The sequence below is a fragment of the Bubalus bubalis genome, chromosome 6, assembly GCF_019923935.1.
Source record: "Bubalus bubalis isolate 160015118507 breed Murrah chromosome 6, NDDB_SH_1, whole genome shotgun sequence".
Taxonomy (NCBI): Eukaryota; Metazoa; Chordata; class Mammalia; order Artiodactyla; family Bovidae; genus Bubalus; species Bubalus bubalis.
The window spans coordinates 89854030-89926118 of NC_059162.1; the positions used below are offsets into that span (position 1 = coordinate 89854030).

General features: G+C 40.4%; 1 long non-coding RNA gene across 1 annotated transcript; it reads right to left on the reverse strand.

Annotated features, from left to right (window-relative positions):
- Window positions 1-43470: 43470 nt before the first annotated feature.
- LOC112585666 lies at window positions 43471-50613 on the reverse strand. The gene is made up of 3 exons (XR_006551889.2): window positions 50443-50613; window positions 46570-46626; window positions 43471-46197 (listed from the first exon to the last, which is right to left on the reverse strand). It is a non-coding gene; the product is annotated as an uncharacterized LOC112585666 (long non-coding RNA).
- Window positions 50614-72089: the final 21476 nt, after the last annotated feature.

Here is a 72089-nt window from a genome sequence, read left to right on the forward strand (position 1 = left end):
CAACTATAAGTGATTATTTTATTTATTTATTTTTTAATTTAAATTTATTTATTTTAATTGGAGGCTAATTACTTTACAATATTGTATTGGTTCTGCCACACATCAACATGAATCTGCTACCGGGCATACACATGTTCTCCATCCTGAACCCTCCTACCACCTCCCTCCCCATACCATCCCTCCAGGTCATCCCAGTGCACCAGCCCCAAGGATCCTGTACCAAACCTGGACTGATGATTCATTTCTTATATGATATTATGCATGTTTCCATGCCATTCCCCCAAATTATCCCACCCTCTCCCTCTCCCACAGAGTCAAAAAGACTATTGTTGGCCCTAGTATTTTGGGGGGTTTCCAGGTGGTGCTAGTGGTAAAGAACTCACCTGCTAATGCAGATGATAAAAGAGAGGTAGGTTTGATCCCTGGGTCAGGAAGATCCCCTAGAGGAGGGCATGGCAGCCCACTCAAGTATTCTTGCCTGGAGAATTCCCATGGACAGAGAAGTATGGCAGGCTACGGTCCATAGGGTCACAAGGAGTTGGATACAACTGAAGCAACTAAGCATACACACAGCACACTAGTATTTTTAAAGCAATGTTATTTCTTTTGGATAAAAGAGATTTGATCAGGGTTCTGTGCTGAAGGAGGAAGGGAAATGTTATTTCTCAAAGAGGAGATGATTGATAGAGCAACATTTTAGAAAAGACTTAACCAACCACCTGAAAAACTGGTTGTAACTATTATTTTAGCAGCAGATGGAAGTCCCCTCACAGTTACCTGCCACTGCTAAGTCGCTTCAGTCGTGTCCGACTCTGTGTGACCCCAGACATGGTAGCCCACCAGGCTCCCCTGTCCCTGGGATTCTCCAGGCAAGAACACTGGAGCAGGTTGCCATTTCCTTCTCCAATGCATGAAAGTGAAAAGTGAAAGTGAAGCAGCTCAGTTGTGTCCGACTCCTAGTGACCCCATGGACTGCAGCCTACCAGGTTCCTCCATCCATGGGATTTTCCAGGCAAGAGTACTGGAATGGGGTGCCATTGCCTTCTCCGTCACAGTTACCTACATTTTAGAAAGACCTGGCTCAAGATTCATCTGTGTCTTCCTTTCCCTGAGTTTCTGTGCCTGGTTTCTGTCAGCTAATGTAGCTAAGGATGTATCCTAGCTGGAGTGGGGAAGAGGAAATTGAGAAAGAGTTTGGTAAGAATATCTAACATCCAACGTCCATTTGCGTTCTGGAGCTGACTCACACTCAGCATCTTTCTCACCCGCAGCTTCTTGGGGTTTGTCTAGAGTCCTTTTTATTTTTCCTATGGAGTCCTTCTTATTTTTTCCTCTGAATCAGAGTAGGTTTGGTAATATAAACAAAGGAATCATGACAAACTTGCCCATGTGGGAAAGAGAAGATGTCAATGCTGTTTTAGTGGAGCATGTGGATAGCAATTATAGCAAGAGGGCTTTATTAGGACTAAAAATGTTACTTCTTTTCTTTCTTTATCCTTATTAGATAAACCCTATTTGCTCTAAGGTGGGAATTCAGAGATGAAAAAGTCATGTTATTTGTTCTCAAGAAATGCTTGGTGTAGTCAGATACAGAGGTGAAAAATATGGACCAAAAACCAAAGACCAAGACCTCCCTGGAATAGAAGCAAATTTGCAGGTGGGTTCTGTCCTTTCCAAGCCTGAGAACTGAAGATCCCAAGACAAATGGAAAGAGAAATCTTTCCCTGGGGAAGGAAGTTTGGGAGTGAATAGAGTGAAGTGGCTGATTCTTCTGCAACCTAGCTAAAATAAAAAGATTAGCAGAAAGGAAAAATCAGAATTGAAGAATACTATTCACTCATTCATTAAACATGTATAGGGTACCTCATAGTAAACAAAAGAGTCCGGAATGCAGTACTTGGGTGAAATCTCAAAAACGACAGAATGATCTCTGTTTGTTTCCAAGGCAAACCAATCAGTATTATAGTAATCCAAGTCAATATACCAACCACTAATGCCGAAGAAGTTAAAGAGTTCTATGAAGACATATAAGACCTTCTAGAACTAACACCAAAAAAAGATGTCCTTTTTATCATAGGGGACTGGAATGCAAAGAGTAGGAAATCAAGAGATACCTGGAGTAACAGACAAGTTTGGCCTTGGAGTGCAAAATGAAGCAGGGCAAAGGCTAACAAGAGTTTTGTGAAGAGAACACACTGGTCATAGCAAACAACCTCCTCCAACAACACAAGAGATGTCCATGTGTACATGGAAATCACCAGATGGTCAATACCAAAGTCAGACTGATTATATTCTTTTCAGCCAAAGCTGGAGAAGCTCTATGAAGTCAGCAAAAACAAAATTGGGAGTTGATTGTGGCTCAGCTCATGAATTCCTTTTTGCTAACTTCAGACTTAAATTGAAGAAAGTAGGGGAAACCACTAGGACATTCAAGTATGACCTAAATCAAATCCTTTATGATTATACAGTGGAAGGGACAAATAGATTCAAGGGGTTAGATATGATAGAAAAGTGCCTGAAGAACTATGGATGGAGGCTCGTAACACTGTACAGGAGGCAGTGATCAAAACCATCTTCAAGAAAAAGAACTGCAAAAAGGCAAAATGGTTGTCTGAAGAGGTCTTAAAAATATCAGAGATATACTCATCTGAATGCAGAGTTCCAAAGAATGGAAGGAGAGATAAGAAAGCCCTCCTCAGTGATCAATGCAAAGAGAGAGAGGAAAACAATAGAAGGGAAAGACTAGGGATCTCTTCAAGAAAATTACAGATACCAATGGAATATTTCATGCAAAGATGGGCTCGATTAAGGACAGAAATGGTATGGACCTAACAGAAGTAGAAGATATTAAGAAGAGGTGGCAAGAATATACAAAAGAACTATCCAAAAACATCTTAATGATCCATCAAGATAACCACAATGGTGTGATTAGTCACCTAGAACCTGACATCATGGAGTGTGAAGTCAAGTCAGCCTTAGGAAGCATCACTGTGAACAAAGCTAGTGGAGGTGATAGAATTCCAGCTGAGCTATTTCAAATCCTAAAATATGATGCTGTGAAAGTGCTGCACTCAATATGCCAGCACATTTGGAAAACTCAGCAGTGGTCACAGGACTGGAAAAGGTCAGTTTTCATTCCAATCCCAAAGAAGGCAATGCCAAAGAAGGTTCAAACTCCCTCACAATAGCACTCATTTCACATGCTATCAAAGTAATGTTCAAAATTCTCCAAGCCAGGCTTCAATAGTATGTGAACCAAGAACTTCCAGATGTTCAAGCTGGATTTAGAAAAGGCAGAGGAACCAGATATCAAATTGCCAACATCTGTTGGATCATTGAAAAAAACAAGAGAGTTCCAGAAAAACATCTACTTCTGCTTACACTTGATTACACTAAAGCATTTGACTGTGTGGATCACCACGAACTGTGAAAAATTCTTAAAGAGATGGGAATAAAAAGCCACCTTACCTGCCTCCTGAAAAACCTGTCTGTAGGTCAAGAAGCAACGGTTAGAACTGGACATGGAACAATGGACTGGTTCCAAATTGGGAAAGGAGTAAATTAAGGCTATATATTGTTACCCTGCTTATTTAACTTATATACAGAGTACATCATGCATGATGCTAGGTTGGATGAAGCACAGGCTGGAATCAAGATTGCTGGGAGAAATATCAACAACCTCAGAGGTCCAAATGACACCACCCTTATGGCAGAAAGCAAAGAAGAACTAAAGAACCTTTTGATGAAAGTCAAAGAGGAGAGTGAAAAAGCTGACTTAAAACTCAACTTTTAAAAAAAAGAAGATCATGGCATCTGGTCCCATACTTCATGGGAAATAGATGGGGAACAATGGAAACAGTGACAGACTTTATTTTCTTGGGCTCCAAAATCACTGCAGATGGTGACTGCCACCATGAAATTAAAAGATGCTTGCTCCTTGGAAGAGAAGCTATGACCAACCTAGACAACATATCAAAAAGCAGAGACATTACTTTTCTGACAAATATTTATCTAGTCATATTTTTCCAGCAGTCATGTATGCATGTGAGAGTTGGACCATAAATAAAGCTGAATGTTGAAGAATTGATGCTTTTGAAGTGTGGTGTTGGAGAAGACTCTTGAGAGAGTCCCCTCAACTGCTAGGATATCAAACCAGTCAATCCTAAAGGAAATCAACCCTGAATATTCACTGGCAGGTCTGATGCTAAAGCTGAAGCTCCAGTACTTTGGCCACTGATGACTTACTGGAAAAGACCCACATGCTGGGAAAGATTGAAGGTAGGTGGAGAAGGGGATGACAGAGGGTGAGATCTTTGGATGGCATCACCAACTCAATGGACATGAGTTTGAACAAGCTGCGGGAGATGGTGAAGGACAGGGAAGCTTGGCTTGCTGTAATACATGGAGTCACACAGAATCAGACATGACTGAGTGACTGAACAACAACAGGGTGCCTGATGTGAGCTAAGTAATGAGTGGATCAACCTGTAGTAACACAGGGGGTGTTACCTCCCTTTTATAAACTCATAAAACTGATAACCTAGGCTATCTGGGATCCCTAGACTTTTAGAGGCCTGTCACACTGTAGATGCTGTGTAAATAATCTGCCTCTCTGATTGTCCACTTCTTTTATTTTCATATTCTAGGTTTATATATCCACACCATTTCAGGTAACACTCTGCACATAGTTCTTCAAATTGTTATTTAATCACTTAGTCATGTCCAACTCTTTTGTGACACCATAGACTATAGCCCACCAGGCTGCTCTGTCCAATGGATTTTCCAGGCAAGAATACTATAGTGGGTTGCCATTTCCTTCTCCAGAGGATTTTCCAGACCAGGGATCAAACCAACATCTCTTGCATTGGCAGGTGGATTCTTTACCACTGGGCCACCAGGGAAGCACAGTTATTCAAATATTTCATTCCTTTTCCTTTTCTTCATTTAGCCATTTTAAAAATTATTCTTATTCATTAATTATTTTTAGCTAAAAAATTCATTTGGAAAAATCCTACATCTATTCTCTCAGTATTGACTAAGTGATCCTGGACTAGTGGTTCTCAAACTTTTTGGTCTCAAGAACCCACTACACTCTTGAAAGTCATTGAGGAACCTAAACCACTTTTATTTGGGTGGGATACATCTATTAATAGGACAAATTAAAGCTGTGAAATTATAAAGAATATTTATTAATTTATTTTAAAATAACAGTGATAAATCCATTATATTTTAATGACAAATATATTTTTCAAAATAAAAATAGTGAAAAGTCTGACATATTTCTTATTTTTGCAACTCTCTTTAATGTCTCCCTTAATAGAAGATAGCTGGATTTTCATAACTGCTCTGCAGTTAGGAACTGCAATATTTGTTTTGTTGAAGTTATTAAGAAAATCCATATATGTGGTTGGGTGTAGGATTGATTTTAATAACCTTTTCAGATAATCATGGATAGTTTTCTTTTCTTTGATACTACACCAAAACTTGACAAGTGTTAATTTCTTCAAGTGTAGTTGCAATGTGAAATTTGAAAACATATCAATGAACCACATATTTTACTACATTGAAATACACTGGCCTATTTTTTGAATGGATTGTTTTGCCCAAACATAATTTTATAACACCATGTATTGGTTGTATGGAAAATACAATTTTCTAAGTTATGTAGATTTTCAAAATGTTGACTCACTTCATTATACAAAATAAAAAAAAAATCACATACCTATTATAACCACCAACCTCATCAGAAAATCTATATTAGTATGTTGCTCATAATGGCAAACAAAAGTTTTCAAAAATTCAAGTTTTTGCTTGAAAACTTACATTTAATCATTGGCAACAAACATCATGAGTTATTTTCTTTGAAGTGGTGGGCTCTCTTCATTCATTTTTGAGAATATTTATGACATATTCCCAAGTCTGAATAACCATAGTTTTTCAGTTAATCCCTATTACAAGTAATACAAATAGCTTTTACTGCTTCTTCAAGAAGACTTTTAAGTGAAATTAGCTTTTATATTGCTTTTAAACTGACTGTGAGTTATTAAAGATTACAACTACTAATAGAATTTTGTTCCATTGTCTTGACCTCTATTAAAGCATTAGTGGTTTTACTTGCCAGAGCTTTTGCACTGTCAGTTAACACTGTGTAGGCACTGTGGAAAAAAAAAATACTTCTATTATTACGAAAATGGTTTTTCTTTTACAGATTTCCTGAAAGAATCCTGAGTATTCTCAGGATCCATGGACCACATTTTTGGAGACATTGCTAATATTTTTTATTTTAACAGATAAGCTCTCCTCCACTGTGGACTAGACATCAAGCGCAGTTCAAAGGCAGTTCTCACTTAACTTTGACAACGATCATGCCTGCTTTTCCAAATGACATCTGCCTGATATGTCATTGGTGACTACATCCAAGTAAACATGTGGAAAATGAGAGCAAGTGGGTGTGTGGGCTCAGAGGGAATTGCTTGTTTGGGGAATGATGGGAGAGTGCAGTTCTGGAAGGAGTTCAGTGCTATGAGTGTGTATTTCTAGTCTTCAAAAGATTACTACATACATGCTGTCATACAATTTATAATGTGCCCAAGGAGGTTAGCTTAATATAGAGAAGAAACATGGGTTTTGCACTCAGCCAGGCCTGGGTTCTAATACCAGCTCAGTTGCTACTGTCTATGTGATCTCTTCCATGTTACCTTCACATGAATTGTTCCATCTGAAAATGAAGCTACAGTGCTTAGAGCATTATGATGTTAGGCATTTAAAGAATGAGACATTGGGTGGATGCTCCCATGTGCCATGCGTATCTTCCCTCAGGAATGGACTTACTTCCCCAGCTGCAGAGAGTCCTACCAATGATAGCCCTTGATGTCGGTCCTTAGCAAAAGAAAACTGCTTTGCTCAATGTCACTCCTCCTCTCAAGAGATGACCCACTTCCAATAACTAATCAATGGTCTTGCCAACTCATCCCAACATGGTGTAGCTCTGAAAGGCCTTGTTAGGAATGTATCATAGCTCAACTTCTCACTCTGTCCCACCCTGTCTTTCCTCTCCCTGGCCTTCCACAAACACCAACCTCAAAGAACTCTTAAATAAAATTGTGAGTGCTAAGTTTCAAGCAAGAGTCTGGTTTCACGACTGAGTGACTGAACTGAACTGAAATTCAACTTGAAGTATTAGTCATTCAGTTGTGTCTGACTCTTTGTGATCCCATGGACTGTATAGTCCACCAGGCTCCTTTGTCCATGGAATTCTCCAGGCAAGAATACTGAAGTAGGTTGCCATTTCCTTCACCAGAGGATCTTCCCAACCCAGGGATTGAACCCAGGGATTGAAACAGGGTCTCCTGCATTGTAGGTGATTCTTTACCCACTGAGCCACCAGAAGAGTCCAGACTCAACTTGAAGCAGATGCTTTATTAATCTTAAAATTATTTATAACCCTCTACGCTTTCCTATGATGGGTGGGCCCTAGTGGCCAATGGGGCCCTCTATATACTGAGTACTCTGATAGTTGTAAGAAGAGGGTTTTGAGGACAGATCCATAAGAAGGTTAAACTAATCTCCATATTTAGGAGAGTGTCAGTACAGTTTATGAGGAGGAAGCATCTGAGTTATAGTAAGAGTGGAGATTGGAAGACTAGGTAAAAGAGGACAAGAAGAACCTACTCTGGAAAAAGAGTAAAAAGAGGAGACTTGGGAGGTCAGACATGTCTGATGAGAATTTCTATATAGCAAAGATTCTAGAACCACCACATTTGGGGATCAGTCCCAACTCTGCCTCTTACTTTTTTTTGTGACTGAGCAAGTTACTTTACAAGTTATGTTTCATTTTCTTCATCCATAAAATAAGAATAGTAAGAGTATCTATGTCAAAGCATTGTCCCAAAGATTAAATGATTTGATTAAAAATAAGGTATTCACCTAAAACTATCACAACATTGTTAGTCAGCTACACCAATACAAATAAAATAAAAAGTTGTAAAAAATAAAAATTAAAAAAAGACAATTTTTTTAAACCATCTACTTAGCAACCATCTACTTGCTATTATCCAATGAAGAGTCAGAGAAACACATACAAATTATAGCCATAAGGTTTTATGATGTGGATGTACATGATCTGAGTAGTTTCATGGAAGACAGAATTTCTAAGGCCACATGGGAGGAAAAATTAAGTCTTGGCAGAAAAAGTGACATCTGAGAGATTGTAGAATGAGTGGGGAAGGAGATTCACAGGGAAGACCGATATGGAAAGATACAGAGGATGGATGGTCCTTGTGAGACTCAGTGGTGTGAGAGGTCTGGAGACCATAAGGATTTCTAAGGTTAGTGACTTGATCCGACTGAAAGTTACAAACTGGGAGGGAGTGGGTTGTCAAAGCTGACGTGGAGGATTGGCCAGAAACCAACCTGCTCCGCTGTATCCTGTGTGCCAGCTAGGATCTCAGTCTGTGGGTGCTAAGGAAGAGTGAGTGATAAGATCAGATTAATATTCTGCTACCTTTGAGGAAATGAATAAAAAATGTGGAGTCAGGAGGCTGAAAAAGATATTTCCATCTTTATCTTCCTCATTAGATGATTCACAATAAGGGTTATTGAATTAATATTCACAGTTATTCTGGAGTTCTTATCCATACTGTTATTTGTTGTTGTTGATCAGTCGATAAATTGTGTCTGACTCTTTGTGACCCCATGGACCGCGGCATGCCAGGCTCCTCTGTCCTCCACTATCTCCCGGAACTCACTCAAATTCATGTCCATTGACTCGGTGATGCTATCTAACCATCTGCCACCTTCTTCTCCTATTGCCTTTAATCTTTCTCAGTTTCAGGGTCGTTCCAATGAGTTGGTTCTTCACATCAGGTGGCCAAAGTATTGGAGCTTCAGTTTCAGTATCAGTCCTTCTGATGAATATTCAGAGATGTTTTCCTTTAGGATTGACTGGTTTGATCTCCTTGTAGTCCAAGGGACTCTCAAGAGTCTTCTCCAGCACCCCAATTCAAAAGCATCAATTGTTCGGTGCTCAGCCTTCGTAATTGTCCAACTTTCACATCTGTACATGGCTACTGGAAAGACTATAGCTTTGACTATACAGACCTTTGTTGGCAAAGTGATGTCTCTGCTTTTTAACACACTGCCTAGGTTTATCATAGCTTTCCTTCCAAGGAGCAAGTGTCTTTTAATTTCATGGCTGTGGTTGTTGTCCACAGTGATTTTGGAGCCCAAGAAAATAAAATCTGTCTCTACTTCCATTATTTCCCCTTGCCAACAAAGGTTTGTCTAGTCAAGACTATGGTTTTTCCTGTGGTCATGTATGGATGTGAGAGTTGGACTGTGAAGAAGGCTGAGCACTGAAGAATTGATGCTTTTGAACCGTGGTGTTGGAGAAGACTCTTGAGAGTCCCTTGGACTGCAACGAGATCCAACCAGTCCATTCTGAAGGAGATCAGCCCTGGGATTTCTTTGGAAGGAATGATGCTGAGGCTGAAACTGCAGTACTTTGGCCACCTCATGGGAAGAGTTGACTCATTGGAAAAGACTCTGATGCTGGGAGGGATTGGGGTCAGGAGGAGAAGGGGACGACAGAGGATGAGATGGCTGGATGGCATCACTGACTCAATGGACGTGAGTCTGAGTGAACTCTGGGAGTTGGTGATGGACAGGGAGGCCTGGCGTGCTGCGATTCATGGGGTCGCAAAGAGTCGGACATGACTGAGCGACTGATCTGATCTGATCTGATGCCAAGAAGTGATGGGACTGGATGTCATGATTCAAGTTTTTTGAATTTTGAATTTCTAGCCAGCTTTTTACTCCTCTTTCACTCTTATCAAGAATCTATTTAGTTCCTCTTCACTTTCTGCCATTAGAATGGTATCATCTGCATATCTGAGGTTATTGATATTTCGCCCAGCATTATTGATTCCATCTTGTGATTCAACCAGCCTGCATTTCGCATGATGTACTCTGCATATAAGTTAAATAAGTAGAGTGACAATATATAGCCTTGACGTACTCTTTTCCTAATTTGGAGTCAGTCCCTTGTTCCATGTCCAGTTCTAATTGTTGCTTCTTGACCCAAATAAATCTCTCAGGAAAGAAGGTGGTCCAGTACTCTCATCTCTATAAGGATTTTCCACAGCATGCTGTGATCCACCAAGTCAAAGGCTTTAGCATAGATAATGAAGCAGAAGTAGATGGTTTTCTGGAGTTCCCTTGCTTTCTCTATGATCCAACAAATGTTGGCAATTTGATCTCTGGTTCCTCTGCTTTTTCTAAACCCAGCTTATACATCTGGAAGTTCTAATTATACTTAAATGTTAAAATGTAAATTGCAGCAATCTTTTTGGAGAGCAATTTGTTAGTATCTTTTCATTTTGAAAAGCACATACACTTTAACCTATACTTCTCACTTTTAGATATTTAACTTTATTAACACAGGCACAAACATATTTGAAAAATGGTGTTCCCTAAAGCACTGTTTGTAATGGCCAAAGACTAAATACATACTTAGTATGTATAAGTGCTGTGCTTAGTTGCTCAGTTGTATCCAACTCTCTGTGATCCCAGGACTGTAGCCCACCAGGCTCCACTGTCCATGGGGATTCTCCAGTCAAGAATAATGGAATGTTGCCATGTCCTGCTTCAATGTATGAGTATGGAATTGGTTAATTTAATTATGGTAGTTTAATGGGATACTATGAAATCATGAGAAAGAATGAAGCAAAAGGTATACATGTAGACATGGGACAGTCTCCACCTTCTACTTACAGGAGGAATAATCATCAAGCATAGTGCTTAGTATCATTTTATTTGAATAAGTATATTATACACAAAATGTTTTTGACAGAATACTTAGACACTGGTGACATTTATTGTCTTTGGAGAAGGAAATGGGCTGACTGATAGTCTGGAGTAGAAGAGTATAATGGGATGAATACTTGTATCCCCCCAAAGTTAATATTTTGATGTCCTAACCAACAGTGTGGCTTTATCTGAAATTGAGATCTCTAAGAAAAAGATCAAGGTTAAATGCAGTCATGAAGTTAAGGTCCTGATCCAATAGGATTAATGTCCTTATAGGAAGACACATCAGAGAGCTCACTGTCCACACAGGCACCAAGGAAAGACCATGTGAGGATATTGTTAGAAGGCAGCCAGCTACAAGCTGGAAGACTACTCTCACCAGGAACTGAATTTGCCTGCACCTAATTTGCCGGCACCTAATTTGCCAGAACTAACTGTGAGAAAATAAATGTCTGCTCTTTAAGCCACTCAACCCCATAGTATTTTGTTATTTCAGTCTAGGCAGACCAACAGAAAGGGAGATTTTCCACTGTACACTTTTAATTGTATTGTAGATAGCTTGGTAAAATTATTTGTGCCATAAGCTTAATAAAGAGCCACTAAATTAAGAAAGTGGGAAATATCTTCCCCTCCCTTTCTAAGAACCTCAAAGGTTTCTCTGGCTGTGGACTAGAGGGCATGTCCACCCCAGAGGCCATCGATGTTTACTGCTACTGTAGACATCTCTGATGACTAGAAGATTCAGCAACACCTGCAGCTCTTCAAAATCTGATATGAGGCATCAGTGTTATTCAGTTTTCCTGTCTTTTAGGTTGACCTGACTGGTATAAAGCAGCAGCAAAGCACAGTAGAGGGTGTGTGAGTTTGAAGCTAGACAGGCTTATGCTTGAGACCTTAGCTCTGCACCTTATTAGTGATCTTGCCACAGTCATCTATAAAACTTCTCTGAGCCTCTATTTCTTCATTTGAAAAAAAAAAAAAAAAGCAGACAGGAATCAACAGTGCCCAGAGAGACCCGTCATGAAGATTAGTTATAAAACATACAGAGGGTATCTGGCACCTAACAGGCACTCAGTAAGTGGCAGCTATTATCACAAATGACAGTGCTATTTTCCTTGTTTCTTTTGTTCTTGAAAATGACTTTTCCAACCCAACACACACCAGTGGCCATTCTCTCTCTGATTAGTGGGACTATTCCCTCTATATCAAGACCACATTTTTGTTAATTAGTTGCTAGGCTATGTCCAACACTTTTGTGACCTTCATATACTATAGCCAACCAGGCTCCTCTGTCAATGGAATTTCCCAGGCAAGAATACTGGCATGGATTGCCATTTCCTTCTCCAGGGGATCTTCCTGATCTAGGGATAGAATCCACATCTCCTGTATTGTCAGGCTAATTCTTTACCACTGAGACACTTGGGAAGTCCATTAAGACCATAGCTTCTTACTCTTTCTATTTTGTTATGGTCTATTAAGAAGAGGTGGCAAGAATACACAGAAGAACTGTACAAAAAAGATCTTCATGACCCAGATAATCACGATGGTGTGATCACTCACCTAGAGCCAGACATCCTGGAATGTGAAGTCAAGTGGGCCTTAGGAAGCATCACTACGAACAAAACTAGTGGAGGTGATGGAATTCCAGTGGAGCTATTTCAAATCTTGAAAGACGATGCTGTGAACATGCTGCACTCAATATACCAGCAAATTTGGAAAACTCGGCAGGGCTCACAGGACTGGAAAAGGTCAGTTTTCATTCCAATCCCAAAGAAAGGCAATGCCAAAGAATGCTCAAACTACCACACAATTGCACTCATCTCACACACTAGGAAAGTAATGCTCAAAATTCTCCAAGCCAGGCTTCAGCAATCCATGAACCGTGAACTTCCAGATGTTCAAGTTGGTTTTAGAAAAGTCAGAGGAACCAGAGATCAAATTGCCAACGTATGCTGGATCATGGAAAAAGCAAGAGAGTTCCAGAAAAACATCTATTTCTGCTTTATTTATTATGCCAAAGCCTTTGACTGTGGGATCACAATAAACTGTGGAAAATTCTGAAAGAGATGGGAATACCAGACCACCTGACCTGCCTCTTGAGAAACCTATATGCAGGTCAGGAAGCAACAGTTAGAACTGGACATGGAACAACAGACTGGTTCCAAATAGGAAAAGGAGTACATCAAGGCCGTATATGGTCACCCTGCTTATTTAATTTCTATGTAGAGTACATCATGAGAAACACTGGACTGGAAGAAGCACAAACTGGAATCAAGATTGCCGGGAGAAATATCAATCACCTCAGATATGCAGATGACACCACCCTTATGGCAGAAAGTGAAGAGGAACTAAAGAGCCTCTTGATGAAAGTGAAAGTGGAGAGTGAAAAAGTTGGCTTAAAGCTCAACATTCAGAAAACGAAGATCATGGCATCTGGTCCCATCACTTCATAGCAAATAGATGGGGAAACAGTGTCAGACTTTATTTTGGGGGGCTCCAAAATCACTGCAGATGGTGATTTCAGCCATGAAATTAAAAGACGCTTACTCCTTGGAAGGAAAGTTATGACCAACCTAGGTAGCATATTCAAAAGCAGAGACATTACTTTGCCAACAAAGGTCCGTCTAGTCAAGGCTATGGTTTTTCCAGTGGTCATGTATGGATGTGAGAGTTGGACTGTGAAGAAGGCTGAGCACCGAAGAATTGATGCTTTTGAACTGTGGTGTTGGAGAAGACTCTTGAGAGTCCCTTGGACTGCAAGGGGATCCAACCAGTCCATTCTAAAGGAGATCAGTCCTGGGTGTTCTTTGGAAGGAATGATGCTAAAGCTGAAACTCCAGTACTTTGGCCACCTCATGCGAAGAGTTGACTCATTGGAAAAGACTCTGATGCTGGGAGGGATTGGGGTCAGGAGGAAAAGGGGATGACAGAGGATGAGATGTCTGGATGGCATCACCGACTCGATGGACGTGAGTTTGAGTGAACTCTGGGAGTTGGTGATGGACAGGGAGCCCTGGTGTGCTGCAATTCATGGGGTCGCAAAGAGTTGGACACGACTGAGTGACTGAACTGAACTGATAGTTTGGAGGGGCTTTTGAGATATGTTCTCTCTGATTTCGCAGGAGGACATTTGCGTGACAGTGCCAGTGCCCGCAGATAATCATAGATACTCCTTTTGTTGACCTTAACCAACAGACCTTGTAATCTTTTAAAATACACTTTTAAAATTATTTGATTTATTTATTTTTGGCTATGCCAGGTCTTTGGTGCTGTGTGCTGGCTTCCTCTGTTTGGGTATGCTGGCTTGTCATTGTGGCGGCTTATCTTATTGCAGAACACAGGCTCTAGGCATGTGGGCTCAGTAGTTATGGTTCATGGGCTCTACAGTTGTGGTACACAGGCTTAGTTCCTCTGTGGCATGTGGGATCTTCCCGGACCAGGGATTGAACCCATATGCCATGCATTGGCAGGCGGATTCTTAACCACTGGACTACCAGGGAAGTCCTGTAATCTTCTTTTAGCTTGTAGTTATTTCCTGGTCAACCTACAGCTTGAGGGCAACCTAGTGATGAACCAATTTTGTTTGATATTTTAATACCCACCAAGTGAGAAAAGCATATTCTGAAATTTTTTAACTTGTCATTCCGGTGAATCATTAAATGAAATAACACTGACTTTGAGGTCAAACATCCCTGTATTGATTTTGCTTTTATCCTGATAGTTGGATGAACTTGGGCAAGTTGCTCAGCTTTGGTTATGTTCTGTGTCCAAAAGAAATAATTCCTATATCATAGAAGGCTGAGAGAATTCAGTGGATTATTAAATGTCAAGTTACTAAAGCAATGCTTAGTATATTTTAGATAACTTATAAATAGTAGTTTTCATTTTATATCCTTGCAAATAAGAAAACAGTATTGGCCTTCAGAGGTGTGCCAGAGTACCTGAAGTTGTCATGGGGATTGAAGTTGTCCTCCCAGACCTCCAAAACTAAATTAAGTTCGGAGAACAGATTTGTGAACCACTGCACAACTTAAGTGATAAATGCTAGGCTTTGGGAGTCATTTTTGTAAATTGCTTTTAACAATTTTACAATGGCATTTGTCATAAGGTTCTAAACAACAATCTTATGCATGTCTTTAATGTTATCCATTCACTCTGCTTCTCCTAATGATTTAGGAATATTTAATTTTGTATTGACATGTTTTTGTAAGCTCTCCCAAAGTCTTTGTGAAAAGAATAGGGGTAAAGAGCACATAAACAAAACAATGGAGTGAAGTACAATAAATAAAACAGCAGAAGAAAGGATTTATCCAGGACAACTTTCTGTCGCAATTTGTGCTTTGCATCTTAATTAGGCTGAAAGCCTTGAAAGAAACATACCATTTTAATGACAAAACACTACTTGACATTTCTCATTTTTTTTTTCTACCCACAAAGAAAATATCTAAAGGACAAAACTTTCTGATATGGAACAAATTCTTATTTTTCTCTGGCACATCATTTATGGACTTGTCATAGACAAAGGGAAAAAGACTAGCCGAGGGTCATGGGAGCCTGTGGTGCTTGCGATGCACCTGGCATTCATGGGTCTATCTCCTACTGGGGCACAGAGCTTCACAAAGGGCTGGATGTTTCCAATCACATGCTGGCTTTGTCTGTAAGATTAACCCTATGAGCCTTCTCCACTCTTCTCATAACATTTGGAGTGTATCTCCTTCTTCAACTCTGGGCTAATAGGACGAACTAGGAGAATCAGTTGACACAATCTGTATCAGAAGCAACTGGGCTTGTCTCATCCAGAGCCAATAATGCACAACACACAAGATGGCTGGACTCCAAGGTCATTGCACATTGACAGAGGGGAGGAGAATTATCAGTGGAGAAATACAATCAAGCACCATGTGGATAGGTGACAAGAAGTCCTCTGGCCAGAGAAACAGATTACATACCAGCACTACCTTGGCTCACTGCCCTGAAGAAATACACAGCAATCCACACTCGGGGAAAATTCCATGAAATAGCAGAGCAGGAACATCCCAAAGCCAATGGCAACACATTCCAAGAAAAACATCCAATGAACCAAACCCCAAACAACACAGACCTCAGAAACATAAATAAAAATTAACTGAAAAAGGAAACCTTCAGAGTCTTGGGAAGGAACACAACAGATTAAATGACCACAAAACACTAAAACACCAACTAGCTATTTACCCACTGCTTCGTGGTAAACACAAGGCCTATAGTCTCCAAGAGGTTATTTCTGGGCGCCAATGACTTAGCACATAGGCCAGCAAAAAGCATGGACTTTATTTTCCTCCCCAGGGCAAGTGGCATTTATCATGGGCCTGAGAACCAGAAGGAAGTTCCTTTGGACCTCTTAGTGTTATAGTTATTTATAAGAATGAGAGAGGAGCAAAGGATGGGAAAAGTGCTGGGTGTAGAGTCAGAAGCTCTGGGTTTGTATAGCCTGCCACTTATGAACTCTACTATCTTGGGCAGACTACTTAACCACACTGAGTTTATTGGTTTCCTCATTTGGAGAAATGAGTAGATACTAATAATTATCATTTCTCCCTTACAGTGTTGATCTGAATAGTAAATGAGAAGATGACTGTAAAGAGCACTTCATTAGAGGTAAATTACAACACAAGAGCAAGTCCTGTCTGTTCATTCCTATTGCTGTTACTAGTTCAGTTATCTGGATTCACAGGAGAATTAGCATCCTCCTACCTGAGAGCTGAGGTGTACCCACTGAGCATCTATTTCAATGAATTTGATCAATGTCTATAATCGACATCAAAAGGTTATTGAATAAAGTTTAAATTTTTATTTTTTCCCAGTGGCAACTATTTTAGATTTTTCTTTTCTTAATTTTTTTTAAATTGGTGCACAATAATTTTTATGATTTTGTGTTGTTTCTGCCGTACGACAATGTGAATCAGCTATATGTACACATATAGCCCTTCCCTCTTGTGTCTCCCTCCCAACCACCCCACACCTGTTTTACCCCTCTAGGTCATCACAGACCACCAAGCTGAGATCTCTGTGCTATACAGCAGCTTCCCACTACCTATCTGTTTTACACGTTAGTATATATATGGTTTTAGAAAAGGCAGAGGAACCAGAGATCAAATTGCCAACATACACTGGATCATGGAAAAAGTAAGAGAGTTCCAGAAAAACATCTATTTCTGCTTCATTTATTATGCCAAAGCCTTTGACTGTGTGGATCACAATAAACTGTGGGAAATTCTGAAAGAGATGGCAATACCAGACCATCTGACCTGCCTCTTGAGAAATTTGTATGCAGGTCGGGAAGCAACAGTTAGAACTGGACATAGAACAACAGACTGGTTCCAAATAGGAAAAGGAGTACGTCAAGGCTGTATATTGTCACTCTGTTCATTTAACTTATATGCAGAGTACATCATGAGAAACATTGGACTGGAAGAAACACAAGCTGGAATCAAGATTGCCGGGAGAAATATCAATAACCTCAGATATGCAGATAACACCACCCTTATGGCAGAAAGTGAAGAGGAACTCAAAAGCTTCTTGATGAAAGTGAAAGTGGAGAGTGAAAAAGTTGGCTTAAAGCTCAACATTCAGAAAACGAAGATCATGGCATCTGGTCCCATCACTTCATGGGAAATAGATGGGGAAACAGTGGAAACAGTGTCAGACTTTATTTTTCTGGGCTCCAAAATCACTGCAGATGGTTTGACTGCAGCCATGAAATTAAAAGACGCTTACTCCTTGGAAGGAAAGTTATGATCAACCTAGATAGCATATTCAAAAGCAGAGACATTACTTTGCCAACAAAGGTCTGTCTAGTCAAGGCTATGGTTTTTCCTGTGGTCATGTATGGATGTGAGAACTGGACTGTGAAGAAGGCTGAGCACCGAAGAATTGATGCTTTTGAACTGTGGTGTTGGAGAAGACTCTTGAGAGTCGCTTGGACTGCAACGAGATCCAACCAGTCCATTCTGAAGGAGATCAGCCCTGGGATTTCTTTGGAAGGAATGATGCTAAAGCTGAAACTCCAGTACTTTGGCCACCTCATGGGAAGAGTTGACTCATTGGAAAAGACTCTGATGCTGGGAGGGATTGGGGGCAGGAGGAGAAGGGGACGACAGAGGATGAGATGGCTGGATGGCATCACTGACTCGATGGACATGAGTCTGGGTGAACTCTGGGAGTTGGTGATGGACAGGGAGGCCTGGCGTGCTGCGATTCATGGGGTCGCAAAGAGTCGGACACAACTGAGTGACTGATCTGATCTGATCTGATCTGATATATATGTCAATGCCACTCTCTCAATTTGTCCCACCCTCTCTCCTCCACCCCACCATGTCCACAAGTCTGTATCTCTATTCCTCTTCTTCAAATAGGTTCATCAGTACATTTTTTTCTAGATTTCAAATATATGCTTTAATATATGATATTTGTTTTTCTTCTTGATGACTTATTAATAGAATCAAATTTGCAAACACCTACTAGTGTTCTTAGTAGCAGTAAGCCAGCTGCAAACACCTACTATTGTTCTAAGTAGCAGTAATTCAGTTCTGTTTGTGTGTTTTGATTTTCTCTCCTTCTGGGAGGTGAAGCAGAGCCTCAACCACAGAGCCGTCTGAATAAGCTTCTTCTCTCTCCCTTCTGCTTGTCTATTTTTAATTTAGGCAAAACTGAATTAACTGAGCTTGTTAAAACCGAGTGCTGACTATGAATGAGCCAGTCTCTATGTAGACTCAGTCATAAAATATGTGGTGTTGGTGCAGGGTATTTGAGATCTTCATGGTAGAGTTCAGAGATCTTTTCTGGCCTAAGATTAGAGAGTGAAAGCTATCAGAAAAGCTCACCTAAGGATGGACACGTGGAGCCTGAAGCCTGAATTCTTTGAATATCTTTGGTCTGCCCTCATCTCTCTCATATTTCAACATAGGTGGGTACAAGTGTGCTCATCACCATTTTATAGTCAGTGAAGAATGAAGCCTGAGACAGAAGGATTGGTTTTAGGAACATGAATGTGTCTTGAGGACCTGTGGGGCATTCCCATTCAACTAAATTAAACTCTTTATTTAGACTCAGAGTCATACAGTTCAGGGACTTCCCTTCTGGTCAAGTGATTTATATTCTGTGCTTCCACTGCAGGGGGTGCAGGTGGGGAAGTTCTTCATGCCATGAGGTGCAGCCAATGGAAAAAAAAGAAAAAAATTTAAAAATCAGCAGTAATCACATTTTAAAAAGAATCATACAGTTCATCAGAATAGATTATTAGGTATGTTTCTTCTCTGGATTAATTTTATCCCAATAAACTATTGTTTTAGAAGCATCACCTCTCACTATGATGGAATCATGAAAGAATCACAGGACATTAATGCTAGAAGAAACCTTCCAGGTGAAACAGACTGTGGTTCCCCAATGCTATTCTAAAGGTCCTTGTTGGCCCTGAAAAAATTTTTCCAGTCTGGAAAAATGAAAGAAAAATGAGGAAAATGGGAAAATTCAGCCATTTTTTAAAAATAAAGTTAACTCATTCCATTTAAAGAAATGCCTTGTATCCTATAATTTTGCTCTTCTTTTTTTTCTGATGTCCTCTATACTTTTATTTAAAATGATTGTAATGGTAAGTGCCAGTTCTCTGAAAGGGATCTAAATATTTATCAAGTCAAAAGTTTGAATTCTATGTCAGGCTTCTGGTTTGTGATTACTCTGGTTTTATTGTTTGATTTATAAATTTCAAGTTTGAGAATTTAAGAGTTAAGACTTTCAGCCAGCTCCTTTATTTTCAGATGGGAGAACAGAGACCCTGAGGAAATTGCCAAAGGGAACACAACCAGAAAGCTGGAAAGCCAGAACCAAAGGCTGGCCTTGCTGTTCTTTCTGCTCCACATCTCTGTCCTTCAATAGGTAGGATGTTAGTCTTATTACCAATTCTGTGGGATGAGAAACATGAAGTGTTTTTTTTTTTAATTTTTTTATTTTTTAACTTTATAATATTGTATTGGTTTTGCCATATATCAATATGAATCTGCCACAGGTGTACACATGTTCCCCATCCTGAACCCTCCTCCCTCCTCCCACCCTGTACCATCCCTCTGGGTCGTCCCGGTGTACCAGCCCCAAGCATCCAGTTTCATGCATCGAACCTGGACTGGCAACTCGTTTCATACATGATATTATACATGTAAACATGAAGTTTTTAAAGAGGAAGGGATTGGAGAAAAGGGAACTCTATTCCTCAAACACACTGATGTGTCAGACAATCTGAATACTTCATATATGTTATTTTGTTTATTCTTTTAGACAACTCTAAAAGGAAGTTTAAAATTGAATGCACATTATAACTGGAGAAAACTAAGTTCAGAGATGTGAAATAACTTGATGATTCAGAGTCCACCAAATCACATTATCACCTAGTTATTGGTCATTCAACAAATATCTATAGAGTGTCTTCCCCATACAGGATAAGTCTAATGCAAGTAATTAAATAATTTAGCAAATTATAAAGTGATAACCAAGCATTCAGTAATTGTTTACAATTCCTCTCAAACAGTGCTGTTTATCTCCATTTTACAGATGAGGAACACAAGCTGAGAGAGTTTAAGTGGCTTGCCCAAAGCCATGTATTTGCCATGTTGTCGAGCTGAGGCTGGCTTTCTGACTTTTAATCTTATCTTCCTTGCCCTATTTTATGTTAGGCATATCTTTTTCTAGAGAGGAAACATGATGCACTGGCAAAACATTAGTCTACAAAGAATCATGAGTCCATAAGTTGCAACTGTTGCTTTGAAAAGGCAGAAGTAAAAGAAGAGTTGATGGAGATACCAGACATGAAAGGGTTGTAAGTTCTGGGCTTTCCAATAATAAGCCATCCTCCTCCAGATGATTTTAATAATCTCCAGCACATGTGTTCTAACCCCTTGATGCTGTACAATATGTGTAACCAAATAAAAGATCTCTCCAGATTCAGAGATTTACTGTTTGTGATGGGAAAAGGCCAACCAGATGACATCATTTATATTCCAAATATGAGCTGCTGCCAAGGCTGGTGATGTTAAGCTGGAGAAATTGATCCTCAACATTATTCTATGAAGGAAAAAAGAGAAAGGTCTTGGCCTAGATAGTATCATTTTAAAAAATTTATGTGACTACAAAGACAAGTTTAATAAACTTCTATTTTATCTAGAATTGCTTAAGTCCAATGTGTGGGTTGTTTAGGCACACAATCACTTGCATATATTGCAAGTTACCAGGTTAGGGACTAAGAGTTATCATTTTGTTGTTGCTATTGAATGCTGTTGAATTGGTGGGGAGATTGACCTGAGGCTGTCTGCTCCAGCAGAGCACACAGCTTTCAGGGCTGTGCTCACTTGTTCCAAATCAAAGGTCCCCAGTTTATATGTGCAGTATAATAGTCTCTGCTCCCATTTCTCAACTTCTTCATGTTTAACACAATCATGGTTTCTTTTTTTTTCTTCAGGTATCAACATCCTGCACTACCATGAGATACAGGGAGAGTTGGCCCCATTACCAATTACAAAGGTAGATCGTGATTCAGTTCAGCTCATTTCAGTTGCTCAGTCGTGTCTGACTCTTTGCTACCCCATAGACTGCAGCTCACCAGGCTTCCCTGTCCATCACCAACTTCTACTTAAACTCATGTCCATCGACTCGGTGATGCCATCCAACCGTCTCATCCTCTGCCGTACCCTTCTCCTCCCATCTTCAATCTTTCCCAGCATCAAGGTCTTTTCCAATGAGTCAGTTCTCCACATCAGGTGGCCAAAGGATTAGAGTTTCAGCTTCAGCATCAGTCCTTCCAATGAATATTCGGGACTGATTTCTTTAAAGATTCACTGGTTGGATCTCCTTGCAGTCTAAGAGACTCTCAAGAGTCTTTTCCAACACCACAGTTCAAAAGCATCAATTCTTCGGCACTCATCTTTCCTTATAGTCCAATTCTCACATCCATACATGACTACTGGAAAAACCATAGCTTTGACTAGATGGACCTTTGTTGGCAAAATAATGTCTTTGTTCTTTAATGTGCTGTCTAGGTTGGTCATAGCTTTTCTTCCAAGGAGCAAGTGTTTTTTAATTTCATGGCTGCAGTCACCATCTGCAGTGATTTTGGAGTCCAAGAAAAGAAAGTCTGTCACTATTTCCATTGTTTCCCCATCTCTTTGCCATGAAGTGATGGGACCAGATGCCATGAACTTAGTTTTCTGAATGTTGAGCTTTAAGCCAACTTTTTCACTCTCCTCTTTCACTTTCATCAAGAGGCTCTTTAGTTCTTCTTTGCTTTCTGCCATAAAGGTGGTGTCATCTGCATATCTGAGGTTATTGATATTTCTCCCAGCAATCTTGATTCCGGCTTGTGCTTCATTCAGCCCAGCGTTTCTCATGATGTACTCTGCATATAAGTTAAATAAGCTGGTGACAATATACAACTTTGACATACTCCTTTCCTGATTTGGAACCCATCTATTGTTTCATGTGCAGTTCTAACTGTTGCTTCTTGACCTGCATACCGATTTCTCAGGAGGCAGGTAAGGTTGTCTGGTATTCCAATCTCTTTAAGAATTTTCCACAGTTTGTTGTGATCTACACAGTCAAAGGCTTTGTCATAGTCAATAAAGCAAAAGTAGATGTTTTTCTGGAACTCTCTTGCTTTTCGATGATCCAGTGGATGTTGGCAATTTGATCTCTGGTTCCTCTGATTTTTCTAAATCCAGCTTAAACATCTGGAAGTTCACAGTTCACATAATGTTAAAGCCTGGCTTGGAGAATTTTGAGCATTACTTTGCTAGAGTGTGAGATGAGTGCAATTGTGCAGTAGTTCAAACATTCATTGGCATCGCTTTTCTTTGTGATTGGAATGAAAACTGACATATTCTAGTCCTGTGGCCACCTCTGAGTTTCCAGATTTGCTGCCATATTGGTTTAGATCTTGATTAATCTAAACCAATATACACATGTCATTCCCTTATGACCAGTGATCCAGGAGTGACCTGTTATAATCAGACAAAGGAAAGGGCTTGGGTTCTGCTTGAGGGAAAGGACTTTTCATCTCTCTCTCTTGATATATGATTAAAAATAGGTATAGAGCCCCAGTTACTCTTGGCATCCCATTTATAATTTCAGGGTGGAAGGATCAGGTTTAGAATGAGGCCAATGTTGGGGATGGCTGATTGGAGAGATGAAAAAAACTTCAACATATTTGATTATATCATTGAGCTTCAGATTGTCCTATGCTTTCCCTATCCTTAGACTTTTATGGAAATACTGCTTTTCCTTATTACTTAAGCCAGTTTTTATTTCTGTTGCTTGTAGCTGAAGCATCCTGATTGGAAGAGGTGACAAAATTTGCTTCCTGAGGTCCTATCAACTTTTTGCACCACACCCTCATGCTGTTTGCATTGTCTTAAATCTATGCTGCATGAATCACTTTATGTGCTCAGTTGTCACCACATGCGGATTTAGTAATTTTAAATCAAGAATTACTCACTATACTCCCTGGCTCTTGTTGATACCACTTCCAGCTTCATCTCTAGCCCTGCTCATCAGTCACTCTATCATCTTTCAATTATTCTGATATGTCAGTCTTTCTCTCACCTCTAGCCTTGTTCATGCTCTGTCCACTGACTCTAACAATTTCCTTGATGACCTCTTTCCCCAAACTTCCCTCCCACTGAATCTTGACTTAGGCATAATTTCCCCTGGGAGGCCTTCTCCTCATTGACCTTCTTATACTTCTCTAGCATGCTATTCTTCCTTTATCAGAGTGCTTTCCATTGTACATGGAAATGACCCATCATCTCTGTTGGCCTGTGGATCCTTTGAGAACAGGAAACATCTGTTTATAGTTTTGTCTCCAGTGCTTAACACATAGTTGGTACTACATAAAATATTTGTTGAAAGAATGATGAATTAATTACTTAAAGCTATTCAGACATGCCACATGCCTAGTGCCCAAGTGCCTTAATATGGCTTTCAATGATCTGGCCCTGACTTCCTGTCCAGACCCCTCTACTGTTACTTACCAGAAATTTCTTATTTAAAGTCTACTGAATCACATATCCTTTGCTGTTTCATGTCTCAATGCCCATGATAGGCATCTTGCTACTTCCTAAACCTACCCATTGTTTTGTGGTTCTGCTTCCTTAGGTGGGGAGGGTGCTATGAAATGATAAAATGAGTTAAAAACAAAAACAAAACCCACCCCAAAAAGCCCAACCTGGGTTCAAATTCTGATCACTCTTCTCAGTGACATTGGGTAGTATAATTCATCACTCGATCACAATGTGGGTATATAATTGCACCCAATGGGTTGTCATGAGGATAAATGGATTAAGAAGTCACCTGGCACAATACTCTTTGCACCAAATTCTTGGAATATCTGTTTGCTTAATCATTGTGGAACTCTGCCCTTCTGGCTTTAGAAACAACCGGCAATTTGATTCTATACTATTTCTTTGAATAAGTAAAATCAAAGAATAAAAATTGACCATAAAGTTTGGCTTCAGGAAAAGAAAATGTTTGTGAAGGAACAAAGTGGCCTTGCAGGGCCTTTATTTGTCTCTACTTTAAAGTCTGGAGAGTTTTGGGTCAGCGGGAATACTGTTTGGGGTTAGTGGGAATACTCTTTGGGAAATTAACTTGGTTTTGGCTAAAATGATTACTTCATTAAGGCTGAACCTGCGATTTCCAGGAAGTTTCAGAGTTTCCACAGTTTCAACAAAAATTTCAGAGCCCACAGGGCAATCCTTCAAGGCCAGATGAAAACACAATGGCAGGTGTTTAGTGGTGCTTTTCAGATGCTGCTGGGCAAGAGCGGAAGAACTGGGGAGAAACCCATTAAAACTTGTTCCAGCTAGGAGGGAACCATGCTCTCTGGGTTCACAGAATGAGCTGGGCTGACTGTCCTTGCAACTTCCTCCCATCTTATTTGGTTCTATTTCTTGAATAAGCTCCTGGTTTCCGATCCCTGGCTTCAGCTCAGTGGTTTCTGTGGTTTGGGGCACTTTACCTTTTCAGCAACCAGCTTTTCCTTGACACATATTAGAGGGGCAGAGGAGGAAATAAGATAGCTTCTAGAAAAGGGTACAGAAATTAGAGGCTGCATCTAACAGGACTTTGCCATCACTTAAATGTCTTCAGTGTTGCTTGAGAGGGGACAACATGAGCTTCGGAACCCCAGAGAGTCAGTTTTGAGTTTTGGCTTATCCACATGACTTTGGGCATGCTATTTAACCTCTTTGAGCCTCAGATTTTTCATCTATAAAATAGGGATAATATCTGCCTTGTAGAGTTTTTATGGTGATGAAATGAGGCCATGAATGCAAGACATCCAGAAAAATGCAGAATACTTAGTAGGTGTTTAACAAAGGTGACTTTATTGTTAATCTTTTATTATCACTAGAAAGTTGTCTTCCCTGTAAATTGACTATAATCACTTCAGAGTGGGGTGGGAGGGACAGTTCTCTTTTAACCTGATTTACATTTTATAAGGGAAGAGATATAATTCAGAAAGTGTCAGAATCATATTCACTTTACATTTTAACCTCTCTGAAAGCTTTATCCCTAGGAGAGTGGGCCAACACAGTGTCTTAGAATACCAAGAACTAAATCCATGTTCCTCACTGTGAATGAAGTGAAGGGTGGGGCAAGCTCTCCCTGGAGGGAGAATTAAGTATGATCTCTCATAGAGGCAAGAAGTAAATGGGCAGAGAGAAGGAGAACTAAAGGTAGAAATGGCAGTGAGAATGTCCTGAGACTCAGTTTCCTCATTTGTAGAATAAAGAGGTGGATGACTGTGAACTGGCAAATTATTTACATTTCCTTCAAGGGGCCCAGGGAGAGCAGAGATGAAAGGAAGAAGAGAGAAGAGAAAAACAGTATCATCACTGTACTAAGGATCAGGAGTGGGTAGGATAAATGTAGTGATATTTTCTGTCTTTGGTCCATGGACTCCAGCTAATGCTTAAAGTCCCTTCCAACAATTTTCCTTTTTTTTTTTTTAAATTAAGAACCAACAAATAATCAATATTCCAAGGAGAATATACTCAAACTAAACATTTTCTGAACAGCTACAAGCAGCTAGGGATATGAAGATGATTAGAATGTGGTCCATGACTCCATTGACTCCTACAGTCTAGTGGGAGAGACAGAGACCATATACATCACTTCTGTTTAGAGCCATGAATGCTGTGACTGGGGAAGCCTAGGGACCATGAAGTTTTGAGGAAGCAACTTGATGGCAAATTTTGGGGAGGTCACCCTCAAGGATGTGATACCTTGCTGAGTCTTGAAGAATGAGTAGGAGTCAGCCTCGTAAGGAAAGGGTCTCCATTCAGAGTGACCCTAGTAATCCTGGGTTATTTTTCTGAATCACCCTTGGGGCAACAACGTGGAAATCATTCCAAATCATTGGCTTGGGATGGTTTATTTTGGATGTACTCAATCACTGAGTACATATTTTTCCAGGATTTGTGAGGAGATGGATTTCCATGTGTGCTGTGCTTCAGCGTGCCTCCTCAGGGTGTTTATTTACTGTGCTTTATTCCATAATTTAGCAGGGTGTTGCAGCTGGAGGCAGCTGGTGGTAAATAAATAGCTTCCATTACCCAATCCCATCACAATCCTCCATTCTGCTTCAGAAATATGGTTTCAGCCTATGGTTCCTTCACCCTCAAATCCATTGCAATATCAAAGCCCCGTGGAGTTGCAGGAGTTTCTTTTTAAAAATAAAATTGAGAGATAAAGCAAAAGACAATTTAGGGCACCAGGGAATTTAGACTCTAAGAAGATAGACTGTCTTAGTGAAACCTAATCAATCACATCAGTTCCTTGGTAGGAAAACAGAGACACAAACAAACCAAACTCCTCATATTTTGGTCTGCTATGAATGTGATTTTGGGGTGATTCAATTAAACATGGTTTGGTTGAGACTCCTCTATGTGTCTCTGCTTTCCCATACTTTATCTCATTTGGTGAATAATATGTGCTAGGGTTTCCAAACTAATAATGAATGAAGGCAAAGCAAATGGGAAGGATGAAGGAAGGAAACTAGAATTATCTGCTTTCTGCCTGGTAGAGGGTTGGTGTAGTAAAATTCAGATACAAACTCACAATTAATGTGACGCTGTTGTATCCAACACTACAGTGCAGAAAAGAAGGAGGGGGCTCTTCACTAGTCAACAGCCAAACATTCTCAGTCCAGTTCTTTAATATATGCAACTTACAGGCTTTCAGTTATATACAAATTCAACCTAAGCTCTCCTCCTGTGCTGTCTGGGAGGAGGGGGTCTAGTGGTATACATGAAGAGGAGAGGACCACTTAGACACTTAGTAGAGGACAGGCAGGCAGGCCTTAGATTCCTGAGTTAGCAAACTCTAAGAAGCCTCTAAAAAGGTGAAACTGAAAACACACATTAGAAGTGTATATGGTATTTATCCATTGAGATATTTAACATTTAAAAAGCAAAGTACTTGTCCAAGGGAGGAAAACATTGAGTGCATATAATTTTATTTTTTCATTTAGTATAGCATTAGCAAACACATGATAAAGTGGAATAAGGAATTCTTAGATCTTTGCCTTGATAACATCCTTGATAATATTCTTTTACTAGGCAGGTGTTTTTCTTGAAGTTATGCTTGATAAGTCTCCATAAATAGCTCTTGGCAAGTAACAGATCAGAGTAAGACCGAACTATTGCCACAAAAACAGTTTCTGTTAGACTCTGTAACAGTTACCAATCCTGTTGGCACTTGAGCAATCAGGAGGCCAGGATGAAAAATGGAAGCCTTGTTGTAGATAAATGCATTTCTTCTTCAACAAGTTTGAATATGATCTCCCTTCTGAGCTTTTCCTGTTATCTTGATAAACTTGACATCAAATGAATTCTCTGAGGAGAACAGGAGAGATAGCAGCACATGAAGAAGAATCATGGTAGAAAAGAAAGCACATTTTGCCTTTTGGGAGCAATTCTTTCATTTTAACAAAATCCTATAAATAGTTTTTGTTCATTTATTTTTTTGTTTTAGCTGGAGACAGTTTTTGGTACCTATGGAGCCACAGTGTTATGGGGTATTGAACTTATTTGAAGGTATTCTAAAAACTGAGACCAGAAAAGATTTGCCACAGAAATTTGGATGCATATCTGAAGGCTTCCAAAATGCAAATGGTTAGTGTGTAGTTATCATAAAAGCAAATTTTATACTCATCTTGTGTAAAAATGTTCAAGTTTGAAACTTATGAGAACGGTCATAAAGCTTGAGATCTGTCTGTATGCACAGAAAGATGCTATTTCATAGTATTAAGAAAGTATTTTTTAATATTTCTATATTTCATTTGTTAATTGCATTTAATTATAGGCCATATTGAAATCAAAGACTGGATAATCAAGTAGGTTGATATTTTTTGATGGTTTCTTTGTTTTGTTTTTTGGTGTCAATAAGTGTTCATTTAATTTAAGGAAAACTGTTCTCTATGGGCCCTATGCACATGTAAGTGTGCTAAAGCCAACAAAATATTTTTGTGTGTGTGACCTTATCTTTTTTCCTAAATTTACCAGCCCATAGTAGTATCATGCTATAGAGGTTCTTATATAATCTTTATCATTTGACATTTTAAAATCTATTGACTTATCCATAGATGGCACAAAACACCATTTATTAAATGTTAGAGCGCTCATCTGCCCCAGCCCTTTTTTCCTTTTCTGCCTGTGGAGATAGAGTAGATGAGGAATCTTTCAAAATAGATGGATAGAGAGATTAATGCATAACTTGAGATATGCTATCATTTAGACCAAAGGGATCAGATGTTATCGGCTCTGCAACTATAAACGCTTTGAGGTTGTAGAATGTCACATGACTCATAGGCATAAAAGCTCATCTAGGCTTTTTCTTTCCTTTCAAGCTCTAATAGCATGACAAGAATCCTCATAAATTCACCCAGCACAAGACCTATATGTGGCAGTCTGCTGACTCCTTGGCTCCTGTGTTCCTTTTCTCAGCACAGCTAAGCGGCTTCGTTATCACCTTGCATGTTTAACTTGGTCTTTCCATCAGAAAAAGGCTGGCCACTGTGCTCCTATTTCCTTGTCCATAATGTGGGAATAATCATTCCTGTCTTTGGGGAGAAGAGGTCTTGTGAGGATTAAATCAGATAATAAAGTAGTATATCTAGTTCCTGATATTGAGCAAGTTTTCAACATGGTAATTTATGCCTTCTCTGTCTCCTTGAAGGTCAATAGTCAGTGCTGTTTTAGGGGTGATTTGAAGTCCCCTAATTAAGTGTATTTGGTGACTAAGGTTCAAGGTAACCTACTTAATAGTTCTGCAGTGAATGTATATTTCATTTCTAAAATCTTGGTTTTTTAATCTTATTCCTAAGGGGGAAAAAAAAAAAACTTATCCTGTATTTGAAGAAGAAACTTTGGATCTCTCTCTCTTTTCACTCTTGACCTAATTGGTGCTTTCCATCCAGCTGTTCAGAATGAGCCCCAAGGCTTCTATAGCTTTTCCTGCCCAGCCAAAGTTTCCTGCCAGCAATGAATTGCAATCTAGCCTCATTCACCAATGCCATTAGTGATCCTTTAGATGACACAGTTAAGAGTTGAGCTCTCTTTGAGATCTAAGGAAGATTGGTTCCAATCCTTACTTCTCTGCCTTTCTCAAGATGCCTGTGACTTTCAAGAGACTTAAGTGATGGTGGCTATCTTTGACTCTGTTTTCTCTCTTATGAATGATCTCACTATTTCCATCTAATTTCTCTGTTCTACATTATATTGTTCCTCTGCCTTAATTTCTATGCAAAATCAGCTCATACAGTTGAGCTGATTTATTTGTGATACATTTATTGAGGATAAACAGAGGATTCTAAGAAGGAATTTACACTGCTACAGTGAAAGCAATTTTAAATTTAGTGTGAAGCTTTCGGTATATTAGATCATTGTTTAGCAAATATCTACTCCATACTGCTACTTCTGCCTTCATCAGAGGAGTTTACCTCTCTACTCCAATGATAATAGGCTTGGTCACGTGACTTGCTTCAGCCAACAGAACATTATCAGAGGTAACAAAGAGCAGAGGCTAGAAATGTGATGTGATTGTGAGAAGGGATCTGGCCCTTGCAGGACCCCACTGGTCCCAGAGGAATGAAGGCCATATGTAGTAGGCCTGAGAGAAACACAAGGCCTAGAGCCAGAATTAGCCTAGACTTTCAAACTCACAAATGTTAGTTAATAATTACTTATTGTTGTTTTCTGTTTTGGAATCACCTGTTGTACAGAAATATCTAACTGATACAAGGTCTCATTGTTCTTGAATATCTTTCGGAAATGGAGAATTTCTTTGACCATGGTGAATTTCCACTGTTCTCTTCATTCTTTATAGCGGCCTAGTCCCATGCCGTTTAATTTTTCTCCACTTCCCCTACTTTTCAGTAATCTTGTCTTTTTCCTCTATCACCCAAACTTGTATTAATTTTGGATGTAGTGTACATTATTTCTTCTTTTCTGCCTTAGCTTCTGCATCCCCCAGAACGGTAGTTTCATTTCAAGTTGCTTTATAAGTTTTTAACAAACAAAGAAAAATTTTCCCTTAGAGGAATTCTTGCTCTACTTGTTAAAACAACATTTTTTCTTATCTATCATCTGCTCCCATCTCCATTCCCCATTTCAGAGCTCAGATCCACATATGGTAGCATCTTGGAGAATTTCAGAAATGATATCAGGTGGCAGGCCAAGCTTGATTGGTCTGGGCTTGCTTAGATTACAATGTTTGCTTGGTATTCATACTGGCCTGAGCATTTAAACTGGTGTGATCAACACTAAACAGCATGTGTCCTTGAAAAAGTATTGTGAAACCTTTTTTGGCCCTACCTCTGGCCTCATTGTCCTATCCCTTCCAATACTTCTGTAGTTCTATATCATTCGATTTTGTCTCCTAGTCTTTGGGCTTCCTTGGTAGCTCAGCTGGTAAAGAATCCACCTGCAATGCAGGAGACCCTGGTTGGACTCCTGGGTCAGGAAGAAACCCTGGGAAGGGATATATTACCCACTCCAGTTTTCTTGGGCTTCCCTGGTGGCTCAAATTGTTAGTCTTTTATTCTCTGCCACTGTTTTTTTTTTTTTTAACTTTTATTTTATATTCAAGTATATTTAAGTGATGGCACCCCACTCCAGTACTCTTGCCTGGAAAATCCCATGGACGGAGGAGCCTGGTAGGCTGCAGTCCAGGGGGTCGCTAAGAGTCGGACACGACTGAGCGACTTCACTTGCACTTTTCACTTTCATGCATTGGAGAAGGAAATGGCAACCCACTCCAGTGTTCTTGCCTGGAGAATCACAGGGACAGGGGAGCCTGGTGGGCTGCCATCTCTGGGGTCGCACAGAGTTTGACATGACTGAAGCAACTTAGCAGCAGCAGCATAGTTAAGTGACAATATTGTGATAGTTTCAGATGTACAGCAATATGATTCAGTTATACATATATATGTATCTATTCTTTTCCATATCCTTTTCCCATTTAGGTTGTTATATAGTATTGAGCAGAGTTCCCTGTGCTGTATATTAGGTTCTTGTTGGTTATCCATTTTAAATACAGTAGTGTGTATGTGTTAATCCCAAGCTCCCTAACTCTCCCACTGATTTTTAACTAGCAAGTATTCACTTGATCTTTCCTATTCCAGGTCCCTTCTACAACTGCAACTTTCTTCTCTGCTCAACTTTAATGACAAAAGACTCCCATACACCAGAACAACGCCTCAGTTCCCCTGATCAGAAGGCTCTGAGATAAGGGTAATCATGGTTTTTCCATCCACTCAGGGCCTAATGAAGGGATGGGAGAAATACAACCCACAATCCCAGCCATGTTTGACGCTGTTGTTTCTGTTTCTTGCCAGTACTGCATCTAGAATATCTTTCCTTCTGTGTTTTGAACAAAGTTCTGGCTGATTCTGTTCTTTCTGGAGCTGTTGCCTTCTCTGGCCTGGGCTCCTAAGATCAGTCTCTGTCCCACCCCTCTTGATTCCCATGTTCCCCAGAACTGTGTTTCATCTGCTACCCTGACCCATCCTTGTGACTTGTATGTAGAAGTGTTTACCCTTCTACAGGGTGACCACCGCTGTTTACCTCATGTTCCTGCTGAAGCATGCCATTTCTTGCACTCAATGCTTCTCTGCTATGGGCATGTCAGGCAGAAGGACTCTCGGGTTGTGGTCTGACCTTTTAGGAGCTCTTGTTGACACTCAGTACCCCAGTGCCTCCTGGATCAGGATCAGGGTCACTAGATATCTAAAGCACTGAAAGGATTATGGGGTCCCTCCCTCATATGCAAGTCAAAATAAAATTGAATAAAGCCATAAAACTGATAGGCTAGGTGAAATTAAAATCACCTCCTCCTTCAGTTTTGTATTATTAATAGAACATTCTGGATCTACCAGAACAGAACTTCTATTATATTGTTTCTTGTAAAATTACTCATTCATTCATGTATTTAATTATGTATTCAGTAACCTTTCTTAAGGTATGGTTCAGATGGCTGCAATTAGAAAACCCCACACTGATGAAATCTCTCAGCCTTGTTCACACTGCCCCATCCCTTGCCCATGTTAGCTTTGTGCACGCGTGTGTTCTCAGTCGCTTCAGTCTGTCCCACTCTGCCTCCCCATGGACTGTAGCCTGCCAGGCTCCTCTGTTCATGGGATTTTCCTGTCGTAATACTAGAGCGAGTTGCCATGCCCCCTCCAGGGAATCTTCCTGACCCAGGGATTGAACCCACGTCTCCTGCACTGCAGGTGGATTCTTTATTGTGGAGCTACTGGGGAAGCCCTGCTACCTTTATAGCATGCCTTTATACAATTGCATACTACACATTTCCTCTTTCCAGGCCCTCCAGAAAGATGAATGGTCTTGTCCACTATTTAGAAAGGCCTTCCTCTCCTGCTTCCTGTCCTGTGGGGAGAGAAACCTAGTTAGTGCTGTGAGTGGCTAAGCCTAGGTAGTGCTGTGAGGAGCACTAATATTTCCTTCACTAAATTTCCAGGCTGGTTTGCTTTTGCAGGGCAAGGGCAGGGAGGGGCAGTGAGTAACGTCAGCAAGGCCTCTTATGTTGAAACCCAAACACACTCAGGTTGTGCACTTAGAACCAGCCCAGGAAGCCTGCCAGGTGTTTATACTGCCTTTCCATGGAAAGCAAAGCTTTTTATTTTTGTTTGCTTATTTGTTAAGTTGTGAAAGGGAAGTTTGAGTAAGACCCATTCCTGGGCAATGAAGGGCAGAATGTTTAGAGGTCCTGATGAAATACATGACTGATCTCTAGGTGGGTGATGGTCTTGCTGTTTGATAGCTGGGGAAATTGGAGGTCCTTGGAGCACAGATGGGACAGGATCTTGTTCTGGCTTGTCCTTTGGAGAGCTGTGTGCTTGTTGGATAAGTCACAGTCCCTAGGGAATATGGCTTTGTAGCTAAGAACCTAGGTTCTGGAATTAGTTCTGGGATTGAATCATAGTTCCACCTTAGGCAAGTTGTATCCTATGTCTGGGCCTTAGTTTCCTCACTTAAAAATGGGGATCATATCTTACTGGGCTCTTTATTTTAGAAATTAATGATATAATCTAGTTCAAACAATTAACACAGTACCTGGAACTTCCCAGAAGCTCTACTCCTTCATCTACAGGTGAGATATAGGACTTCATCTGGCTCATGTGTTCTTGGGATCCATGGTGGTACCAGGACTGCTCTGGGATGCTTGTTTTCACAGGCAGACACTCCTTTCTTGGCCTCTGGATGATCTTAAAGGTTTTCCTTGTCTTTTGTTGTTGTCCTGACAACTCAGGCCCTGACTCATGAAGAGCCTCTCTCCACATGAACAAACACATTGATGGTATGTATGTATCTTAGACCAGAAGTTGTGGTCTGTGTAACCAAGGGAGAATTTCTGTTGAGTCACAAAATTAGCTGCTAGCATTTAGACACTAGAGGTCAGAAAATGTAAGGGTGTATTTTATGGGGATGTTTTCTGCCTTCTTTTGGCGGTTGCTTGTGTTGACCCCTCACTGAAAATGTCTTTCTCTTCACTTTACCCATTTGTCATACTTACAGACAACATGGAGCAGAAAAGAAGTGCTCACCAGGACTCGGTCTTGTATCTGCTACTGTCTCACAGTGGGACCTCAGGAACATATTTCAATATTTTGATCTCTTTGAGGCAGTATGCATGATGAGTAGAGCATGGACTAGAGTATCTGGTTTCAAATCCAATTGCTCAGTGAGCTTTGTGACTTTGAACACACTGCTGACCTTCCTCAGTCTCAGGTTAGGATGGGGATAACAATAGCACCTCTCCCATTTCTTGTTGCAAAGATTAGATAAGATATAGTAATAATTAATGCTTCCTTAGTGTTTCAGAGGTAAAGAATATGCCTGCCAATGCAGGAGATGCAGGAGACATAGGTTCCATCTCTGGGTTGGGAAGATCCCCTGGAAGAGGAAATGGCAACCCACTCCAGTATTCTCACCTGGAAAATTCCACAGACAGAGAAGGCTGGCAGGATACAGTCTATAGCATCATAAAGAGTAAGACACAACGGAAGCAACTGAATACACACACATGCACATATATATATATGTGCATACACACACACACATATGTAGAGATATTTTTATCACTCATTTATTATACATAAAATTATATAAACATATATACAAATATATCACTTAGAATTGTGCTCAGTGCATAGTTAATGCTAAGAGGCTGCTGTCACAGCCTCTTAATCTTCATTCAATTCTTTTACTATTAAACAAGTGATGATAAAACTCCTTCATAAAGTTGTTTTAAGGTAAAGTATTTCCTTTTCTTCATTCTTGTTCCCAGTCCAGCTCAACTTTCTCTTTCTCTCTCTCTTTCCTTCTTCTTTCCTGCCTTCTTTCCTCCTTCCCTCCCTCTCTCTTTTCCTTCTTTCTGTCTTTCAACTGTAGGGTCTTTGTTGTTTGTTTGCTTTTTTAAAGTTATCAACTCAAGACATAAATACAAAGCAGAAAACACTATAATTGCAGCAATTGAGTCTGGAGAATAACAGTCTAGAGAAATATATAAAACATTTTTAGCTGGTTGAAAACAAAGCTTGCTGATAATTGCTTTCACTATGAAGTGCAGATGGTCAATACCAAAATCAGATTGATTATATTCTTGCAACCAAAGATGGAGGAGCTCTATACAGTCAGAAAAAACAAGACCAGGAGCTCATTGTGGCTTAGATCATGAACTCCTTTTACAAAATTCAGACTTAAATTGAAGAAAGTAGGGAAAACCACTAGACCATTCAGGTATGACCTAAATCAAATCAATTATACTGTGAAAGTGACAAATAGATTCAAAGACTCAGATCTGATAGACAGAGTGCCTGAAGAACTATGGACTGAGGTTCCTGACATTTGTATAGGAGGCAGTGATCAAGACCATCCACAAGGAAAAGAAATGAAAAAGGCAAAATGGTTGCCCGAGGAGGCCTTACAAATAGCTGAGAAAGAAGAGAAGTGAAAGGCAAAGGAGAAAAGAAAGATATACCCATTTGAATGCAGAGTTCCAAAGAATAGCAAGGAGAGATGAGAAAGCCTTCCTCAGTGACAAGTGCAAAGAAATAGAGGAAAACAATACAATAGAGTCGGAAGACTAGAGATCTCTTCAAGAAAATTAGAGATACCAAGGGAACATATCAGGCAAAGATGAGCACAATAAAGAAAGAAATAGCATGGAACAGAAACAGCATGGATCTAACAGAAGCAGAAGATAAGAGGTAGCAAGAACACACAGAAGAACTATACAAAAAAGATCTTCATGACCAGATAACCACGATGGTGTAATCACTCATCAGAGCCAGACATCCTAGAATCCAAATTCAAGTGGGTCTTAGGAAGCATCACTTCAAACAAAGCTAGTGGAGGTGATGGAATTCCAGTTGAGCTAGTTCAAATCCTAAAAGATGATGTTGTTAAAATGCTGCACTCAATATGTCAGCACATTTGGAAAACTCAGCAGTGGCCACAGGGCTGGAAAATGTCAGTTTTCTTTTCGATCGCAAAGAAAGGCAATGCCAAAGAATGTTCAAAGTACTGCACAATTGCACTCATCTCACACTCTAGCAAAGTGATGCTCAAATTCTCCAAGCCAGGCTTCAACAGTACATAAACCGGGAACACCCAGATATTCAAGCTGGGTTTAGAAAAGGCAGAGGAACCAGAGATCAAATTGCAAACATCCGTTGGATCATCAAAAAAACAAGAGAGTTCCAGAAAAACATCACTTCTGTTTTATTGATTATGCCAAAGCCTTTGACTGTGTTCAGTTCAGTTGCTCAGTTGTGTCTGACTCTTTGTGATGAAAGGGACTGCAGCATGCCAGGTTTCCCTATCCATCACCAACTCTCAGAGCACGCTCAAAATCATGTCCATCAAGTCGGTGAACTGCCAACTGTCTCAACATCCTCTGTTGTTCCATTCTCCTCCTGTCTTTAATCTTTCCCAACATCAGGGTCTTTTCCAATGACTCAGTTCTTCGCATCAGGTGGCCAAAGGATTGGAGTTTCAGCTTCAGCATCAGTCCTTCCAATGAACACCCAGGACTGATCTCCTTTAGGATGGACTGGTTGGATCTCCTTGCAGTCCAAGGGACTCTCAAGAGTCTTCACCAACATCATAGTTCAAAAGCACCATTTGGGTGCTCAGCTTTCTTTATAGTCCAAGTCTCACATCAATAAATGACCACTGGAAAAAACCATAGCTTTGACTAGACAGATCTTTGTTGGCAGAGTAATGTCTCTGCTTTTTGATATGCTGTCTAGGTTAGTCATAGCTTCTCTTCCAAGGAGCAAGAATCTTTTAATTTCATGGCTGCAGTCACCATCTGCAGTGATCTTGGAGCCCCAAAAAAGAAAGTGTCACTGTTTCCATTGTTTCCCCATCTATTTGCCATGAAGTGACGGGACCGGATGCCATGATCTTAGAATTCTGAATGTTGAGCTTTAAGCCAACTTTTTCACTCTCCTCTTTCACTTTCATCAAGAGGCTCTTTAGTTCTTCTTTGCTTTCTACCATAAAGGTGGTGTCATTAACATATCTGAGGTTATTTATATTTTTCCCGGCAATCCTGATTCCAGCCCTGCATTTCACATGACACACTCTACATATAAGTTGAATAAGCAGGGTGACAATATACAGGCTTGACCTACTCCTTTTCCTATTTGGAACCAGTCTGCTGTTCCCTTTCTGGTTCTAATTGTTGCTTCTTGACCTGAAGACAAATTTCACAGGAGGGAGGTAAGGTAAACTGGTATTCCCATCTCTTTAAGAATTTTCCACAGTTTGTTGTGATTCACACAATTGAAGTCTTTGGCATAGTCAATAAAGCAAAAGTAGATGTTTTTCTGGAACTCTCTTGCTTTTTTGATGATTCAGAGGATGTTGGCAATTTGATCTGGTTCCTCTGCCTTTTCTAAATCCAGCTTGAACATCTGGGAGTTCATGGTTCACATACTGTTGAAGCCTGGCTTGGAGAATTTTGAGCATTACTTTGCTAGCATTTAAGATGCATGCAATTGTGTGGTAGTTTGAACATTCTTTGGCGTTGCTTTTCTTTGGGACTGGAATGAAAACTGAGCTTTTCCAGTCCTGTGGCCACTGCTGAGTTTTCAAAATGTGCTGACATATTGAGTTCAGCACTTTAACAGCATCATATTTTAGGATTTGAAATAGCTCACCTGGAAGTCCATCACCTCCACTAGCTTTGTTTGTAGTGATGCTTCCTAAGTTCCACTTGTTTTCATACTCCAGGATATCTGGCTCTAGGTGAGTGATCACATCATCATGGTTATCAGGGTCATGAAGATCTTTTTTGTACAGTTCTTCTGTGTATTCTTGCCACCTCTTCTTAATATCTTCTGCTTCTGTTAGGTCCATACAATTTCTGTCCTTTATTGTGCCCATCTTTGCAAGAAATGTTCCCTTGGTATCTGATTTTCTTGAAGAGATCTCTAGTCTTTCCCATTCTATTTTTTCTTCTGTTTCTTTGCACTGATCCCTGAGGAAGGCTTTCTGATCTCTCCTTGCTATTCTTATGAACTCTGCATTCAAATGGGTATATATTTCCTATTCTCCTTTGCCTTTCACTTCACTTCTTTTCTCAGCTATATGTAAGGCCTCCTCAGACAACCATTTTGCCTTTTTGCATTTCTTTTTCTTGGGGATGTTCTTGATCACTGCTTCCTGTTCAATTTCAAGAACCTCTGTCCATAATTCTTCAGGCATTCTTTCTATCACAGTGTGTGTCTTTGACTGTGTGGATCACAACAAACTGTGAGAAATTCTTAAAGAGACAGGAATAACAGACCATCTTACTTGCCTCCTGAAAAATCTGTATGCAGGTCAAGAAACAACAGTTAGAACTGGACATGTAACAACAGACTGGTTCCAAATTGGGAAAGGAGTATGACAAGGCTGTATATTGTCACCCTGCTTATTTAACTTATATGCAGAGTACATCATGTTTAATGCCAGGCTGGATGAAGCACAAGCTAGGATCAAGAATGCTGGGAGAAATATCAATAATCTCAGACACACAGATTTTACCACCCTTATGGCAGAAAGTAAAGAAGAACTAAAGAGCCTCTTGATGAAAGTAAAACAGAAGAGTGAAAAAGTTGGCCTAAAATTCAACATTAAAAAAACTAAGATCATGACATATGGTCCCATCACTTCATGGCAAAGAGATGGAGAAACAATGGAAACAGTGACAGACTTCATTTTCTTGGGCTCCAAGATCACTGCAAGTGGTAACTGCAGCCATGAAATTAAAGATGCTTGCTCCTTGGAAGACAAGCTATTACCAGCCTAGACAGCATATTAAAAAGCAGAGACATTACTTTGCCAGAAAAGTTCTGTCTAGTCAAAGCTATGGTTTTTCCAGTAGTCATGTATGGATGTGAGAGTTGGACTATAAAGAAAGCTGAGCACTGAAGAATTGATGCTTTTGAACTGCGGTATTGGAGAAGACTCTTGAGAGTCCCTTGGACTGCAAGGAGATCCAAGCAATCAGTCCTAAAGGAAATCAGTCCTGAATATTCATTGGAAGGACTGATGCTAAAGCTGAAACTCCAATCCTTTGGCCACCTGATGCGAAGAACTGACTCATTGGAAAAGTCCCTGATGCTGAGAAAGATTGAAGGCAGAGGGAGAAGGGGATGGCAGAGGATGAGATGGTTAAATGGCATCACTGACTCATATGACAGGAGTTTGAGCAAGTTCCGGGAGTTGGTAACGGACAGGGAAGCCTGTCATGCTGTAGTCCATGGGGTCACAAAATTCGGACAGGACTGAGTGACTGAAATGAACTGATGAAGTGCTCCTTTCAAGAGTAAGAAAAAAATTTCCTTCTCCAGAGAATCTTCCCAACCCAGAGATTGAACCCAGGTCTCCTACATTGCAGGCAGATTCTTTACCATCTGAGCTACCAGGGAAGCCCTTAAAGAAAAAAAAATTAACTTAGACTAGAAATCCTATATGTGATCTTTTAGGCAATTCTAAATGTCAAAGTTGAAAAAACAACATAGGCAATAATTTTGCACATAACTGTTTGCTTATGGAAAATTTGTTAGACAAATGTGATTTCATTTGTTAGACAAGTTTGATTAATCATGATTTAATAAAATAGTTGGATTTCTTCATGCTTTTCTAGCTAACCTATCATCTTCTGATCCTTCCAGCTCACATCACTTATCTCTTTTTCTGTATGCTCAGCATGTGATACCTAATAAAATTAAATAAATATTGTTTAAAGGATAATAAGAACCATAGTTTAGAATGTTCTTTTAAAATTCAAGGCTCAGGTCAAATCTACTTTTGCTTCTGTAGACTCTCCCAAAGCAACTCTTATCTCATCTTTTTCCATGTGCCTGGTTGGAGAGAAAAGGTGTAAGGGAAACACTGTTTGCTCTTAACTGATTAACAGTCAAGACTAAACACTGTCCTCAAAAATCCCCTTTTCGTATGCAGCTAGATGAGGTTTCCCAGTCTCCCTCATACGAAGTGTGGCCACGTGTCTGAGTTCCCTCCAAGGGTCTGTGAGCACAGTCATGGCTCTGCCTCCAGGCCTGGCCCACATCAGCCTCCCACGCTGGCTGCTCCACGCTCCTCCTCTCTTCCAGCCCACTGAGATGTCGACACCTAGGGCAATCTTGGAAGCCACAGAGTAAATATTCCAAGCTTCCATCAGTATGGAGGAGAGTGGCCCTGCCAACACACACTAAGGACTGTTAAGTGAACAAGAAATACATTTTGATTGTGTGAAGCCACTGAAATTTTGTGTGTTTGTTACTGCAGCCCGGCCTAATACCATATTAGGTACATAAACAAATCAAATTTGGGGTCCTGAAAAATAGGATCACAAGGGAATCTGAGCTACCAAAGTGAAGGCTAATAGAAACAGACTTTCCTTTTGGGCTCACTGAATACCAAAACTAATACTTGGCAAGTGGCAGGTGCCTTGCATAATTTCTCCCATATAATTTTTCTTGGAACCCCTTTCTTGGAAGCCATAATGCCAGGTATTATGATCCCTGTTTAACAGATGAGGGATGTGAAATAGAGAAAGGTAATATAAATTGCACAGCAAGTGAGTGAGAGAACTGAGATTCAAGGCAAATCTGATGAAGTCCAAAGCTTTTGCCCACCCCTTACTGCCTCTGGGGAGATGTCCAGTCCATTGCTCTAGTCCATAGATGTTTAATGGGGGCAAAGAAAGCATCGTATAAGTTGATTTATGTCAGTCTTGTTTTCAGACACTTTGAATGAGCTGCTTATTTTTTTAACCACATAACTGAGGCTGTTTCATGAGAAGTCTCTACCCCTGCAGACTGGGGAATCATCCATCCCACAGGACTAAGTATGAACACAGGTGACTCTGTCAAGAGCCTGGCATGTGGCCTGGTGCCAGGTCAGAGCAGCTGATCCCAGCTTTCATGGCTCTATTTACAGTTCATGGCCTTCCTGGCCTCTGTCATACCCCTCAAAGTGGCTGCCTTGTCTACATTCCTTGGTCATTCTGGATAAACAGAACACCCTGGCCCACTTATGCAACTTTCAAGAGAGATTTCTAAACATAGAGATGTTTGTAAACCTTCCTTCTCCCACTTGTTTTAATGGAGTGTTGGGGTTTGGAAACCAGTCTCCCAGCTGGGTCATCTTGGGCACATCTCTGGGCTTCAATTTATCCCTCTGCAAAAGAATCTGGTCTGGAGCTGGATATTTAAAACTTCATATCACTAAAGACATCATTTGATATAATAAATGATTTCAAGCACCCTTTAATTTTCTATTAAAAAGAAAAAACTAAGGACATGTCTTATCTTTGGTGCCTAATACAATGCCTGGCACAAAACCAGAGTTCTGTAGATATTTGCTTACAGGATTAGTGTCTCTAAAACTTCCTTAAGCTTGGTAGTCATTCTTGCTTTTTACCAAGTATTTCAAATGCTCTCCTCTCCCAGGCATATGATAGGATGGCTCTGCCAAGTCCCCTCATCACTGCACTAGGCCACTGGACATGTTCTGGCCAGTGAGCTGTGAGAGAAAGGCTAAACACGTAGTCTCCAGGGCAAGATCCTCAAACCTTCTGTTTCTGTCCACAGGAAGAAGGCGATGTTCTAGATGGGGGCTATCTGGTCTGCCTGAGTCCTGGAGGGAGGACAGTGGCGTGGAGTCTTAGCTGACTCAACAGATGTGCAGCCGAAGCAGAGGCACACTTTTATTGTTCTAAAGCACTGAGACTTTTATTTATCTACTTATTTATTCTTAGCTGCACTGGGCCTTTGTTGCTGTGTGTGGGCTTTCTCTAGTTGCTGTGAGCAGAGGCTACTCTTCATTCTGGTGTGAGGGCTTCTCATTGCAGCGGCTTCTCTTGTTGAGGAGCACAGGTTCCAGGAGCACTGGCTTCTATAGTTTCAGTTTGCAGACCCTAGAGCTCAGGCTCAGTAGTTATGGCACGGGGACTCAGTTGTCCCGCAGCATGTGGAATCTTCCCTGACCAGGGATCGAACCCATGTCCTTTGCATTGGTAGGCAGGTTCTTACTCATTAAAACCAGGGAAGTCCAATACTGACATTTTGAAGATGTTTATTGTCATAGTGTAATCTGGCCTGTCCCAACGGATTCAGTAAATTAAATCATAATCGAGTGGATTTCTCACTTTAATAACCACTTCCATCTACAGCCTCTAACAAGAATAAACAAAGTAGTGTGATCATATTCAACTGATAGCATTCCTGCCAAAATCAAAGCAATGTGATAATTTCAGTAGCAATGATCACAATAGATAGTTTATTCCACTTAAAAATATAATTTCTGCTAGGTTTTCATTTTTTATTTTAATTAAAATTTTTAAGTGAAGGAGAGTTGATGTATGATGTTTCAGGTATACAGCAAAATGATTCAATTATACATACACACACACACATATATATATATATATATATAGTTGTTGTTCAGTCACTAAGTTGTGTCCAACTCCCTGCGACTGCAGCACGCCGTGCTTCCCCGTCCTTCACTATCTCCCAGAGTTTGCTCAGATTCATATCCATTGAGTTGGTGATCTATCTAACCATCTCATCCTCTGCTCTCTTCTCCTTTTGCCTGCAATCACCACAATTAGATAATTCATGACTCAGGGATTGCACTTGGGTTTCCTGCATGGTAGGCAGATTCTTTACCATCTGAGCCACCAGGGAAGCCATATATATATATATATATATATATATATATATATATATATTCTTTTTCAGATTCTTTTTCATTTTAGGTTCTAACACCTCAATTTTCCCTGGGGAAATAGGATATAGAAGAGAGGTAACTAAATAATCAGTGCCAGCATGGCTGGGTTCTGGTGAGGGCTCTCTTCTGGGTAGCAGACTGCCCACTTCTCCCTGTGTCCTCACATAGCTGAAGGAGAACAAGTGAGCTATCTCATGACTTTTATAAGGGTCCTAATACCATTCATGAGGGTTCTACCCTCTTGATTCCATTTATTAATCCCAGTTACCTCCCAAAGACTCTACTTCCTAATACCATCACATTCAGTTCAGTTCAGTCACTCAGTCATGTCCGACTCCTTGTGACCTCATGAATCGCAGCATTCCAGGCCTCCCTGTCCATCACCAACTCCCGGAGTTCACCCAAACTCATGGGCATCGAGTCGATAATGCCATCACATTAGAGGGGAAGATTTCAATATATGAATTTTGGAAGAAATACAAGCATTCACTCCATAACATTCTTTATACATTTCCCTTAGATTTTCCAAATGTCAATCTTATTAAAATTTTAGAAATTCTTTTCTCTTTTTCTCTGTGTTTTTTGAAACTTTTGAGAATAAGTTGTAGACATATTTCTTTATCCCTAAGTGCTTCAAAGTGTTTTTCCTAAAAACAAAGTTACTCTCTTTTGTAACCACACTACAATTAGCAAACTCAGAAAGTTAACATTGAGAGTATGGTGGTGGTGGTTAGTCGCGTCTGACTTTTGCAAACCCATGGACTGTAGCCCATCAGGCTCCTCTGTCCATGGGATTTCCCAGGCAAGAATGCTGGAGTGGGTAGCCATTTCCTTCTCCATGGGGTCTTCCTGACCCCCTGGAGGTCAGGGATTGAACTCACATCTTCTGTATTGCAGGCAGATTCTATACCAATTGAGCAACCAGGGAAGCCTCAAACTATTATCTAATCTATGAACCTTATTCAAAACTTTCCAGTGTCCCAACAATATCCTTTATAACAAAATAAAATTGCGGCTTACTCATTACACTCAATTGTTATGTCTCTTTGGTCTTAGTTAATCTGGAACAATTTTGTTCAGTCTCCCTATTTCTTTCATAGCACTGACATTTTTTAAATGTGCAGGTCAGTTATTGTGTGGACTGTTCTTCAATTTGGTTATCTATGTTCCCACAGGATTAGATTCAGATTATGCATTTTTGGCAAAAATATCACAGAATGATGTTACAGTCTTCTCAGTGCTTTATGTCAGGAGGCATGTGGTGTCTGCCAATTTTCTCTACTGTAAAGATCCTATTTTCTTCTTTATAATTAAGTAGTTTTGGAGAGATACTTTGAAATTATGTTGATATCCTGTTACTCCTCAAACTGTCACCCACTAGTTTTAGCACTCATGATAACTCTTGCCTGAATCAATTATTGTCATGACTGCCAAGTGGTGATTTTCTAAATCCAATATTTTGTCTGTTTTTATTACTTGGCTTTCTACTGTAAGGAATATCTTTCCCTTTTTCACCATTTGCTTAGATTCATATAGACTCATACATGTATTCTTTTTTAATTCAGCGAATTACAATCTTTGCTATATTTATTTTGCTGCTCATGTTGTAGCATTGGTCACCTCTAGTCATTTTCCATATTTGTTTCAAAACTCATTGTTTTCAGAAGCCTGGTCCAGTCTACTCAGGCCCAGTGAGCATCTCACTTCTTTGTGTGCCCTTGTATTATGAATGTCCCCTTCCTTACACATGTTTCTTTTTGGGTACTTCTTGGTTTCTATTTCCATATTAAATTGTGAGCTTGAGTACAGGGAGAGTGTCTGATTCATCTCTATATCTTCAGTGTTTAGTGCAGTGACTGGTGAAAGGGGGAAACTCAGTTCATCCTTGTTCAGAGCTTGAATGAATGGAAGAAAGAAAAACAGTGCTTAAATTTCTACCAATCTGCCTCAATCCTCTTTTGGGGCACTAGCTCCAACTAGCTAAAAGGAAATCATCTATTAATGTTCGTAGCACGCTACTGTGGGTCTTGCAATAGCAAGGCCAAATCAACGCGGATTAAATTGTTGACATGTAGGAACTTAACATAAACGTTCCCCCCCATCGCAGGGGCTGCCTGCCAACTCTGATCTCATATCCTTACTATTTCTTTACCGTTAATTTGATATGGTTCTGGTTTTCCTGTTGGTTCTTCATTCATTAAGAACCTCTCTTCTCAAAAATAAAATAAAGAGGTGTTATCAACCCTTCCACTGGAGGTGGTGAATTAGTGGAAAGAGTCTGGGCTCTTGATCAAGGGACTTGGGTTAGTTTCCTATCTGTGCAGCTAGATATGTGACTCTGGGTGAGTTATTAACTTTATTAGGTCTTTGTAGCCTTTACTCTGAAACAGAGCTCATAAGACCTGTGATGCAAAGGTATTCTGGGCTCCAAATGAGGTAAGCTCCATGAAATCACTTTGAAATTCTCCTGGAGAATCTGAACCTTTACTTGGTGTTCCATTTTGTCTGAGATGAACCTTCCTGGTCTCTGCTGCCTCTTTATTGAAAAATCCCTCCTTAAGATTCAGAATTCCACTCATATATTGCCTCCTGGCATGTGGCATCCTTGGGTGACATATTGTACCCTTCAGATCTCAGGTTTGTCTTACTACAACAAAAGGGGACACTGGGATATATATTTTCCATCCACAAGCCACACACTGAATTGTTCCCCCTGAACTGTACCTTGATTATATTCATGGTCCTGGCATTTATTTGTATAGATTCTTTGCACGATCCCTCAGTTAAACTTTCAGCTCTTGGACTCTGAAAGTATCATTTGGTTCCCAAAGGTTCCCCCTCTCAGGGTAATTCATGCCCCAAAGCCTCATACTTAGGCTGACCTCCTATGTCAAACACTCTTTTCTGGCTCACCCTAACTCAATGGATTTTCCTTAGATTTGAGAAGAAGAAGAAACAAACACAAAAAAATTGTTAGAGAGGGACAGGAAGACTGCCCAAACCAGAACATGTGTATTAAAAAGGTAGCAGCTATTTTAATTAGGAATTTACAAATGGAGCCAGATGAGACACATTAAACTTTTCTTTTGGTTGTTCATTCCCAATAAGGAGTATTCATCCCTTCTACCCTGCCTCTGTAGTGGTAGTAGGTTTACAGTATGCTATAGTGAGAAGGATTTTATAGTTGTTCCCAGGATGGAATGGAGTAATTGATTTGCAATTCTTCCAAGGACACAGAAAGGGGGAATTGGCGGCACCTGTGCCATATTTGTGCCATCCTTGATCTAGTCCAACGTCTTCTACAGTTAATGAATCTTATTGTCATCTTTGGACTAGACGTTCTTTCTGGTCCTTGACGGTTTTACATTCTCAGTGCCTGGTCCCTCCCATTCAGAAGGCACTGTGGGTAAGATGCTCTCCAAAGGTGAGGTATAGCAGGATGATGGATGATTTTTCTGCCACTATGTCACTCCTGAATTTTCATCACCGCATTCCTGATTTGACAAGTGATTTAGCGTCCCAGGCTGGGGAAGGACTGATGGATGAATCGGTCCTCTGTGCATGGCTGTTGGGCAGGAAATTAATAAGAATGCTAGCTGACATGATCTATGGTACTGTAAGCTCATTATGCCTGATTAGCTTCCAGCCTTTCACTCCCTCTGACAGCTACAGGGCCTCAAGGTTTCCAATGGCAACCGTTTCCCTTTCTCTAGCTGATTGCTAGGTCTCTGACCATGAAACCAGACCACCCCCTACCACCACAGACTTGTTAGAGTGGGGACTTTTCTGCATAGTGTTACCTCCTCCTCTTGGCAGTGGGAAGGTAAGCTCCTGGGTTGTCTAAGTGGTGTTGACAGTGAGGCCCTTTGAACTCAGGAAACAAAGTTTGAAGGGGTCAGTTCAGTTCAGTTGATCAAGTTCTTATCAAGCTACTTACTATGTGCTGACATCTGTATTCATTATGGAAGAGGCAATAGAAGGAGACCTCATGAAGCTGAAAATAAGGGAGAAGTATTTTAATTTCTATAGCAAATATTTATGAAATACAGTGGCCCCAAGCACTGTGGTAGGCATTAGGAACAAAGGGTTATGGATAAGTAGATAAAATGAAATAGATGAGAGTGCCATAAATGAATTCAACTCTATATATATTTGAATTTACATATTATTATATGAATATAATTAAATATATATGTTCAAGTGAATTCAAAATGATGTCTAATACATATATATATTCGTATACAAACATACATATATTTATTCATGAATATATTCATACATACATATATTTATGTATATATTCTAAAAGCACCTACTATACCTATTATATCCTCAAAATTGGGTTAACCTCTCTTTGGCATCATCTTTGTCATCCTGAACCCTTGTCACCTCGTTCATACTCCCCAAAAACATACTTTTTTGTACTTTTATTTCAGGTTTTACTTTATTTTGTTTTTCAAATAGCCATAGATTAGCTTACATTTGTCATTTTGTATAAGACATATGGGTTGAGATTTCAGTTTCAGTAGAGATGGGAGAGAAATGAATAGTGAATAAATCTAATTTAGGTAAATATTACTGGCAGTTTTTATAGTAATTATTTTTATGAATATAGATTCTAAACAAATCCACTTGAAAGTGCTATTGATTCTTCTCCCGTGGGCAGCCAAGTGGAGACTTTTGCTATCTTGGTGGAGTAGAAATGAGATAGATTTTAGCTTTAGGGTAAAACTCAAAAGTTACTGAGGCAGAGAGAGCTCTTCCCTGATCCCATTCATGCGGTGAGGCTTTCTGTTACATGAGAAGTGTATTTTCTTTATCAGGCAAGGGTTTATTGGGGCACCTGCTGCAGTAAGAGAGGGTGAGAAAAAAATAACATATTCACTTGCTCACCTGCTCACTGAGGTGGGGACGAGCTTATTCTTTGTATCAGGTGAGGGTATGGATGTGTCCAAGGCTTGGGCCAGAGGGTCAGCTTAGGCGTTTTGCCCACTCTTCTGTAGTGTTAAGTACAGGAGGCATGCTCAATTGAAATTGAGTCTCTAAAAGTCATACAGTGCCATGCAAATTTTAATAATTATTATCTACTACGTAGGGCTTCCCTGGTGGCTCAGATAGTAAAGAATCCACCTGCAATGCGGGAGACCAAGGTTTGATCCCTGGGTTGGGAAGATTCCCTGAAGAAAGGAATGGAAACTTACTCAGTATTCTTGCCTGGTGAATTCCATGGACAGAGGAGCCTGGTGGGCTACAGTCCACAGGGTGGCAAAGAGTCAGACGTGACTGAGTGACTCACACACACACACACACGCACACATACAACCTAGGACATGATCAGCGGGAAATAAAATGGACACACTTCTGCATATCTTTGGGTTGCTGCTGCTGCTGCTAAGTCGCTTCAGTCGTGTCCAACTCTGTGCTACCCCATAGACGGCCATGAGGCTCCCCCATCCCTGTGATTCTCCAGGCAAGAACACTGGAGTGGGTTGCCATTTCCTTCTCCAATGCATGAAAGTGAAAAGTGAAAGTGAAGTCGCTGAGTCTTGTCTGACTCTTAGCGACCCCATGGACTGCGGCCCACCAGGCTCCTCCGTCCATGGGATTTTCCAGGCAAGAGGGCTGGAGTGGGGTGCTATTGCCTTCTCCGATCTTTGGGTTAGGTCTAGTTTAATTTTAGCCTATGGAAAAGGATGAAGTTTTCTTCTTCTCACCATTCGTGGCCAACCACAGGGGACCTCATTAGTGACTAAGTTTGTACTTGCCACACCCCTATTGGCCTAAGTAATAGGGTCTGAAAATGTACATGGCCTTAGAACAATTCAGACATGGATTTAATAGCATTTAAAGGATAATAACCAGGCAGACATGCCCAGCCTCCCTGAAACTGTCTCTCAATGATCTCATAAGAAATTAACATTTGAGGTAGTGGGAAGTGCATTAGTCTGGGCAGATTGTGCAAATCTTAGTCCTTGATTAAAAGGGGGAGCAAAGGGCCTTGATCCTCCGCATTCCTTGGTCTCTTGTCATTAGCAAGACATTCTGGCTCAAGTTCGATTCAATTTGCAAAAGATTTTTCAAATACTTTAAGAGGCTGTTTTTTCCTCTCTTTCTTTCCCAGGGATCGTGGAGGGTGGTGTGGTTTGCTTGCCATGTGAACTCAAGTGAGTCATTCCAAGTCTCTGAAGCTGTTTCCTCATGTATGAAATGGAACTCAAAATCTCTACCCTGTCTACCTCTGAGGTTGTTTGTGGAACTGAGTCAGCAAAGAGAGAGAAGATCCCTTAAAACTCTGTGGAAATATAAGGATTCTTTATTATCAGGGGTTTCTGGAGGGAGTACAAGGAAGGTATGTTGCTGTCTTCACAGATCAACACCAATGTTTTCAAAATCAAGTTGACACATACAAATTAATAGTCCCATCTTGATATGCTCACTGGACAAGAACAAGCACAGACACTAAAGTACCAGCTGACCTGCTCACCCCGGCCCCATCCCACTTCCTGCAAGTGCGTATTTGTGGTTTTGGACAGCTTGCACTGAGAAGTGATCAGCTTTGATTTTCTTTCTTTTTTCCCCACACAGCCATAGATTAGCCTACTTCTGTCATTCTGAATAGATATGAAGACTGAAATGTCAATTTTAATAGTGATGGTGAGAGCAAATTAATATACAGTGAATCTGATTGAGCTCAATATTACTGGCAGCAATTTTATGATGATCATTTGTATGACTATAGAGTTCTAAAGAAATAGAACTTGTAGGTTTCTTGGTGGTTCTCTTTCCCATAGACAGCCAAGCAGAATGTTTTGCTCTGATCCTGGTGGAGTAGAAAGGTGATAGATTTTAGCCTATCTTAGGCTAAAATAGAACTCAGGCAATTCTGAGTTCCAGCCTTGATCAAATTACTTACTTTCTACTTATGTATTATAACAGACCACTTTTTTTGTCAAACATTTTTAGTTGCACTTTCATATCTTACAAATCTTGTTGCTTGCAGGCCTTCTCACTCCTTGAAACAATGAAATTCAGGGCTTTGGGGAGAAGCCCAGTACCTTCATAAAACAACAGAGCTATTGCTCAATTTTGACTTAATGTTAGGCATCTGAGTCCATAGCAAGTTAAAAGTTTAAAGGGAGTTTTTTTGGAGGAAGAATACAGCAGTTAGGATTTGCATTTGGTTTCATGTCACAGAAATCTAGCTAGTAAGACTTTATCCATAGAGTTTTATTTAGTCCGTTTGTGTGTGTGCGTGTGTGTGGGGGTGTGTGTGTGTGTGTGTGTGGGTGTGTGTTTTCTTACATAACAACAAATCCAGAGGCAGGTAATTCAGAACTAGTGTGGTGGCAACACAATGTTCTTTGGGACCCCATGATGGTTGGTTTTATGTGTGAACTTGGCTAGACTACTATAGACTGTAGTCTCCAATTAACTTAGTGTTGGGAAGGCATTTCCTAGATGCAATTAAAATCTGCAATCAGTTTTCTCTAGGCAAGGAAGATTATCTTAGACAATCTAGGTGGCCCTGATTCAGTCCATTCAGAGCAGATCTTCAAAGCAGAACTGAGGCTTTCCCGAAGAAAGAAAGAATTTCACTATAGATTGCAGCTTTTTCCTGGACCCCAGAGTTTTAGCTCACCTTTCCTGACAAGCTGCCTTACAGGTTTTAGACTTGCCTAGCCTAGACAGCCCCTATGGTTACATAAATCAGTCCTTTGCAATCTAGCTCGCTCTCTGTCACCATCCCCAACCCCCGGAACTAGTTCTGCTTCTCTATGGAACTGTGCCTGATACAGACCCAGACTCCTACCTTTCTCTCACCATCTTTAGTGCTTGCAAGTTGGCTACTGCATGGCTGGGCGTCATGCCTACATTCCTGGCAGGAAGAAGGGGAAAAGAAAAAGGATAGAAACCCAAAACAAACACCAGTCCAAGCCTGTTCTCTTTTAACAAGGAAAACCCTACCCAGAGCCTTCCACTTGTAGCTCATTGGGGAGGACCGAGTCACATGACCAGGACTAGCATAGCAACCTTTGGGTCTGTGGAGGAGAGCACTTTTAACTGGGCACCGACCCTGAATAAAACAGAGGCTCTAGAGTAAGGAAGGACAAGGGAATGGAGATTGGGTTGGCAACTGCAGAGAAGATTTTTAAAATTCCTTTATCATATAAAGAACAAATCCTGAAAGTCTTAGATCACAGTTTCTTCTGTGATAAGCTATAGAAATATTCCTGGCCCCACCTGAGGCAACCAGGCCTTGAAGTAGAAGAACACATGTGTAGGAAATGAGAGCCCTGAGGCCCATGCCTTCCAACTAGAAAGATTCTGGGGAAAAAGAGAGAAATAAGAAAGGCAGGCAGATTGTGCCCTACCTCTCTCTGAACCTCAGCCCAACATAGAGAGAGCATTAGGTGTTAGCTGCCTAGTATGTAGGCAGGCCAAGGCACTGCCCTTGGCCTTATATTTAGGACTCTGAAAGGCGCTACAAATTCGAACTCATTGGGATAGAATAGGGAGACAGAGGGATAACCAGAACTAGTTTTTTCCAAGCCATCCATCTCCCCTGTGTGCTATGAACAGGTGACCCAAATTTCCCACATGACCCTGGCAGGCTTGGAAGGTGATTGAGTTCAGAGGCAGCAAGCTTGCCTTAGGGGCTTCCAAGCTGGTGCTAGTGGTAAAGGACCCATCTGTCAATGTTGGTAGACGTAAGGAACACGGGTTCCATCCCTGGGTCGGAAAGATGTCCTGGAGGAGGGCATGGCAACCCACTCCACTATTCTTGCCTGGAGAATCCCATGGACAGAGGAGCCTGGTGGGCTATGGTCCATAGGACCGCAGAGTCAGACATGACTAAAACAACTTAGCATGCACCCAAGCTTGCTGTAGGACCTGCTGTAATGAGTAAGAAGAGCCAGGGCCAGGATGAAGAGCATGGCGGGGACTGGAGGTGAGGCCTCGGCAGAACCTGAAGTGTCAGAGACAAAGGTATGAACAAGTGCCCCAGGACCTTCAGGAGCTGAGGGGGAATGGGAGGAGGCGGGGAAAGGCATAGAGACCTTGAGTTACTTAGCTTTCACCATTGGTAGCAAAGAAGGGCACTGCCCAGACACAGGGGTAGTTGCCAGAAGTAATAGCAGTGGCCAGTCCAGGGAGCAGCTCTAAACAGTCCCTCCACAGAAGAGGGTGACAATGGTCTCAGTGTCCAGGTCTCGGTCTGCTGCCTTTGGTCTCTCTCCACTAGACAGGAGCAGGAGAAAAGGGCCAAATATGAGTGATTGAGTCAGTTTCACCCAAAGAAAGCTAACTAACCGCAAAGGACTGCTAACTTATTGCATCAGAATGTATGTGCCGCAGACTGGATTAGAATAGTCCTCCCATCCCCACCCCTCAACTGCCCAGGAAATGGACAGTCACTCATAGTTTAACTCATGAAAGTTAAGGAGAAAATGAACTATATTTCTTTGCACATTAGAATCAGTGTGTAATTTTGCAATCCCCTCCCCCACCATGTAAGATAAAGACGATAATACCTCCTGAGGTGGTGAATGAATCTCTCCCCCTCTGTAAATGCTCAGGTGAGTCATACATGATTAATGGGGTAGCTTAATATTAGTCACCTGTACTGATTGGCAAGCAGGACCTAAACAAAGCAAGGCTTCCTGTCACCCTTGGGATAGCAAAGTAAGGAAGGTGCCCAGGAGCACACATCCCGATCAGATTGTCACATTTTCTACCCCACATGTTCCCCCTCCACCATCACCCATATGTGTTACTTTACCTTGTTTCTTTTCCTTCATAGTGCATCACAATACTGTTTATGTATTTTTATTGTTTATTCTACACCTCTAGAAGGGCAAGAGCCATATCTAATTTCCTGAAAACTTAGGTATATAGTAGACATATATTAACTAATTAGTTAATGATGCCATTGCTTCCTTAGAGCCCTATGAAATCCAAGCATGGCCCATCATACATGGGAGCATTTTCATCAAAGGAAAAATAGCTTTCTCGCTGCAGTCACTATCCACTAATATAATTTGCTAATTTTAATTTAGTTTTCAAAACCAGTGAAAAATTAGCATTTTAATAAATACCAACTTTGAAGTATTTATGAATTGAGATTCATATATGTGATGATCTATTTATTCTTATGTAAAATGCCTGTGTTTTTTTTTACATTTACAATGCCAATGTAACATGAATACCACTTCCAAGAATTCCATATCTAACCTCGCTTTCATTGTGATCTGTTTTCTACATTCTTTCATTACTCTTAGTGTTTTTGTAGGGGAATGAAGCTCTCCTATTAACCTCAGTTCAGTTCAGTTCAGTCGCTCAGTCATGTCCAACTCTTTGCGACCCCATAAACGGCTGCACACCAGGCCTCCCTGTCTATCACTAACTCCCAGGGTCCACCCAAACTCATGTCCATTGAGTCGGTGATGCCATCCAACTATCTCATCCTCTGTCGTCCGCTTCTCCTCCTGCCCTCAATCTTTCTCAGCATCAGGGTCTTTTCAAACGAGGCAGCTCTTCGCATCAGGTGGCCAAAGTATTGGAGTATCAGCTTCAGCATCAGTTCCTTCCAATGAATATTCAGGACTGATCTCCTTTAGGATGGAATGATTGGATCTCCTTGCAGTCCAAGGGACTCTCAAGAGTCTTCTCCAACACCACAGTTCAAAAGCATCAATTCTTCGGTGCTCAGCTTTCTTTATAATCCAACTCTCACATCCATACATGACCACTGGAAAAACCATAGCCTTGACTAGAGGGACCTTTGTTGGCAAAGTAATGTCTCTGCTTTTGAATATGCTATCTAGGTTGGTCATAACTTTCCTTCCAAGGAGTAAGCGTCTTTTAATTTCATTGTTGCAATCACCATCTGCAGTGATTTTGGAGCCCAGAAAAATAAAGTCTGGCACTGGTTCCACTGTTTCCCCATCTATTTGCCAAGAAGTGATGGGACCTGGTGCCATGATCTTCATTTTCTGAATGTTGAGCTTTAAGCCAACTTTTTCACTCTCCTCTTTAATTTTCATTAAGAGGCTCTTTATTTTATTTTATTTTTTTTTTGTTCTTCAATTTTATTTTATTTTTAAACTTTACATAATTGTATTAGTTTTGCCAAATATCAAAATGAATCCACCACGTTCCCCAAGTTCTTCAATTTCTGCCATAAGGGTGGTGTCATCTGAATATCTGAGGTTATTGATATTTCTCCCAGAAATCTTGATTCTAGCTTGTGCTTCCTCCAGACCAGCGTTTCTCATGATGTACTCTGCATAGAAATTAAATAAGCAGGGTGACAATATACAGCCTTGACGTACTCCTTCTTCTATTTGGAACCAGTCTGTTGTTCCATGTCCAGTTCTAACTGTTGCTTCCTGACCTGCATATAGGTTTCTCAAGAGGCAGGTCAGGTGGTCTGGTATTCCCATCTCTTTCAGAATTTCCCACAGTTTATTGTGATCCACACAGTCAAAGGCTTTGGCATAATAAATAAAGCAGAAACAGAAGTTTTTCTGGAACTCGCTTGCTTTTTCCATGATCCAGTGGATGTTGGCAATTTGATCTCTGGTTCCTCTGACTTTTCTAAAACCAACTTGAACATCTGAAGTTCACAGTTCACATATTACTGAAGCCTGCCTTGGATAATTTTCAGCATTACTTTACAAGCGTGTAAGATGAGAGCAATTGTGCAGTAGTTTCAGCATTCTTTGACATTGCCTTTCTTTGGGATTGGAATGAAAACTGACCTTTCCCAGTCCTGTGGCCACTGCTGAGTTTTCCAAATTTGCTGGCATATTGAGTGCAACACTTTCACAGCATCATCTTTCAGGATTTGAAATAGCTCAACTGGAATTCCATCACCTCTACTCGCTTTGTTCATAGTGATGCTTCCTAAGGCCCACTTGATTTCACATTCCAGGATGTCTGGCTCTAGGTGAGTGATCACACCATTGTGATTATCTGTGTCATGAAGGTCTTTTTTGTACAGTTCTTCTGTGTATTCTTGCCACCTCTTCTTAATATCTTCTGCTTTTCTTAGATCCCTACCATTTCTGTCCTTTATTGAGCCCATGTTTTCATGAAATGTTCCCTTGGTATCTCTAATTTTCTTGAAGAGATCTCTAGTCTTTCCCAATCTATTGTTTTCCTCTATTTCTTTGCATTGATCATTGAAGAAGGCTTTCTAATCTCTCCTTGCTATTCTTTGGAACCCTGATTTCAAATGGGTATATCCTTTTGAAATGAGTATATTCCTTTTCTCCTTTGCTTTTCACTTCCCTTCTTTTCACAGTTATTTGTAAGGCCTCCTCAGACAGCCATTTTGCTTTTTTCCATTTCTTTTTCTTGGGGATGGTCTTGATTCCTGTCTCCTGTACAATGTCACACACCTCCATCTGTAGTTTATCAGGCACTCTGTCTATCAGATCTAGTCCCTTAAATCTATTTCTCACTTCCACTGTATAGTCATAAGCGATTTGATTTAGGGTTCAGTTCAGTTCAGTTCAGTCGCTCAGTCGTGTCCGACTCTTTGCAACCCCATGAACTGCAGCACGCCAGGCTCCCTGTCCATCACCAACTCCCGGAGTTCACTCAGACTAATGTCCATCGAGTAGGTTATGCCATCCAGCCATCTCATCCTCTGTCGTCCCCTTTCCTCCTGCCCCTAATCCCTTCCAGCATCAGAGTCTTTTCCAATGTGTCAACTCTTTGCATGAGGTGGCCAAAGTACTAGAGTTTCAGTTTTAGCATGATTTAGGGTAGGACCTGTTAATAGCTTGTAGGAAAGAAGTTCCAGAATGGCTTTCCAGAGTGCTTACTCCAAAGAATATGTGTGTGTATGCATGTGTGGATTTTATATACATACACACTCACACATATATTTGTGTGTGTGTTTTATATACATATACTCTGATGTCTATAATTATCACATAGAGTACATATATTTGAAGTATAGTACTTTATGAATCATGAAGTCAAAGCCAGAAGGCTCCTAAAGTTTATCACTCCAGTTCCCTTGTTTCAGAGTCAAGGAAACTTAAATCCAGAGAGGTCAAGGGATTTTTCAAAGATCAGAATCCTTAGGTGCCAGAGCAGTGCTTTGCATAGCAAGCTCTTGACTTTTGTTTGAGAGCCCTTTCTAGGACTCAGTCTGCCTTCAATAAATGTGTCTTCCATCTGGCTGGGAATTGGGTCCTACAACCAGCCTGAACACTTACCACTCTATTGGAGAGTAATGGTGAAAATACCCAATTTCTTAAACCCTATCAGTGAGGGAGCTCATTTGGAACCCTCTCTGTTAACAGGAAATTTTTGACCTTCTCCTGTAAGCTTCATTATTATTCCAGCAGGAAATTGGAAAGATTCTTATGTCAAAAAGACTGTGCTGGAATGATAAGCCAGATAGAGCTGCTAATGGAGGGTATCTGTGGAGGAAAGCAGGGATAAGGATGGAGGGGTAAAGGGAAGGATGGACAGATATGATGGAGAAATGAGAAGACAAAGAAAGGAGGGAGCCAGTGAAAGATTAGAGGGAAGCAGAGAGACAGATGGACTTAGGGAACATACAAAAAGAAGAAAAGAGAGGAAGAAAGAGAAAAGGGAAGGTGAAGGCAGAGACAAACACAAGATATCCAAAAGCCAGAGGACTTAGAATAAGCTTATTTTTAAAGGGTATATTAGTTCCTTTTCCAGATACCATGTGCAATATATTTTTCTTCAACCTCCAGACACCTTTTCAGGTGAAGTACCTCCATATTTAAAGCATTGGGTCCAACTGCTAACCTAAAAAGTTCAAATAAACACACCATTTTCCTTGAATTTTCAGACTTGTTTGTAGCATACTGGCATCCTGGAAAGAAAGAGATACAGAAGAGAGACAAGGAGAGGAGAGGGTGAGGCGAGACAGGCAGAGCAAAACCAAGAGCTAGGAAAAAAGATAGGTATGATTCAGAAGCTTAGACCAAGAAAGCTACATGAAGAGCTAAGACAGAGACATGTACCATGCAACTCTGCAACTCGACCGCAGAAGTGAAGCATGTGGGGGGCCTGGAATGGGAAACCCTAGAGAATCAAAGGCCAAAAACATGTCTTCCAAGGGTATGGGGTTTTGAGTGGGAGTAGATTTGGACTGTGAGATGGTTCTCTCTTTGAAGAACAGAGTGGAGGGGTTCTTTTCAATACACAAATCTGAAGAAAGAATGGGGGATCTATTTTTTCTAACTTGCTTATACAATACTACAAGCTCTGGAGAGGTTATGAACTGAGTTTTGAGCCCCTGAAACTCATATGTTGAAGGCCTAACTCCCAGTGTGAATGTATTTGAAGATACAGCCTATGGGCAGATAAAAGGTTAAATGAGGTCATACAGTGGGGCCCTGATCTCATAGGACTTATGTCCTCATAAGAAGAAGAGGAGACACCATTTCTTTATTGCTTCTTCATTCCCTCCTTCCTCCTCTCTCTCTCCATACACAGAGGAAAAGTTATCTGAGGACAGAGCAAGAACACAGCCATATGCAAGCAAGGAAGAGATTGTCACCAGAAACTGAATCTGCCCACACCTTGATCTGGGGCTTCTAGACTCTAGAGAAAATTAATGTCTGTTGTTTTAAGCTACCCAGTCTGTGGTATTTTGTTATAGCAGCCTGGGCTGACTAATACAGGCCATATGACATTCAATTAGGTTTTGTCAAATGCCTTTATTTATAGGCATCAAAATTTACAGCCAGACCTGACAAATAGTGGTTCTCAATAAACTTGTGTTGAAAAAGATCAATAGGTAGGTATTTTTACCAGTTTACATGAAGCTAATTATAATGTAATAGCAACAACATTAACATATGAGATAATAAGAAGCTATGTAAATGTTAGTTGATTTTGTATTTGATCCTCACAGTAACTCAAGAGACACAATTACTATTATCCTACCCATTTTACAGATGGGAAAATGGTCTTACCCCTTTCATGCTTCAGTGTACTGAAGGTCCCTCATTAGGTAGGTGTCAGGGCCAGGCTCAAATTCACACCTTTTGGCTTTTTCTGTGGCTCTTTTCCACCAGAAGTGCTTCTTCTTGGGGAAGAAGTTAGAACTCACTTGCTGAAGTTACTGCTTTTTTGAATCTGTCTGAAAAATCTCATGTGTTTCTTCAGAGCTCAATGTGATCATAGCCAGAAATTTTTGGCAAAGATTTTTATCATCACAATATGTTCTGAACGACTAATGGGTTGAAGTGGATGGTGAAGCATGACATCTATCCATAATGCATGGAGGATGGGTCAGGAGGAGCAAGGGGAGGGGTGAGCAAAGCCCCCCTGGAATCAGGAACACTATGTGAACCATTGGAAGTTACATTAAACAGAGAGGAGGAATGTCGAAGTCCTGGAATTGAGAGAAATCTAATACTGGAGCGTCAAGGCAGAGTAATTTAGAAGTTCAGAGCAAGGAAAATAGAAAATGACATCTGATACAAGAAAATGTCTCTGACCTGGACAATAAAATAAAATTAGCCTGCACTGCATGTTGGGAAGGCAAGGTTTTAAAGAAAGGGAATTTTGGCAATGGCTAGTGACTTAGCTTTATGCAAGGGAAAAAAAAAATAACTACATAACTATGCTTTTTTTCTTTGACTCCTGGGTGGACAGTTTCAAGTTGCATTTATTGAGCACCTGTCTACCATAGCTATGGCCAAATCAACAATGTTACCTTGTATTGGCTTTCTCACCTTCCTCTTTTTCACATGTGTTTTTCTCCTGCCCCTCATCCCCTTTTTCTGGACTCACTTCATAAATAAACTGCCTGCATTTTTGTCTTGAGTTCTGCCTTTGAGGGAAACCAGACTAAGAGAGTTGATTATAGTAGTCTTAGAATGACATTTTGGGGATTGATCAGTAGGCTCTTTGGGATCAAAAGCTTAGTTTCCAAGAAGGGAACTTCAACCAGGTGACACAATAAGATTTCCACCGAATTTCAAACTGTATTTTCACCTGGCCATTTTGGGCTCTGGTATCTTTAGACCAAGAAGCAAAGAAGGAGTTGCTGAGTTGGTGGGGGTAATGGATCCTGACTCCCAAGAGAAGCTAGGGTTGCTGCCACAGAATGGAGGCACGGATGAGTACATCAGAAACTCAAGGGACTCATCTTCCATGTATGGTGAGAATGATGAGTTGACAACTGAAGCAACCATGCCCAAGAGCTGCCATGGGCTTAGACACCTTAGAGATGTCATCTTGGGGCAGGTCGCCAGGAAAGCAGCCTAGACTGACTCAACTGCTAGATGGGAGTGACGGTAACCTGTAGAAGGTGTTGGAGGAGTGAGGTGATAGATACTAATTAAGGCATGGAACGGCCGAGACTGTGAGGATCTAGATTGTTTCACTTGCAGAATAGCGGGTAGGCACCTCCTGGAAGGAGATGAACTTAATGGAAGGCATGAGCAAATCTCAGTTCAGTTCAGTTCAGTCCAGTCACTTCATCATGTCTGACTCTGCGACCCCATGGACTGCAGCATGCCAGGCTTCCCTGTCCATCACAGATCCCAGAGTTTACTCAAGCTCATGTCCATTGAGTCAGTGATGCCATCCGACCATCTCATCCTCTATTGTCCTCTTCTCCTCCTGCCTTCAATCTTTCCCAGCATCAGGGTCTTTTCCAATGAGTAAGTTCTTCATATCAGGTGGCCAAAGGATTGGAGTTTCAGCTTCAACATCAGTCCTTCCAATGAATATTCAGGACTGATTTCCTTTATGATGGACTGGTTGGATCTCCTTGCAGTCCAAGGGACTCTCAAGAGTCTTCTCCAAAACCACAGTTCAAAAGTATCAATTCTTTGGCACTCAGCTTTCTTTGTAGTCCAACTCTCACATTCATACATGACTCCTGGAAACACAATAGCTTTGAGTAGATGGATCTTTTTTGGCAAAATAATATCTCTGCTTTTTAATATGCTGTCTAGGTTGGTCATAACTTTCCTTCCAAGGAGTAAGTGTCTTTTAATTTCATGGCTCCAGTCACCAACTGCAGTGATTTTGGAGCCCCCCCAAAAAACATCTACCACAGTTTCCATTGTTTTTCCGTCTATTTGCCATGAAGTGACAGGACCAGATGCCATGAACTTCGTTTTTTTAATGTTGAGTTTTAAGCAAACTTTTTCACGCTCCTCTTTCACTTTCATCAAGAGACACTTTAGTTCTTCTTTGCTTCCTGCCATAAGGGTGGTGTCATCTGAATATCTGAGGTTATTGATATTTCTTCTGGCACTCTTGATTCCAGCTTGTGCTTCATCCAGTCCAGCGTTTCTCATTATATACTCTGCATACAAATTAAATAAGCAGGGTGACAATATACAGCCTTGAAGTACTCCTTTTCCTATTTGGAACCAGTCTGTTGTTCCATGTCCAGTTCTAACTGTTGCTTCCTGACCTGCATACAGATTTCTCAAGAGGCAGGTCAGGTGATCTGGTATTCCCACCTCTTTCCAAATTTTCCACAGTTTATTATGATCCACACAGTCAAAGGCTTTGGCATAGTCTATAAAGCAGAAATAGATGTTTTTCTGTAACTCTCTTGCTTTATCGATGATCCACAAGTTTGGGCTTCTCTGATAGCTCAGTTGGTAAAGAATCTGCCTGCAATACAGGAGACCCCGGTTAGATTCCTGGGTCAGGAAGATCCCCTGGAGAAGGGATACGCTACCCACGCCAGTATTCATGAGCTTTCCTTGTGACTCAGTTGGTAAAGAATCTGCCAGCAATGTGGGAGACCTGGGTTCCATCCCTGGGTTGGAAAGATGCCCTGGAGAAGAGAAAGGCTACCCACTCCAGTATTCTGGCCTGGAGAATTCCATGGACTATATAGTCCATGGGATCACAAAGAGTTGGACATGACTGAGCAACAGTGACTTTCACTTTCAGAGGATGTTGGCAATTTGATCTCTAGTTCTTCTGCCTTTTCTAAAACCAGCTTGAACATCTGGAAGTTCACAGTTCACGTATTGTTGAAGCCTGGCTTGGAGAATTTTGAGTATTACTTTACTAGCATGTGAGATGAGTGCAATTGTGCAGCAGTTTGAGCATTCTTTGGCATTGCCTTTCTTTGGAACTGGGATGAAAACTGATCTTTTCCAGTCCTGTGACCACTGTTGAGTTTTCCAAATTTGCTAGCATATTGAGTGCAGCACTTTCACAGCATCATCTTATAGGATTTGAAATATTTCAGCTGGAATTACATCACCTCCACTAGTTTTATTTGTAGTGATGCTTCCTAAGGCCCACTTGTTTTCACATTCCAGGATGTCTGGCTCTAGGTGAGTGAGCACACCATTATGGTTATCTTTGTCGTGAAGATCTTTTTTGTATAGTTCTTCTGTGTATTCTTGCCACCTCTTCTTAATATCTTCTGCTTCTTTTAGGTCCACACCATTTCTGTCATTAATTGAGCCCATCTTTGCCTGAAATGTTCCCTTGTTATCTCTAATTTTCTTGAAGAGATCTCTAGTCTTCCCCATTCTGTTGCTTTCCGCTATTTCTTTGCATTGATCACTGAAGAAGGCTTTCTTATTGCTCCTTGTTATTCTTTGCAACTCTGCATTCAAATGGGTATATCTTTCCTTTCCTCCTTTGCTTTTCACTTCTCTTCTTTTCAGAGCTATTTGTAAGTCCTCCTCAGACAGCTATTTTGCTTTTTTGCATTTCTTTTTCTTGGAGATGGTCTTGCTCCCTGTCTCCTGTACATTGTCATGAACCTCTGTCCATAGTTCATCAGGCACTCTATCAGACCTAGTCCCTTAAATCTATTTCTCACTGCCACTGTATAATCATAAGGGATTTGATTTAGGTCATACCTGGATGGTCTAGTGGTTTTCCCTACTTTCTTCTATTTAAGTCTGAATTTAGCAATAAGTTGTTCACATCTGAGCCACAGTCAGCTCCCGGTCTTGTTTTTGCTGACTGTATAGAGCTTCTCCATCTTTGGCTGCAAAGAATATAATCAATCTGATTTCGGTGTCAACCATCTGGTGATGTCCATGTGTAGAGTCTTCTCTTGTGTTGTTGGAAGAGGGTGTTTGCTATGACCGGTGCGTTCTCTTGGCAAAACTCAATTAGCCTTTGCCCTGCTTCATTCTGTACTCCAAGGCCAAATTTGGCTGTTACTCCAGGTGTTTCTTGACTTCCTACTTTTGCATTCCAGTCCCCTATAATGAAAAGGACATCTTTTTTGAGCGTTAGTTCTAGAAGGTCATGTAGGTCTTCATAGAACCATTCAACCTCAGCTTCTTCAGCATTACTGGTCAGGGCATAGGCTTGGATTACCGTGATATTGAATGGTTTGCCTTGGAAAGGAACAGAGATCATTCTGTCGTTTTTGAGATTGCATCCAAGTATTGCATTTAGGATTCTTTTGTTGACTATGATGGCTCCTCCATTTCTTTTAAGGGATTCCTGCCCACAGTAGTAGATATAATGGTTATCTGAGTTAAATTCACCCATTCCAGTCCATTTTAGTTCGTTGATTCCTAAAATGTCGATGTTCACTCTTGTTATCTCCTGTTAGATTATTTCCAATTTGCCTTGAATCATGGACCTAACATTCTAGGTTCCTATGCAATATTGTTCTTTACAGCATTGGACCTTACTTCCATCATCAGTCACATCCACAACTGGGTGTTGTTTTTGCTTTGGCTCTGTCCTTCATTCTCTGGAGTTATTTTTCCAGTGATCCAATAGCATATTGGGCAGCTACCAATCTGGGGAGTTCATCTTTCAGTGTCCTATCTTTTTGCTTTTTCATACTGATCATGGTTTTCTCAAGGCAGGAATACTGAAGTGGTTTGCCATTCATTCCCTTCTCCAGTGAACCACATTTTGTCAGAAGTCTCCACCATCACCCAGCTGTCTTGGGTGGCCCCACATGGCATGGCTCATAGTTTCACTGAGTTAGAAAAGGCTGTGGTCCATGTGATTAGATTGGTTAGTTTTCTGTGATTGTGGTTTTCAGTTTGTCTGCCCTCTGATGGAGAAGGATAAGAGTCTTATGGAACCTTCCCGATGGGAGAAACTGACTGAGGGGGAAACTGGGTCTTATTCTAATGGGCGGGGCCATGCTTAGTAAATCTTTATGTTTGAACAATGGGGTCAGTAGCCAGTGAATAAATTCTGCCTCCACTGACCTCCTGGGCAAATAGTTCTGAGATACATTCTAGAAGACTCCTTAGGAGTGCTGGCAGGATCAAGCGTCACTCTCCTGTGTGGTGACCAGATTAATAATGATTCATCCTCATATAAGTTTTCTTTCCTTTTCTCTTTCTGTCTGTTTCATTTGCTCTGCTCCCAACTCCTATTTCCAGGAATCATTTCCCAAATAAATTATTTGCACACTAGCCTTTGTCTCAGTGTCTACTTTAGGGGGGTAGGTAGGTTAAGATCATGTAGTTTTGAAATTGTCTTCTAATTGTACTGGCTAACTAGTCTTGTGTGTGTGTTAGTTGCTTAGTTGTGTCTGACTCTTTGCAACCCCATTGACGGCAGCCCCACCAGGCCTCTCTGTCCATGGGATTCTCCTGGCAAGAACACTGGATTGGGTTGTCATTTCCTTCTCCAAAAGGAACTATAGAAAGAAAGAAAGTGAAGTGGCTCAGTCGTATCTGACTCTTTGCAACCCCATGGACTGTAGCAATACTATATTACATATATAGATATACAGATATAGATATATTAAGTAAATACTATATTATTAGATTTTTATTTGTTTTGATGAATTGGAGACTGCTTACCTTTTAATTTGATGCAGGTTCTATCCCTCAGTTAGGAAGATCCCCTGGAGTAGGAAATGTAACCCACTCCAGTATTCTTGCCTGGAAAATTCCATGGACAGAGGAGCCTGGTGGGCTAGAGTCCATGGTGTTGCAAAGGACACTACTGAGTGACTAAGCACACACACACACCTTTTAATTTACTTTGAATTATTCACAGTATTCATTTTACTTACAGTTTGCAAACAATTTTTAACAATTCTTTTCTGTGGTCTATTCTTACAATCAGATTTTTGCCTTCCTGTGTCTGGTTCTCAGAATGATATTTGGGAATTCTCACTAGGGATGCTGATTAGATGGCTAATGACAAGGTGGGTAGTTAATCTTTCATAACAATTTATATTTGCTATGGATTTTTCCCTAGTCTGTTGCTTACTTTCTAAATTAGCTTTTTTTATTTTAAATTGTTGATCTTATATTTAATGTTTAATAATAGTCAATGATTAGGGAGATTAAACTATACATATTAACAACAAATAGCACTAGCTCTTAAAACTAGAACTATAACCAGAAAAATATGTTTATGGTATAACATTAAATGAAAACAGAGAATAATAAAACTGTATTATATTGAATACAATAACTATAAGAAAAGGTTGGCAGTGATTCTTCTGAGATAGTAACAGATAGTATAGTACTCTAGTCTTGGGCTAAAGGACAAAAATATTTTTAAAAAATCTTATATAATGCTGTTAAATTCCTTAAAAATATTTCTAAAGTAAATAGCAGTTAAACACATGCAATTTTTGGTGTCAAAGTAAACTGATGTGATTCAAATCTGATTGTGTCTGTCTTTTCCATGCAGTTGGTAACACACAGGGCTTTGTTCTTTCATTTGGAGAAAGTCACACTTTATTAATAATAACAACCCAATCTCTTGAGGGATCACTGAGCAGAGGCACAGGGCTTTGGAATGCTAGGTTCTGCCCCTGCTTTCAGGATATTTGGAAAACATTTCCCTGGAAGCTAAAGGAGCAGGGAATTTGCTTTTTTTCAATGGCCTCCTCAAACACATGTAACTTACTGGAGCTTAAAGACTTACATTTGTAAAAGCCATTAGTGTCGATTAATGTAGACAAATGATTGAAATAGGGACATTGGGAGGTGCAACTCCGCACCTTGTACCATTTATGGGCAGGAAATGAGGAACAATTAGGTTGGTGAGGCTGGAAAACACCCCACTAGCCTTGCCTGCATGGGGTCAGCTTCAGTAAAGCTCAGGGGGAATGTAATGGGAGAAGGACTGGGGCCAGGACAGCGACAGATGGGAGCAACAGACAGCAGTTTTGGCCAAAGCAGACTTATCAGCTTTGCTTTTCCATATTGGACGTTGCTGGTAATACTGATGACAACTTGCACTGGGTTCTTACAAATATCTTGGACGTATACTCAGTCATTGATTAATTCATCTACTTTCTCAGTCAACAGATGTTTTCTGAGCACTTTGTCTGTTCAAGGGAACCTGTGGTGAACGGGGCATAATTTCTACCTTTCTAGAAGTGATAGTCTAGGGAATTTCAGGGTAGTGTGATGGAACATGGGGGCTGTAGGAGCTCACAGAGAGTCACTTAAATCTAGTTGTAGATGTTATGGAAGGCTTTCCATAGGAGGTGAAGTGTAAGGGGAGATGTGATGGGCAAATAGAAATTCTCATTTTAAATAATGAGAAAACTGACTTAGAAAGTCAAAGCCATCTGCCCTAGCACAGAAAACAAAGAGGAAGCCAACTCATATCTGGCTCTAAGGGCAAAATAACATAAATGTTTCCAATGGGAGTTGACCTGCTTATATGCCTAATGCATTTTGAATTTTTTATTGAATTATTTGTGAAAAATTGCATTTCATACTCTCTGCTTGAGTAGGCTAGGAAGTGGATGATTTTTTTTTTTTTTTTTCATTTTCTTACTACAGTTCACTCAAACACAGACTTCTCAAATAACTCCAAGGCACTTTGCTTTGCCATAAGGGGCACATAAGCAAATTCTATGATGTGTCTGTGTTCTAGACTCATGGTCTGGTGGAGAAGGCTGTGACAAGGATGAGAAGAGAATTTCTCAAACTGTGAGATAGGGGAGTAAGAAATTCCTTCTGGTTTTGTTTAGAGAATATGATTAAAAGATTTGGATAGACCTAAAGAGGTATAATATTTGAGTAAGGCCTTAAAGTTGAAGACAGGGGAAGGGACCAACCTTATAAACAAGCCTTCATGTAATATGATATCATAGTGTGATGCTACATTTTGATATGACACTTTATGATAATGAAGTGTTATGTCTGCTGTTGGGTTTTTCTTTCTCCTGATTATTAACTATATCTCTTCCAACACCCATTTTTCTATCAGCCAACTCATATAAATGCTTACCTGGTTTAGTCTTTAAAATTGTACTTGGACTGGAAAATTTGATAACTCACTGAAGCACATGGTAGTTTAGATAACCGTTCAAACATTTTTAGAATGGGCATAACACAGGGATCACCATTTCAGGAGCAAAAAATATGGATGAGAATGTTTGAGCATAAGGGTCAGTTCAGTCACTCAGTCGTGTCCGGCTCTTTGTGACCCCATGGACTGCAGTACACCAGGCCTTCCTGTCCATCACCAACTCCCGGAGTTTACTCAAACTCATGTTCATTGAGTCAGTGATGCCATCCAACCATCTTATCCTCTGTTGACCCTTTCTCCTCATGCCTTCAATATTTCTCAGCATCAGAGTCTTTTCAAATAAGTCAGTTCTTTACATAGGGTGGCCGAAGTGTTGGAGTTTCAGTTTCAACATCAGTCCTTCCAGTGAATATTCGGGACTGATTTCCTTTAGGATGGACTGGTTGGATCTCCTTGCAGTCCAAGAGACTCTCAAGAGTCTTCTCCAACACCACAGTTCAAAAGCATCAATTCTTCAGCACTCAGCTTTCTTTATATTCCAACTCTCCATCCATACATGACTACTGGAAAAATCATAGCTTTGACTAGATGGACATTTGTTGCAAAGTAATGTCTCTTTTTTTAATATGGTGTCTAGGTTGGTCATAGCTTTTCTTCTAAGGAGCAAGTATCTTTTAATTTCATGGCTGCAATTACCATCTGAAGTGATTTTGGAGGCCCCGAAAATAAAGTCTGCCACTATTTCCCCATCTATTTGCCATGAAGTGATGGAACCAGATGCCATGATCTTAGCTTTCTGAATGTTGAGCTTTAAGCCAACTTTTTCATGCTCCTCTTTCACTTTCATCAAGAGGCTCTTTAGTTCTTCTTTGCTTTCTACCATAAGGGTGGTGTCATCTGCATATCTGATGTTATTGATATTTCTCCAGGCAATCTTGTTTCCAGCTTGTGCTTCTTCCAGCCCAGCGTTTCTCATGATGTACTCTGCATATAAGTTGAATAAGCAGGGTGACAATATACAGCCTTGACGTACTCGTTTTCCTATTTGTAACCAGTCTGTTTTTCCATGTCCAGTTCTAACTGTTGCTTCTTGACCTGCATATAAGGATCCTGATAATATACTGAGGAGTTCATCCTTTTTTATTTTAATTTTTAAATTAATTTGTTTGCATTTAGTCTTGGTTGTCTCACGTGGGCTTGTTAGTTGCAGCATGTAAATTCTAGTGCCCTGACGAGGATGCAACCCAGGCCCCCTGCATTGGTAGTTTGGAGTCTTAGGCAGAGAGAAGTCCTAGGAGCATGCTTTTTCAAAATAGGGCCAGTTGTTACTCATGGACCAATAGATTATGGCCAGGGAGCAAGAGGTTTTCAGAGTTACTAGATTGTCTGATTTTCCAAGAGAAATCTGCATTTTTTGTGGATAATCTAAAGCATTTTAAATGTTAGCAGTAAATTACTGCTTTAGAATATACTAGGTGAAACAATTACGGTTAAAAACAGTCTGTAAATTGGATCCTATCTATAAGCCAGCAATTTGCAATGGCTGGCCCAATAAAAACTGAACTAAGCTTTTGAGCACATTCCTAAGTTCCTTATTTATATGACTTATTTAATTCTCACAATAAACCTTTGGAAGCAGGAATGGTGATGAAGATGATCATGATGATGATGCCCATTTTACAAATGACGAAATGAGACAGAGGTTAAGTAATTCCAAGAACACCTAGTTATCAAATAGGAGAATCAACATTCAGTTGAAGGAAATCTAGCTCTAGAATTTGTGTTCATGATCACTATACTGCAGTGTTTCTCAAAATAAATGGCTTTATTTATTTTGTTTAAGGACCTCTTGACAACTATTGGAGGTACTCAGCCACCTTTTTCTGATCTTAATTTTGTTTCAGATAGTAGGGGTGCGAGAGACTTCCATGAATGTATGCAATCCCTCACTTATTTAAAGCATATTTTTCAGTAACATCAAACTCTATTGTCAAGAAGAATGGGCTTTGGAAACCTAGGCTCAGGATTGAATTCTTGCTCGGCCAATTATTGGCTGACTTGAGTCTTGATTTCCTCACTTGAACAATGAGGATATTGAAAAATACCCTTCAGGGTTATTGTGAAAAATGGAAGTAATGCATGAAAAATAACTTGGCTCAAAATAAGTGCTTGTTAAGTTAGAGACAGTATGATGGCAATGATCGTTTTGGCAAGGAATTTAACTAGTACACACAAGACACTGTGTTGTGGGGAATCAAATATTAATCCCATAGAGTTCCTGTCATAAGAAAATTGAGGTGTCAAGTAGTTAAGCAGAGGAGAAAATACACTTTAATACTTTTTTATAAATTGTGATAATATAAGGTACCATTAAGAGGTGTACAGGTGAGTATGTAAAGTAGAGATCACCATCATTGGAGATCAGTGAAGACTTCTTAGAGGAAGTGACATTTGAGCTACTTTTTTTCTTTGTTTTAAAGATAAACAAGTTTTAGGCAAAAGGATTTGAGGTTAAGGGGCCATAGATGAAATGAGATAGTTTGAGCAGAGGCACCAAGATGGGGCACATGGGTGTCCTGATTGTGGAAATACTAATTAGTTAAGTGAAAGCAGAGAGCAGGATGTGTGGAATACAATGGCTGTAGAAACATCTGTAGGACCATTCTTCAGGTTCAACCAACAGTTAGCATTGTTTCTCACCAACTGGTACACACAGGGTCTGTCTTCGCATATTACCTGGGCTGTAAAAGGGAAATGGAAGGGACAGCTGGCAAGTGTGCAAACTAGAGGGAAGGAACTTAATTTCCTGTTCAATCAAGGTTCGCTGACTTACGGAGAAGGGATTCCAGTTAGAAAGCCATATGTCCTCGAATAAAAGCAGGAGGAAGACATGTGGGATCCAAGAGTTCTATAAAACAAGTTGGAAATTGGGAGTTGTGAAAGTGTCTACTAGAAGAACCATTTGAAATCAATTGGCTCCACCTAAACTTTCCTAAGTGCAGAATGGAATACTTATCTGGCGAGTTCTCTCTTCACAACAAAGTCTACGTTCAAACCAGAAAAGCAATGCTATATGGTAGGAAAAAGGCCAACTGTGGAATCATTCACCCCTGGGTTCAAAGTCTGGGTCTTTTCCTGACAAGTTCTAAGAACTCAAACAAGTCTTTTGTCTCTCAGCTCCTGAACCATATATTCAAAAAAATAATAATATTTATTGTGATTTAATGGTATCATAATTAAACACTTTAAGAGGAGATGTTTATATTTTAGGGGTGTATCAATGCTGGTATCACCTACAGCATGGTGTAAACAGTCCATTCTCTGTGGTGCATTATCTTAACTTGGTGTCTCTGTTATAACATCCTGACATATGTCCATCACCTTGTTCCAAATTCCTTCAGGCTACATCCTTATCTCTGCATCCTTTCAAATTCCACTCCACTACAACTGAGGATAGGTGTGCCCAGTCAAAAGCAGTATGATGCAGGATAGAAAACATGGATTTGCAGTCATAAGCCATGGATTCTTAGCATTGGCTCTACCAATAAGTGTGGCTTTTGAGCTTCAACTTCCTCATATGAAAAAAAATAGTGAATAAATGAGACCATGTATATGAAAATATATGATACAGAACAGGTACTTAGTACATGCATAATAAATGATAGGGGTGGAAAGAAGAAAGCCAAGCAATTCCTGGCCACTGGGTCTAGACATTGGCTGTCTTGGGGTAGGACAAGGTAGTGCGGATGGAACAAAATTATCCACGATAGCTTCAGTTGCAGATGACTGTAGTCTTCCTGTGCTCTCGCTGACAAAACAAGACAACTTGTTTCTTTCCTAATCAACTTGTGTAGTTAAGCCTGACAGGGGTTCGCAGATAGAAACCAGAACTATTCATTCCACAACCATCTCCTGAATTTTTCATATCTTTGTCTTTGCTCAGTATATGCCCTCCATCTAAAATTCATTTCTTTTATATTTTACTCTCTGTTCTCTTTTGTTATACCACTGAGGCTGAAAATTGAGTCTTATTTTTATTACATCTCCTATGCTTTCCTCTCACGACCCAGATAATCTCGACGGTGTGATCACTCACCTAGAGCCAGACATCCTGGAGTGTGAAGTCAAGTGGGCCTTAGAAAGCATCACTACGAACAAAGCTAGTGGAGGTGATGGAATTCCAGCTAAGCTATTTCAAATCCTAAAAGATGATGCTGTGAAAGTGCTGCACTCAATGTGCAAGCACATTTGGAAAACTCAGCAGTGGCCACAGGACTGGAGAAGGTCAGTTTTCATTCCAATCCCAAAGAAAGGCAATGCCAAAGAATGCTCAAACTACCACACAATTGCACTCATCTCACAAGCTTATAAAGTAATGCTCAAAATTCTCCAAGCCAGGCTTCAGTAATACATGAACCATGAACTTCCAGATGTTCAAGTCGGTTTTAGAAAAGGCAGAGGAACCAGAGATCCAATCGCCAACATCCGCTGGATCATCGAAAAAGCAAGAGAGTTCCAGAAAAACTTCTATTTCTGCTTTATTGACTATGTCAAAGCCTTTGACTGTGTGGATCACAATAAACTGTGGAAATTCTGAAAGAGATGGGAATACCAGACTACCTGACCTGCCTCTTGAGAAACCTGTATGCAGCTCAGGAAGCAACAGTTAGAATTGGGCATGGCACAACAGACTGGTTCCAAATAGGAAAAGGAGTATGTCAAGGCTGTATATTGTCACCCTGCTTATTTAACTTATATGCAGAGTACATCATGAGAAACACTGGGCTGGAAGAAGCACAAGCTGGAATCAAGATTGCTGGGAGAAATGTCAATAACCTCACATATGCAGATGACAGTACCCTTATGGCAGAAAATGAAGAGGAACTAAAAAGCCTCTTGATGAAAGTGAAAGTGGAGAGTGAAAAAGTTGGCTTAAAGCTCAACATTCAGAAAATAAGATCATGGCATCTGGTCCCATCACTTCATGGGAAATAGATGGGGAAACAGTGGAACCAGTGTCAGACTTTATTTTTGGGGGCTTCAAAATCACTGCAGATGGTGACTGCAGCCATGAAATTAAAAGACGCTTACTCCTTGGAAGGAAAGTTATAAACAACCTAGATAGCATATTCAAAAGCAGAGATATTACTTTGCCAACAAAGGTCCGTCTAGTCAAGGCTATGGTTTTTCCAGTGGTCATGTATGGATGTGAGAGTTGGACTGTAAAGAAAGCTGAGTGCCAAAGAATTGATGCTTTTGAACTGTGGTATTGAGAAGACTCTTGAGAGTCCCTTGGACTGCAAGGAGATCTAACTAGTACATCCTAAAGGAGATCAGTCCTGGGTGTTCATTGGAAGGACTGATGCTGAAGCTGAAACTCCAATACTTTGGCCACCTCATGCAAACAGTTGACTCATTGGAAAAGACCCTGATGCTGGGAGGGATTGGGGGCAGGAGGAGAAGGGGATGACAGAGGATGAGATGGCTGGATGACATCACTGACTCGATGGACATGAGTTTGAGTGAACTCTGGGAGTTGATGATGGACAGGAAGCCTGGCATGCTATGATTCATGGGGTCACAAAGAGTCTGACAGGACTGAGTGACTGAAGTGAACTGAACTGAACTGATGCTTTCCTCATATCACCTAACCCAAAGCTATGTATGTGGTAAGTTTTCAGGACTCCTTTTTTTCCTAAGGGAGGGTCAAAAAAAAAGAGGTTAAAAGAAAATAACTCATATACTCAGTCTAGTCCAAGGCTGCCATTTCTCAAACTGAGATCCACAAATTATAGATAGCATTCCACAAAGCACCTGAAGATATGTGTAAAATGTTGCATGTAAATCTAAATATGTATTTTTTTCTAGGTAGGGTATCCATAGCTTTTCTCTATTTTAAAAGCAGAACACAATCTACAAAATGCTCAAACTCAACCCTTATGCTTCATGAATGAAGCTTAAAGAAGTACAAGCCTAATGAAGCACATATTTTAGCTAAAGTAATATAGTCACCAAGAGACTAATAGAATCAGGAAGAGACACAGGACCTTCTGGTTTTCCTCCCAGAAGTCTTGACAAGCATATCGTAATTCATTCATCCATTCATTCACCCTTTCAACTCTTTCTTATATGGTTACTCTGCACTACTTATTATTTAAGTGCCGAGTTTAGAGCATTGAACCAAACAGACAAATATCCCTGCCTTCGTAAAGCTTACTTTTTAAAAATTTTATTGGAGCATAGTTGATTTAC